Below are 72089 nucleotides of genomic sequence, written 5' to 3' on the forward strand. Positions count from 1 at the left end.
AAAATTTCTGGTCACTGGTGGCCAAGCAACTGGCTCGTCACAATACGCCAATCGCTACTCTTGATGAATTGTGGTATCGTGTTGAAGTTGCATGGGCAGTTGTACCTATACACGCCATCCAAACCCTGTTTGACTCAATGCCCAGGCGTATCAAGGCCGTTATTACGGCCAGAGGTGGTTGTTCTGGGTACTGATTTCTCAGGATCTGTGCACCCAAATTGCCTGAAAATGTAATCACATGTCAGTTCTAGTATAATATATTTGTCCAATGAATACCCGTTTATCATATGCATTTCTTCTTGGTGTAGCAATTTTAATGTCCAGTAGTGTATGTAATTACAGACCTTATTAAAATCACAGTTACTTAAAAAACCATATTATTTTTAAAAGATTTCTTCTTCTTCTCTCTGCATGTATTAGGCAAATGGCTGTTGCCCACTGGGTAATAATATCGTCAAAAATGTACCTAGCTACTCTTCTTAGGCATCAGATCTCTTGTGCTTGTATTCTGATGGGAACGAGTGTTTCTGCTTTGTTGTCCAGGCAAGAGCTTGAAGGTCTAGGGAGCAGTAGTTAATGTGAGCAGTAGTGGGTCAACAAAAAGCTTGTTCATTTGGACTGTGACGCCGTCCTGACAGTAAATGGTGATGTGTAGGATTTTTCGAAGGCGTTTTTCGCGACTACCGTCATTTATCTCCGTACAATAGTCAGTGAGACTAGGTTTTGTTTACGGTTCAATCACGTTTATCACAAAGTCAATTACTGGTCTATTACTTTAGTTGGAACTAAGTGGTCAGTTGCAGCTTCTACTTGCCCTATACTTTTCTAGATCACATAAGCTCTTCCATAGAACATCTGGCCCTAATGTTTTACAGTAATGTATTGCCATGTCTTAGTTATCGTTTCTCTCAAACTGATTCAATTTGTGCATTTTGTTTGTACTCAATGTCATTTTCAATCGTTATGTGCAGTGTCTCAGAGATTCATGAACAGTTTTAGCCAAGGTGCAGGTTTTCCCTTCAGGTTTCCGGTTTTGGGGGAGCATATTTATTACGTTGTAGGCTTAGTTTGGTGGTAAATCTATGGGGCTTGTGTTCCAAGTCCAGGAATGAAATGGTAGTCGTCTCCTAATTCATCTGTTGCACTGCTGGTGCAAATTCAGGTACACTGATACACTTAAAGTCTCTGTATGTTGTCAGTTACAGTTTATTCCTTGGATATTTTAGAGAGTAAGTCATGAATATGATGTTGCGAGTTGATTTCAGTTACGAATTTCTTTGCTAGTGCATTTCGTGGCAAATATATGTATTAGTGTGTGACTAGAGGCCGCATTACGGTTAGGTGCAAGATGAAATACTGTTACTTTTGAAGAATGTGTATTTAAGAGTGAAGGGGTAGAATATTTATGTGTTAATGCTCCTAACACGAATCGAATCTGAAAGTTCATTTTTGAAACAGGCTATCCTGTCTACATTCGGATGTCTGTAGAGGACGCAGATTAGGCAAATTTTGTTAAGGGATGGGATATTTACGAACGTATGTTCGACTTGCTTATCTTCATTACTATTCGATGTGTGTACATGGGTGGTACTGAATTAGGACAGCGGAGTCTAATTTAGAGAAATGGAGAGCATGCTTGGCTTGAGTGAGGTGTCCACATTTGTTTGAAGACAGGCATGGATGTCGACATTCTGAAATACGAGATGCGACAATAAAGTAATGAGACTGATTTTCTTTGCAAGATGTCGCAACCTTGCAGGCTTGCGTAGGCACAATACCTATGATCTTGGCGTATAAGCTACTTCTAGTCCAAGCGGCACATCGATGCAACCGCTTAGTCGTGAGTTGCGCTGTGATAAGTTAACACATGTTTGTGTCTCACGTCACGGAAATGGAACCGCATAATATTGCGCAACGGCCATTTCTTTTTGCGTTAAATTGGGTGAAAACGCGACGGCAACTTACGATAAGCTTCAGAAGGCTTTTGGAGAGGAGGTTATGTCAAGAGCTCAAGTTTTCCGTTAGCATAAAATGTTTAGTGACGGCAGAACAAATGTCGAAGATGAAGATCGCAATGGACGATCTCAAACTCACGGACGAATGTCGACCAGCGTGCGTGAACTAGCACGATCTGATCGAAGATTATCCGTGGAAATGATTGCAGAAGAACTGAACTTCGTAAAAGAGTTCTTCGTGTCGATGCCAACATTGCTGATAATTGGATGTGCATCACGATAATGCGCCATGCCATACTGCTCGGTCAGTACAGCAATTTTTAACCTCAAAACAAAATTAAGTACTGCCACAGCCACCTTATTCACCAGATATCGCTCCGTGCTACTTTTTTCTTTTTCCAAGAGTCAAAACGGTGGTCAAGGGACACCATTTTCAAACAACACAAGCTGTCCAAAAATCTGTGACGACGTTCTTGGAGGATATTACCGAAGATGAGTTCCAGAAATGTTACCATCAGTGGTAGAAGCGCTGGAACAAGTGTGTACAATTAGAAGGGAACTACTTTGAAGGAGACAACACTAAACTTGACTAAAACGGTAAGCAACATTTTTTCCCACATCAGTCCCATTACTTTATTGTCGCACCTCGTATATGGCGGAGTTCGTCGAAATGAGTGATGGTCAACTATGTTCCATAGTAAAAATACAGACGCACTGGTAGAATCTGTGGCTGCATGGGTAGACACGTTCCTAGTTCCTAAACCACAGGATTTAGAGTTCATTTGCACTGCTTATGATTGCACTTTCTACTCATTATTACAATCTGTTTATTGGTTAACAATATGAGCCCCTGACTACCGATCCCTTATGTTCCTCGTTGCTTTCTTTATTTAAAAAAAAGAAAAAGGTTTCCCTGAGAGTGTCGCTTGTTTGAGCAGATAATTTATAACCTTCAATTTATTAATTAAGTGTAGAGCGTCGATGATGTCTTCCTTTTGATGCCACTATAAAAGAATCTGTCTGTTCAGTTACATCAGTCGTAAATTTTGGGATTTGATCGATTCCTAGTTGAATCCTTATTTATTTTCGTACGTTGGTTCTGCTTAACGATTCAGTGTAGTGACTGTTTTCATTTTTGATTCTGAAGATTAAGGTGACAGAACAGGAAACTGGAAGTCCCACGTGGGGTATTACTGTCGACGATCTGATACACGTATATGAACTTTTGAAAGAATTATATACTCCAAACATGGTGCTTTGGCTTCTGAAGTGGCACAAGATCATGCTTCGGCTTGTATTCTTGTAAGGGAAATAGGAATAGGACAAGGTGCAGTCTCTTCTTGTGGTCGTAGGAGAAGAAAGTGTGCAGTTTATTTAAAAAGTATAAATATAATAATCTCATACATCCTGTACCTGTAGGGTAAATACCAGAGACCTTTTTCGAAAATATTTTCTATCAAAACACACGCAACTCTAAAAGTTGTTGTGTTTTATGCTGTTGCTAAATAAACTAACTATTTAACTAAAAAAACGATTCAGGGAGAGTTGCATGGACAGGTTTTTCCTGTCTTTCTACGAAGTAAGTTAAATGTATAAAATTACCAGCAGTGAATTGGAAGTGAACTTTAATTTTCTTTTATTTTCAAATACATTTGTGTATAAAATTTATATTTAAGGATATTAATATGTATTTAAGGATGTTCTGAATTCCATATTCGTTTCACTGTCGTCTGTTAATGGCTGCCTGTGCTTTTTCTCAAATAACTTATTCCACGCAGGAACCTTGGCATCCCTTTCAGCTGGTGACTGATCAAAAACTGGTCACCTTTTTCGACAGTAAAGATATTCAAAGCAATAATGTGTGCTATGTCGTGAAGGTACTGAAACAACTAGTAGGAGAGAAATCAAAACAAGGAAAAGGTGGAAGCGATTGACAGCCAGTGATAATGAGAGAGAGAGAGTTTAAGACAACGATAACGAGGAATGGACACGAGCAGCAGAAAATAAACGAGATATAATCTTTGCTAATACTATACTAATTGTTTTAATGAATGTTGTCGGTATGCAGATGAAGGTGCTGCACGTTTTGCTCAAAATGTCACTATAATTTTTAAGAGGACTAAAGGCGGACATTGAGATTTGTGCGGCATGCCATTTTTCAATATGTAATCGGAAAAATGACCGAAAGAAAAAAGGCACAGTGTTGATGTAGTAACAAAACCTTAGTACTAAAACCTGTAAAAATTATATATTTAAATTTTCAGAAATCGCTCCACTGCTTCGCTTTAATAATGAGGTTTCATTAGACCGTGAAGCGGAACAATTTGCAACAATTTGTCGCATTTCTACCAGTTTCGCCTGACCGCCAATCACTAATTTTGCTGCAGTACAAACCGTAAATTCCAAACGTTCAGTTTTTTAATACCAGGTGTCGTAATGACGCGAAACGGCATTTTAACGACGGCGCGCCTGAATGTCATATGGACTCGTGCATGTCACACATACAATACGCTGCACATACGATTAAGAAAGGTATTTCCAACCTCCTATACAAGTTAAAAAACTTCTTGAATGAGCCACGGTGTAACTGGTAGTAACGTAAGCGGGCATCGGTTTCCTGTATTTAGAGTGAGGTATAACATTTTATAAATTACAGAGTCGCCACTAGCCCAAGCCCCTCCTTACATGACAGAGCAGACTGAAAGTTTCGGATAATTGGCTGACAGAAATTAACTGGGTTATTTTCACTCAATCTAACAGTGCCGAATCAAAATATGTAACCACACAATAGAATAAGCAATAAATTAATAAAGTGTGTGTTACTCACATCGGTGATGAGAGCTCTTTCCCAAATTACGTTTCGTTTCTGTCACTGCCACCTTTATGCAGCATGCAAAAGAAATACTGAAATGCCCTAAATAAACATAATCATTCGTCTTACTGTATTCTACTATGAAGGTGACTGCGTGGTAGGTTATAGTACGACAGGGTACAAAGTATTAATTTTCGATGAGAACATTTATTCTTAAACTGGCATAGTATAAATACTAATCCAAAAACTGGCTGGCTGATAAGCATTAAGATCTTTCTTTTTTTTTTTAATTTTATCCATTGTTTTTCAGTGTTTCGTCCGCGACTGTTTCGTAAAATGAAGAACAAACCGTCTTCAGTCAAAAGTTGCGTTTATTTACTGCACTATGCATTTCGAGCCCTGGAGGCTCATCTTCAGGTGCTTTTTAGCGATTTACATCAGGTTTTTTTATTTGTTTGCCTGTTGATATTACATTTTTGTGTTACAACATGGTATACGGTAGATATAAGTTTAACAGCGTTAATAATATGAAAATAACTTAAGTTTAACATTGTATGATGTCTGCTTCTCTTGTGCAGTTGGTATGCACAGTATACATCTTTAATTTTACATTGAGATCTTTGTTTGATACTAGTAGACTTCTCTTGGCCAGGAATGCCCTTTTTCCGGAGCTAGTCTGCTTTTTGTGTCCTTGTTCCGTCCGTCACGGATCATTTTTCGGCATAGGTAGCAGAATTTCTTCGTGATCAGCAATCCTAGTGATTGTTCTCATTTCTGCTACTTCTCATTACTTCTACCTTTCTTCCATTTACTCTCAAGCCTCATTTGTACTCATTAGACTGTTCATTCCGTCAATAATATCCTGCAATTCCTCTTCACTTTGACTGAAGATAGCAATGTAATCAGAGAATCGTATCATTGATAGCCTTTCACCTTGAATTTTTATTCCACTCCTGAACATCTGATCAGAAAATGTTAAAATAATACAACTTTTTTCATCGCGATCAGTTATTTGGAAGTGAAGGGACAGTAAACGTATAGACTCATACAGTCATACTGGTCCCGTACATGAAGATAAAGCTCGGAAAGAAATTAACCATCATCAAAAGCATGAAATTGCGACAAACAGATTTATACCACCTGAACAACTGAAACAAGTATAATATACAGGAATTCTCATCCACAATACAGATGAAAGTGAAAAATATGTGGGTGAACAAATTACTCCGTGATCAACATTTTGTTGAAGCAGATAAAAATTACGAAATTACAGAGAAACGCCGGCCGGGGTGGCCGAGCGGTTCTAGGCGCTACAGTCTGGAACCGCGTGACCGCTACGGTCGCAGGCTTGAATCCTGCCTCGGGCATGGATGTGTGTGATGTCCTTAGGTTAGTTAGGTTTAAGTAGTTCTAAGTTCTAGGGGACTGATGACCTTAGAAGTTAAGTCCCATAGTGCTCAGAGCCATTTGAACCATTTTGAACAGAGAAACGAATACACGACTGTGAAAGTTGATTCAAATGATGAGAAAAATGCGGGTAGATCAACGAGACCTGGAAAGCCGAAAGCCCCACTCGTTCATGCAACATGTGGTCTCCAAAAACCATAGAGCTTACTAAAATCCCACAAAATATGAAAATAACTTATTGGACGCTGATCATTAAATCTAATTTGTAAAACACATCAAATACGGAAAGTCGAGCCGAGAGCTCACAGAATGTGTCAATGGAATGATACAAATCATTGCTATTTGGTCGATGATCCTATGTGCACACGCCAGTCTTTGAGACAGTTTTCTGGACTGGTTTGGTGAGGCTCACCACGAAATCCTCTCCTGTGCCAACATGTTCATCTCAGTAGCACTGGCAAACTACGTCTTCACTTATTTCTGGATGTATTCCAGTATCTATCATCCTCTAAATTTTTTACCCTCTACAACTCCCGGTAATACCATGATATTTATTCCCTGATGTCTTAACTGATGTCCTACCATCCTCTCCCTTCTTTTACTCCCTTCTTCTACTCACCGATTCTGCGGAAAATCTCCTCATTCCTTATATTATCAGTCCACCCAATTTTCAATAGTCTTCTTTAGTACCATGACTCAGATGTTTCGACTCTCTTCTTTTCCCACAGCCCCTGTTTCACAATCATATAATTCTGTTCTCCAAACGAACATTCGCAGAAATTTCTTCCTCAGATTAAGGTCTTAGTTTGATATTAATAGACTTCTCTTGATCAGGAATGCCCTTTTTTCCAGTGCTCATCTGCTTCTTGTGTCCCCCTTGTTCAGTCCGTCATGGGTTACTTTTCCGCCTAGGTAGCAGAATTCCTTAACTTCGTCAACTTCGTGATCCCCAACCCTGATGTTTAGTTTCTCGCTGTTCTCATTTCTGCTAACTCTCATTACCTTTACCTTTCTTCTGTTTACTCTCAATCCATATTTGTACTCATTCGACTGTTTATTCCATTCATCTGATCCTGTAATTACTCTTCCCACTCACTGAGGATAGCAATGTAATCAGCGAATCGTATCATTGATACCCTTTCATCTTTAATTTTAAGTCCACTCCTGAACATTTCTTTTATTTCTGTCACTGTTTCTTCGATGTGTAGATTGGACAGTAGGGCCGAAAGACTAGAGTCCTGTATAAAACCGTTTTTAATCCGAGCACTTCGTACTTCGTCTCCCACTCTTATTATTCCGTCTTGCTTCTTTAAAATATTTTGTATAACCTCGCCTTCCCTATTGTTTACCCCTATTTTTCTCAGAATTTCGAACACCTTGCACCATTTTACATTGTCGAAAGCTTTTCTAGGTCGACAGATCGTATGAAGGTGTGTCGATTTTACTTTAGTCTTGCTTCCATTATCAACCACAATGTCAGTGTTGCCTCCTTGGTGCCTTTATCCTTCCCAAAGCCAAACTTAATGTGCAATAATTCTCGCACTTGACAGCTCTTCCGGTCTTCGGAATTGTGTGGATGATATTGTTCCGAAAGTTAGGTGGTATATCTCTAGTCTCATACATCCTACACATCGACGTGAATAGTCGTCTTGTTGCCGCTTCCCTCAATGATTTTAGAAAAACTGAAGGATTGTTATCTATCCCTTCCGCCTTATTTGATTTTAAATCTCCGAGAGCTCTCGTAAATTCAAATTCTAATACTGTATCCTCTGTCTCTTTTATATCTGCTCCTGTCTCTTCTTGTATCACGATATCAGACAAGTCAACCTCCTCATAGAGGTCTTGAATGCAGTCTTTCCACCTATCCACTTTCTCCTCTGCATTCAACAGTGGAGTTCCCTTTGCACTCTTAATGCTACCCTTCTTGCTTTTAGTGTCAACGAAGGCAAATTTTCTTTCCTATATGTTCAGTCAGTCTACGACCAATGTTTTCGATTTCTCCACATTTTTCATGCAGCCATTTCGCCTTACCTTCTCTGCACTTCCTGTTTATTTCATTCCTAAGTGAGTTTTATTTCTGTATTCCTGAATTTCCTTAAACATCTTAGTGCTTCCTTCTTTCATCGATCAATTGAAGTATTTCTTCTGTTACCCATGGTTTCTTCGGAGTTACTATTTTTGTACCGACGGTTTTCTTTCCTGCTTCTGTGGCTGACCTTTTTAGAGATACCGATTTCTCTTCATCTGGATTAGCTATTGACCTTTTTCTTATCGCAGTGTCGATAATTTCAGTGAACTTCAAGCGTACCTCTTCGTTTGTTAGTACTTCCGTATTCCACTTCTTTGCTCACTGATTCTTCTTGTCTAGTCTTAGTCCGCTCTTCATCACTACTACATTGTGATCTGAATCTATATCTGCTCCTGGGTCGGTATGTATTTTGGCGTGTATTTTTATTTGTTTTTGCGTACTGAATTACCCGTTCGGAATCATCACTTACTTTCTCTGTCTCTTCATCTTCGGCTTGCGACGTCGGCATGTATACCTGAACTATCGTTGTGGGGGTTGGTTTGCTTTCGATACTGATGAGAACCACCGTATCACTTAAATGTTCACGCCGGCCGCGGTGGTCTAGCGGTTCTAGGCGCTCAGTCCGGAGCCGCGCGACTGCTACGGTCGCAGGTTCGAATCCTGCCTCGGGCATGGATGTGTGTGATGTCCTTAGGTTAGTTAGGGTTAAGTAGTTCTAAGTTCTAGGGGACTGATGACCATAGATGTTAAGTCCCATAGTGCTCAGAGCCTTTTTTATTGAAATGTTCACAATAACGCACTCTCTTCCCTACCTTCCTCTTTACAACGAATCCTACTCCCGTTATACCTTTATCTGCCGTTGTTGATAATACCCGATATTCATCTGAGCAGAACCGCTTGTCTTCTTTCCATTTCACTTCACTGACCCTCACTTTATCTTGACTGAGCCTTTGAACTTCCATTTTCAGATTTTCTAGCTTCCCTACCACGTTTAAACTTCTGACATTCCACGCACGACTTGTTGAACGTTAACCTTTCGTTGGTTATTCAATCTTTTTCTCACGGTAACCTTCCTCTTGATAGTCCCCTACCAGAGATTCGGAATCTTTTGCAAACGTAGAGATCATCATGACACATTTGAATCACAGGTGACATGCCATGTGGATACACACTAAATTTCTTTAATGCAATGGTTTCCATTGCCTCTGCATCCTCATGCCGTTTATCGTTGCTGATCCTTCCACCTTTAGGTGTAGTTTCCCACCCCAAATGCAAGAGAGTGCCCTGATACTCTGTTCGCTCCTTGCCCTCTTAAATAAGGCCGTTGGCTGTATGAGGGGTGACTTCTTGCGGTGGAAATCTTCGTCCACCACTGCTGATAATTTTTGTTCGAAATTAAAGCGGTGGCAGTGTACGGACTCGGGATCGAGGTCACTTTGATTACTAATCAGAGGCGGTACCCACAAACCACGGTACATCTAACCACTAATAAATCTGAGGAAGCAAGAGGCACACAAATTAGAACAGAAAGAAACACACCCAAACAAGACACGATTACTCTCACATTCACAGAACGTAAATATTGAACTAACTTGGCCTAACATTCCACACCTCTATGTTCCAGAGGACCAGAGCAAACCCAGTCAAGCAAATAAATCGAAACTCATAACCTTAGAGAAGCATTATGCTATTAACTATACGTAAACTCAATGTTTCGTAATACAAGTACAATTTCTATTTGCTTTGTGGATAAATGATGGATTCTTCCCCATGCTACTCTTGTGACACTGTTTGACCCTTGCCACCCGTTTATCCCTCCCAAACCATATCGCAGTCTTATATGTAGTGAAGAGCGCAATTCTTTTTTTTTATTTATGAGTCCAAAAAAAGTTACTAACGTCAGTAGGTGACCCAGGTCTTGTTGGTATATTTTTGTACATCCGTGCTAGAATAATATTTTGCTCCACCCCGTCTGGTGAAAATGTGAATCTACTACTATATATTGCCTGTTTCTCCAAGTCTGGAACTGTCTCTCCTCATCAGATGTCATATACAGGGTGAGTCACCTAACATTACCGCCGGATATATTTCGTAAACCACATCAAATACTGACGAATCGATTCCACAGACCGAACGTGAGGAGAGGGGCTAGTGTAATTGCTTAATACAAACCATTAAGAAATGCACGGAAGTATGTTTTTTAATACAAACCTAAGTTTTTTTTTAAAATGGAACCCCGTTAGTTTTGTTAGCACATCTGAGCATATAAACAAATACGTAATCAGTGCCGTTTGTTGCATTGTAAAATGTTAATTACATCCGGAGGTATTGTAGCCTAAAGTTGACGCTTGAGTACCACTCCTCCGCTGTTCGATCGTGTGTATCGGAGAGCACCGAATTACGTAGGGATCCAAAGGGAACGGTGATGGACCTTAGGTACAGAAGAGACTGTAACAGCACATTACGTCCACATGCTAACACCTTTTTATTGGTCTTTTTCACTGACGCATATGTACATTACCATGAGGGGTGAGGGACAGGTACACACGACGTTTCCGTTTTAAATTACGGAGCGGAATAGAGTGTGTCCCGACATGTCAGGCCAATAGATGTTCAGTGTGGTGGCCATCATTTGCTGCACACAATTGCAATCTCTGGCGTAATGAATGTCGTACACGCCGCAGTACATGTGGTGTAATGTCGCCGCAGGCTGCCACAATACGTTGTTTCATATCCTCTTGGGTTGTAGGCACACCACGGTACAGATTATCCTTTAACGTACCCCACAGAAAGAAGTCCAGAGGTGTAAGATCAGGAGAACGGGCTGGACAATTTATGCGTCCTCCACATCCTATGAAACGCCCGTGGCCCGTGTTTGTTGCAACACGCAACTGAACGTCGGAGGTTTCAAGCGTCAACTTTAGGTTACAATATCTCCGGATGTAATTAACATTTTACAATGCAACAAACGGCACTGATTACGTATTTGTTTATATGTTCAGATGTGCTAACAAAACTAACGTGGTTCCTTTTAAAAAGCCTAGGTTTGTGTTAAAAAACATACTTCCGTGCATTTTTGTATGGTTTGTGTTAAACAATTACACTAGCCCCTCTCCTCACGTTCGGTCTGTGGAATCGGTTCGTCAGTATTTGATGTGGTTTACGAAATATATCCAGCGGTAACGTTAGGTGACTCACCCTATATATGGAGGCAGCAGCACTGATGATAATGCGCTGTTAGTTGTTCCTTTGCATTTTAATTTGTATTTCCACACCAGTGATATAGTATGCTGTTAAATTTTGACTTTTAGTAGGTTATCCTTTGCGTTGTTATGTATTCTAATTTAAGATTGGGTTTAAGTACTTTAGGCTCCCGCATTTTGGCAAGGACGAAATGCTACAGTTATGCTTGCTCTCAACATCGGGGACGTTAGGACAAAGGATAGATCGCAAAACGATCGGTGTGGTCTGTCTGAGGGAACCGTTCTGATACTAACCTGAAATCGTTCTGGAATAAATATATCGTGGTTACCGAACAGGCATTTGACCATACCGTACTGGAGTTAGGTGTCTTAAGCATCACGGTCGCTTATATTTCAGCTGCTGTAGGTTCTTTTATGTGCATAGGCCTTAGAAATCATATAATTTCGTAGAGTCGTGCCAATACAGTTTCCTACTTGAACTATAAGGACTGTAGCTGAGGATCATGCGTTAACAATTTGTGAGAAAGAAGTCATTAAAGACGCAAAATAAATCCTGTTTGTTACAGGGAAGAAAATCGGCCGTGTCTTTTGACAGGAACAATCCAGGTATTTGCCTTAAGAAATTTAGGGAAATTACGAAAAAAAAATCTTTATTGCCGGATAGGGAGTTGTACCAGACTTCATCCGAATCACTGCGCCATTTCACTCGATAAGCGGAAAGTGAGTGTCTTAGAATAAAAACTGTGTTCCGTTGGTTACTGTTGTCTTTAACATACTGCAATATTTGGGAATACCTGCACTTCAGAAGTCACCTCAAGTCCTCATCAATTTGAAACTGATACAGGTTTTTTTTGCAATAGGGATACATCAGTAGTCAGAAAGTTTAGCGAGTTGTAGGTCAAGTTACACGTCTGCCAAATGGGAGAGTTGCGGATAAATGTGAAAGCTATAGGTATGTAGTTAAACAAGTCATACTTGTGAACGGCTAGACAAAATAATATGCGGAGGAATACACAGAAAAATTGAAGGCTGGGGTTAGGTACCTGTTAATGAAAAGGTACTGCAGAGTCAATACTGATGTCAGACTGAAGTAAAATCAGTCTGTCCTATTATTTGTATTCGTAGAGATAGCTTTTGACAATGTAAGATGAAATAAGGTGTTCACAGTTATTACAGGATCGGGGCTTGATTACACAGAGTCATAGACCTATACCTTAGAGCTGAGGAACGCAACTGAGAGTAATAAAACTGGAAGGTCAAGAAACATAAGCTTATGCTGAGGAGGCTATAAAGCAGGGTTACAGCTTACCACGAAGGCTATTTAACTTTTATATCGAAGAAAAATGAAGAGAATTTCAGAAAATAATAGAAATAAAAGAAGACACGTACCAAAGCTGAAATTCTGAAATTTTTTGATCATATATAAAGCTGACATAAGGACCTATGAACGAAATGGACAGTATCATTAGCACAAGCTCTTTTGATAAACCAAGGAAAGGCGAAGGTGATGAAGTTAGGTAGAAAGGAGAATAAAGACTTGCTTAATATCAAAATTGCAGGTGGTACAGTAGTAGAAAAAGTGAAAGATTTCTTTAGTCTTGGAATCAAGATTAACCAGGATGCCAGAATCAAGAAAGACGTCAAAAATATACCAGCATAAGCAAAAAAAAAATAGGTTTTATTTTTCTCTCTAATGCCCTACGTTTATCCTACAAATAAATATGTGAATCTCCTTCTCTTAGTGGTGTATATCACAGAATCTTTGACGCTCATATACGATGTAACTATTACATTAGTTTTCATTTAACATCATCCAGTCAAAAGACATGCCACATTTCAGTAACATGTACTTTTCCACAACAAATGTAGCTGCCTTCCTCTCTTTCAAAAGGTTCAAATGGCTCTGAGCACTATGGGACTTAACTGTTGAGGTCATCAGTCCCCTAGAACTTAAACCTAACTAACCTAACGACATCACACACATCCATGCCCAAGGCAGGATTCGAACCTGCGTCCGTAGCGGTCGCGCGGTTCCAGACTGTAGCACCTAGAACCGCTCGGCCAGACCGGCCGGCTCCTCTTTGAAAATATGAAAATGAATATACGCCAATTACTAGCAAACTGCCACGTACAGTAAACAATGGAACTGCACGACAAATCCCTTCAGATGAATGAATGAATTCGACTGCCAAACTTTAATCGATCAACGTAACACGATCATTGTAAACCGCTAGATCATCTAGTCATTTCATAAACTGTAAACTACTTTCGTACAGTGAAGTTGTAACACCATAGCTTTAATGCTCTACTCATCTATTTTTCATTTTTTTTTCATTTAATAGTACATCGTTAAGAACCTGTAAATGTTTTTGATTGAATAGATAATACAAAATTGTATACTCTTTTCTTTGTTAAAACTTTGATGTCGTAGTTTGTTTCAATGCAAAGTAGTGTATCTGTACTGTAAATACTTTGTCCCATTTGGAGGGAACAAAACTTACTGTATATAATTGTAATTCTGTGTGAATAATTTTTTGTAGAAGTGTCAATATGTGAAAATGTTCTGTTTTATTTAATGTGTTTGTTTGCTGTTATGTAAACTGCTGACCTTCACTTAGGGCTCTTAGTTATTCTATGTGTAAAAGTTGTAGTGGTTCCCCTCGGGAACGGAACTGTGTAGCACGCGCAAATTGTGGTTGGCCTAGGTGGAAAAGGTGGAACTGATAGTCAGTCGGGGACGAGCCAGCAGTCAGAGATGAGCTACGAGTCCGTGCACTGCCGTGTAAAAGTTGCATAGTGCTGGTTTCGAGAGAGGCTTTTTCTGTTATTTTCTAAGGCCTCGGATGGATGGATAAATAGCTGGAACTATTCTGGAATTTGTATCTCTCATCGCCACCAAGAAATGACAGAGTCCAGCAATTCTGCCTGCAATTCCACCTACCAACATGCAGTTGCCACCACATTGCGCAATCATTGCAACGTAACACTATAATGATGTACAGTGAAGGATCAGCTTAATGGATGTGTTATTGTGCTGAAATATAAGGTAATTTATATCTGAATTTATGTACCTACCTTGACTTTTCTCCTCATCATAACACCTCTCAGGGTCCTCACCGTTTGAACTAAAGTGATTACCGAGTGTCCTTACTGAAAGTACGTTAAAAATCCAGTTTTCTAATTAATGCCTCTTGAACATAGTAAAGTGAAAGTTAAAGTTAATGTGGCAAGAGAGTGAGTTAGAGTTAATGATGCTTGCTGAAAATAACATTCTTAGTAAAAATGTTTATTAATGTGTTGTTGCCAACTTCAAATTAAAATCTCTCAAGACTGAGACTTATAGAGTTTTGCTTGGTAAATGATCACATTACTGCCGGTTGTTGATCTCAGAAAGTGGGTCAGTATCTTACATTAATGTTATTTTTATGTCTCACGGTAGTAAAAGTAGAAAACTGCATAGTAGGAACTTATATGTTCATGATTACTAAGTGCTTGTCTCTCTTGTGTGCATATTAACAGTATAAAGACCACTCAGTTCGTGTAAGCCCTGAAAGTGATAGTGTTTTTCTGTACCTGTTATAATTTTGCAAATAGTTTGTGTTGCTCCAGTTGTTAGCTTCAATCTTAAAACATATGTGTGTGTCAGAGTTCATTGCACTCGCGTGTAGCCAAGTTTAGGTTGTGTTTGTCCGTTACAGTTACTTATACCTACTTTCTTAAACGAGAATGTTAATCATTCTCTTGCCTAGTTAGGCTGGCGGCCGTTTTCTTTATTCGTTAAACAGTGCAGATTGGCAATATTTTGTTTGTCACTGTTTAAATATTTACGTAATTCTGACTTTCATTTCCGATAAGCCACCTCCGTTAGGGACAACACGGTCAACATAACAAAATTCCTCTCAGAGGTTAACACTGCTCTGTTGCTTTGTACCATAATTGCTTTTACAAAATAGTTTTATGTCACAACCTGTTTCTAGCATTGAGGTTATGGTGCAGTAGTAACAGCAGACGGGAGTGTTATACGTGGCTTTTCCGTGACAGCACTATTTGTTCTGTTGGGGTATACTACGTAATAAACCAAATTTGGTATTTCATAGTATAAGCTACGTAAATACGCTGCTGGAGTGTTATACGTGGCGACCGTGACAGGACTATTTGTTCTGTTGGGGTATACTACGCAATAAACCAAATTTGGTATTTCATAGTATAAGCTATGTAAATACGCTGCTGGAGTGTTATACGTGGCGCCGCGTGACAGGACGTTGTTCAGTTTGCATCTACAGACGAAAAAAAATTATAAGTAGTTAGCATTTTACAAACATAGAGTGAACATAAAACGTCCAGCGGCACGAACCTGTACATTACTTGACAGAACTGGTACTGAAAGTTCAGTTTAAATTAAAAATAAAACGTACCAGTACTTCATAATAGCTAAAATGGACCGGAAAATAGAAATAAATCTAGACACGCGAGAGCAGAATGCAACCGAGAGCAGTTCAAGCATCACACCAACAGATGGCATGACGCGCGAGTTAAATTACGTACGTTATCACGCAGACGTCAATAAACAGATCGAAGCTATGAATGTCGCGCATACTAAGCAAGGCAATATGAGCAATGTTGTGGAAGACAGTGGCTATGTTAATGAATCGCGGGATATGTTCGAATCACCAGAAACTGAATGGGGTGTAGAATCTGAACACGAAAATGCAGTTGAAACCAAAAGTGAAAAGACACCAGATCTGACTGATTTACTTAGAATACTGTCTGCGCAATTTGCAGCACAAAATGACAATATCAATGACAATACTAAGGCACAAATTACAGCACACAGTGACAATATTAATGCACGAATCGCAGTACTGTGGCAACAAAATGTAGAACAAAGACAGCTAATTGCAACACACGGTAGTGATATTAGTAAACAGATTGAGAAGATTGATGTAAAAGTAGACAGTGTGAATAATGATATTAAAAACCTCAAAAGTGAAATTACTGTCATCAATGGCAATATTGCCAACATACAGGGACAAATTGATGATATTAACGAAAGATTTGACACTGAAGTAATTAAAATCCAAGATCAAATAGAACCCTTAGTCTGTACTAAAGTGGATGAAAAGGTATTCGGTATTAAATCCGAAATACAAACCGAATGTAACGAGGAACTTGCACAGATCAAACAATCTGTAACAGAAAAAAGTAGGGAACTAACTAAACAGATTGTTAATTGCGAAAAGAAGTGTGACCATAACACTTCACAAATCCAAGGCAAAATGTATGACTTGGAAAGAAAAATACAAACAGGACCTACACAATTTACAGAAAGGGTCCCTTTCAGTAAAATATTAGAGGGCGAAGAAAAATTCGACCCTGCAAAGAGACATAACGGATGGCACCCCCTAGACTTTGTAAAGAATTGCGAAAGGAACTTTCCTGAATATTTATCTGACCAGGAAAAAATCAATGTTGTCATTAGTGCATTAACGTGAGAAGCTAAAAGGTGGGGGTTGAATCTGGATACAAACCAGTGTCTTTTGAAAATTTTAAGCAAAAATTTATTGACGAGTACTGGTCAGAACAAAAACAAGACCAGTTGTGGCGTGAATTTCTAATGGCCAGACTGTATGATATCAGAGGCAGGCAAACCATGAAAGAGTTTTCCGAATCATGGTACAGAAAACTAATACACCTAAAAGCAAGAAGAACTGAAGCCGAGATCGTTTGGGTTCTTTGGCAGAAACTGCCTGAGGATTCTAAACGGTATGTTGGGAGTACCCACAGTAGTTTTTCTGCGTTCTTGGAAAGGGTAGAGGATGAAGATCACTGGCGAAGAAATCGCGAGTCCCGTCCCCATAATAACAACAATTATTCGCGAGAAAGTAATGACCAAAACGAACGACAGGAAAATGATAGATTTCGTGTAAACACGATACAAAGAGGTCGTGCGAGAGGCAGGGGGAATTATACGACGCGCGGCAGAGGATACATGGCGCGGAATTTCCAAACTAGCGACGAAAGGGAAAACTGAAAACCGCGTGTGTTACGGGCCGGATTCACGCGGAAACTGGTTGTGGGCCCAAAGAAAAGATGTCAAATATTAGATTCGAGAGAGAAAGATGTAAACTATGGGGCAAGAAGGTTAAGGACGCGCCTATAGCAGACGGGCGCGGAGTGATACATAGTGGCGTTACCAGTGCGAAGTCACGTGACCGTTCGTGCTCGGGCCAGCGGTTGCCGGAGCAGCGTACATTGCACTTAGCAGCACACACAAATGGCAGACGTCAGAACAAGATGGCTGCCGTAGAGAGAAACAGAAGAGGCGGGATCGGACACTTCTGATGGCCGGTTTCAGTAGTAGATGAATGTAAAAATGGAAATAAAGTTAATATGTCATATGATAAAGATAACTCAGTATCGGATTCGTGCGAAAAGACTTTATTAAAGAATAAAAGGGAGACAGAAAAGGCGAGTGAAAAGGGAAATATTGGCACTGTTAATGATGTGTATGAGGTAAAGGACGTAGATGTGGGGGAAGTTATGATGAATAAAGAGAAAAGGGAGGTAGAATATGCCACGCAAAAGACGTGTGCACAATTAAAAATAGGTAAAAATGATGTAGAGGACATTATAAGCAGTGCAGATGAAATTATTGTTGATGGAAACGTGTTTAATGATTGTAATGCAGAAGGGCCTAGTAAGAATCTTGCACGATTACCTGAAAATGACAGCATGGAAGAAAATGAAATGAAAGTTATCGAAGTATATGACGATTATACTAAGTATGAAGTTAAGGCTGAAATCGTTCAAAGTGATACAACAGAAGTACCTGAGCCTCCAAACGATATGCATTGTGTAAAAAATCAGTCGAAAAACGAAGTGGCAGAAACATCTAGTGATAATCTGCCTCACTGTTTAAAAGTTGCTTTCCTGCTCGAATCTGATGACGAAAATGGAATCAGTGATAGTTCAGGTGATGAAGGGTATATGAATACAGATAAGAATGAATATACTAACTTCGCCTATTGTTCAAAAGTCGCATACTTAACTGAATCTGATGGTGAGGAAGGGAGTAGTGATGACTCGAGTGAAGATGAATTCTCAGGTGTAAACGAAAGTGAATGTACTTTTACTGAAAGAGGGTATGAGAAAATTAGTGACATTTTTCCAAAGCAAGATACAGAAAGTGAAAACAGGCCAAAACCGAAGGAATTGCTAAGTAATGTAACACAGGGGCATAATTTGCAGGAACCTCCAGACGATACTATACTGGGGCAAGCCTTAACAAACGTTTTAAATGAGTGTAAATTACAGGAACTAAAAGAACCACCTGATAAAATGATAGCAGAACAGGTGATGTTGTACCTCGCTAAAGATTTTGAATTTCCAAGACCCAAAAAGCCACCTGATGAAACAAAACGTTGGCAAGATCTGAATAGTTTAGTGAAAGATGTAGAAACCAGAAGGCCTAAAAAGCCACCAGACTTAAGTAACCGTTTTATGAACCATAAAAGACTGCCTTGTTAATGAAGAGACTGGGGGCAGGATGCTGTATGTATATATATTTTAATATAATGCATGACTTTATTATTATTGTATCTGAGTGTTATCTGAAAGTGAATTATTGTTTTGTTGACCTTGAGGCCTGTGGAAGTTTGTTGTTTATTTATTGTAGTGTACTGTTTGACTTTGCTTAGGAACCGTTTGTTTTCAATTGAATACTTATTGTTGCCAGCCTAATTATGAAGATAGGGGCATGTAGTGTGAGAAACATGAGAACTCTAGGAATAATGATGCTTATGGTAACTTATTGAAAGTGCAAAGAACTCCACAAGATAATATTTTATTTCTAATATACTTAAAAATCAGAAAGGGCTTATGTTTGCAGTATGTGGATTACTTAAGGACATGTCCTCAGATGAGGGTTGTTAGCCTCAGGGGACATGCACTCTTTGCATTGTCAAGTGTCTGACGAGCACTAGGTACCTCAGTCGTTGTCAGCACTACTTCTGTTTCTTTTCGTGCTGCCAACCTTCCTCTTCATCATTCAGAACTTTTGCTATCTTCTTTCCTTCTTCTCTATCAGAGTAAACTGAAAAGTGTAGAAATACGAGGGTCGGTCAAAAAGTAATGCCTCCCATTTTTTTTCTACTTAAAGAAATTAAGTTAAGTGAAAAATTTGAATTTGGCGCCATTCCTCAAACCTTCTTCTGCAATCCACTGCAGTAGTAACTTTCTGTGTCAACAGGTGGCAGCACAGCAGAAGTTTGTAAGATGGCCGACATCGATGTTCGTTTGAGACAGCGTTGTGTGATTGAATTCTTGAATGCAGAAGGTGAAACGCCCATACGCATTCATGAAAGACTGAAGAAGGTGTATGGTGTTGTGACAGTGGATGTCAGCACTGTTAGACGATGGGTTCGTCGTTGTAAGGAAGCTGAAGGGCAAACACCGTTGACTGACGAAAAGCGGAGCGGCAGGCCGGTGAGTGCAGTGACTCCACACAACATTCAGCAAGTTGATGACATCATTCGTGGTGACCGTCGGGTGACTGCAGATGAAGTGTGTGGCATTATTTCTCTTAGTAAAGGCAGTGTGATCACGATTATTAAACAATTGGGGTACTCGAAAGTTTGTGCACGGTGGGTTCCAAGAATGTTAACCGATCAGAATAAAGAGGCAAGGAAAACAATAGCCTCCCAACACTTGCAGCGCTTCCGTTTGGAGGGAGATGAGTTTCTGAAAAAAATTGTGACCGGGGACGAAACATGGGTGCATTTTTTTGAACCCGAATCAAAGAGGAAGTCAATGGAGTGGCGTCACACAAGCTCGCCGAGGAAGAAAAAATTCAAAACTGTGCGATCGGCAGGGAAAGTTATGGCAACAGTTTTCTGGGATACAGAGGGTGTGATTCTGGTTGATTTTTTGGAGCAGGGATGCACAATAAATTCTGTTCAATACGTCACAACCCTCAAAAAACTTAAAGCACGTCTTCAGCGAGTTCGCCCAACAAAATCAATGGCAGATGTTCTTCTTTTGCATGACAATGCAAGACCACACACCAGTCGTCACACCTCTGACGAGATTGTCAAAATTGGATGGGAAGTTTTGCCTCATCCCCCATACAGCCCTGACCTGGCACCATCAGACTTCCATCTGTTCGGGCCACTAAAAGAAGCTCATCGTGGGATTCATTTTGAAGATGAGGAGGCCGTCAAAACATCCATGCGTCAATGGCTTAGGAAGCAGAGCTGTGATTTTTACCGTGCTGGGATACATGCCCTTGTTCAAAGATGGACCAAAACTGTAGAGATGGGCGGAGATTACATTGAAAAATGACAAAATGATCCTCAATGTTGTGGTCTTCAACCTATGTAATTGCATTTAAATTTCCTGACAGTTAAACGTAGAAAAAAAATAGGAGGCATTACTTTTTGACTGACCCTCGTAATGTAACATACTTTGTATTGTTTGTGGACAAGTAAATGGATAAATAATATGGGTACACTAGAAAATGACTAAGAATAATGAAAGTATAGTGGGTACAGTAAAAAGGAATAGGAACATGCAGTTAAAGTAAATGAATAAATGGTTTTATGCAGAAAGATGCAAGTGTGAATAAAGGTAACGTTTAAAATGAATAATCTAATATGATTCATGTCTAAAGATGGTTGTATAGAAATGGGTAAGAACGGTGATGAAAAACGTTCTGTGTCAAAACTGAGGAGAGAAACCTGATTAATATGTGTAAAGTAGATATGAGATATATGTGTCTAGTGCCACAAAGAGTAGGCAGAAGTCACTTACAATAGGATGTAATATTATTGTTCTGAGCTTGACATATTTGATAACCTAAATGTGTAATTAAACTGAATATTGACTTCATAAGAAATATTACTGAGTAAGAAAGTGGGGAGAAAAAACCACAAATCTGGGATTCTCAAATAACTCCTGAACATTGTCATTATGCCAAAAATGTCATTTAAAATTTTCTTAATGAATGATGAGTATGTTACCTGACATTGTCATTTGAAAAGAAATGGTTTTGTTGCCAGTGTCTAATTACTGTTTCAAAGTTGCAGGTTATATGTTTTGTACCATTAAAGCAAATTTTACCAAAGATGTGACATAAAGATGAAAAAACCTGGAGATGATGACAATAAACTGCTCAAAGATATGTTGTTGGGCAGCAAAATAATACAAAACAATAAAAATGCTGTAGTCCTGAAGTTGAGGACTACCATATATGCCATGTGAGCAGTAGCCAAAGGACTTGCCATTGTGGGGCAAGGAGCTGATAAGTGATCATGAACTGCCAAACCCAGAGGATGGGGCAGTGTGTCAATTTAAAAACGTGTTTTCTTTAGTGTTTTTAATCTAAATTGTGTTTTTGTGCCTAAATATTTATAGTTAAAGACTGCCAAAACAATAATGGGCAGAATGTGTAACATGGACTGCTAGTGCTGAGGCAAGCAGTGAACTTAGTTAGGTTTATTGGTCAATGTGTTATGAACTGACTATTCTTTCTGAAGTCAGTAAAAATTTATTAAAAAATATATATGCATTCTCATTCAAATAGATGTAGATGTTTTGATGCTAGGTTTTTTGGAATAACTTAAAGTTTTGGACTGTCTGGTTTAAAACACAGCAGTAATGATTAAAGATAGGATCGGAATAGGTTAATGTGTTTATGTGCAACAAACATTTTGGACTGCTATTAATGAAGAGCAGCTTTAAAGTTAATTGTTTTGAGAGAACCTTGAAGAGTTAATTTTGTGTTTAAGGAATCAATTCGAAAAATTTCTCATAGCTGTTTTGTGCAAATATTAGTACATATGTGGATGCAAACTGAAATTTTGAACATTACATTAACTACTGAACCCTGTGAAAAGTACTATGATCATTAACATGCTTGTGTGTCTGGATATTTACATTCCTTTAAAAATATTGAGAGACAAATTTCTGCTTTGTTATGTTAAAATGTTCTGTGCTATTGTATATGTGTTTACTTTTTTATTTCATTTGAAGGCTATACTTTTTCTACTAATATGAAGCTTATTTTGTGTACTGTTTTGTCTTTTATTTGAACTGTATGTGTGTGAAATGAACATGCTTGAAGGTATCCTGTGTATTGATGAAAATTAGTTTCCTTAAACTAGTGTGAATATGAAAATTTCTGTAAATGTATTATTTTGAGGATGTTTTTGGAAGAAATGTATGCATTTCTTAGTATATATACTGTATATTTGTAATGTGTATTTTTTTTTTGTCCCAACTGAAGTTGGATGGTATAATTTCTTTTTCAGTAGCCAACACCACTTAGGTGTTATAGATGTTTCCTTGAAGTATCCCTTACAGGAAACTTCAACGAAACATGGGGCATGTGTAACACCATAGCTCTAATGCTCTACTCATCTAATTTGTTTTTTTTTTCATTTAATATTACATCGTTAAGAACCTGTAAATGTTTTTGATTGAATAGATAATACAAAATTGTATACTCTTTTCTTTGTTAAAACTTTGATGTCGTAGTTTGTTTCAATGCAAAGTAGTGTATCTGTACTGTAAATACTTTGTCCCATTTGGAGGGAACAAAACTTACTGTATATAATTGTAATTCTGTGTGAATAATTTTTTGTAGAAGTGTCAATATGTGAAAATGTTCTGTTTTATTTAATGTGTTTGTTTGCTGTTATGTAAACTGCTGACCTTCACTTAGGGCTCTTAGTTATTCTATGTGTAAAAGTTGTAGTGGTTCCCCTCGGGAACGGAACTGTGTAGCGCGCGCAAATTGTGGTTGGCCTAGGTGGAAAAGGTGGAACTGATAGTCAGTCGGGGACGAGCCAGCAGTCAGAGATGAGCTACGAGTCCGTGCACTGCCGTGTAAAAGTTGCATAGTGCTGGTTTCGAGAGAGGCTTTTTCTGTTATTTTCTAAGGCCTCGGATGGATGGATAAATAGCTGGAACTATTCTGGAATTTGTATCTCTCATCGCCACCAAGAAATGACAGAGTCCAGCAATTCTGCCTGCAATTCCACCTACCAACATGCAGTTGCCACCACATTGCGCAATCATTGCAACGTAACACTATAATGATGTACAGTGAAGGATCAGCTTAATGGATGTGTTATTGTGCTGAAATATAAGGTAATTTATATCTGAATTTATGTACCTACCTTGACTTTTCTCCTCATCATAACACCTCTCAGGGTCCTCTCCGTTTGAACTAAAGTGATTACCGAGTGTCCTTACTGAAAGTACGTTAAAAATCCAGTTTTCTAATTAATGCCTCTTGAACATAGTAAAGTGAAAGTTAAAGTTAATGTGGCAAGAGAGTGAGTTAGAGTTAATGATGCTTGCTGAAAATAACATTCTTAGTAAAAATGTTTATTAATGTGTTGTTGCCAACTTCAAATTAAAATCTCTCAAGACTGAGGCTTATAGAGTTTTGCTTAGTAAATGATCACATTACTGCCGGTTGTTGATCTCAGAAAGTGGGTCAGTATCTTACATTAATGTTATTTTTATGTCTCACGGTAGTAAAAGTAGAAAACTGCATAGTAGGAACTTATATGTTCATGATTACTAAGTGCTTGTCTCTCTTGTGTGCTTATTAACAGTATAAAGACCACTCAGTTCGTGTAAGCCCTGAAAGTGATAGTGTTTTTCTGTACCTGTTATAATTTTGCAAATAGTTTGTGTTGCTCCAGTTGTTAGCTTCAATCTTAAAACATATGTGTGTGTCAGAGTTCATTGCACTCGCGTGTAGCCAAGTTTAGGTTGTGTTTGTCCGTTATAGTTACTTATACCTACTTTCTTAAACGAGAATGTTAATCATTCTCTTGCCTAGTTAGGCTGGCGGCCGTTTTCTTTATCCGTTAAACATTGCAGATTGGCAATATTTTGTTTGTCACTGTTTAAATATTTACGTAATTCTGACTTTCATTTCCGATAAGCCACCTCCGTTAGGGACAACACGGTCAACATAACAAAATTCCTCTCAGAGGGTAACACTGCTCTGTTGCTTTGTACCATAATTGCTTTTACAAAATAGTTTTATGTCACAACCTGTTTCTAGCATTGAGGTTATGGTGCAGTAGTAACAGCAGACGGGAGTGTTATACGTGGCTTTTCCGTGACAGGACTATTTGTTCTGTTGGGGTATACTACGTAATAAACCAAATTTGGTATTTCATAGTATAAGATACGTAAATACGCTGCTGGAGTGTTATACGTGGCGACCGTGACAGGACTATTTGTTCTGTTGGGGTATACTACGTAATAAACCAAATTTGGTATTTCATAGTATAAGCTACGTAAATACGCTGCTGGAGTGTTATAAAGTGAGATATTGATTGCACATTTATTTAGTAGTAATTCTGAAAATGAAGCAGATTGTTTTTGCTTTGAAAGCCTCGGTGTGCGAAAAAGTGCACCAATTTTGGCTGTTAGTCGTAGGAATAGTAAGCTCCCTAACAGTCAGGACGGGCAAATTGCAGGTGATTAGCCAGAATGGTTAGTCACCTGTCATATGGTAGAAACCACCGATGTCTCCTGACCTACCCACTTCGCTGTTACTGCGTCGTTACTGACACGACAATAGTCGCACCCCTTCCTTTTACACTGGCCTTTCGGACATCTAATGGTCAATTTCACATACTACAGAGGTATCTGGATATTTCGATCATACGGTGTACATCTGTATGCATCACATAGAAATCAGGTCCGAAGGGGAGGACATATTACAACAGTCCTGCGAAAGAATCTATCAACATCTCATCCCATGGGCTCCTAAGAATCCCAGTGTGATCAAATATTCTCTTATAAATTTGTCAGAAGTTTGGAGAAATTTTCGGCTGAGGATTTTGTCTGCAGATGTTATAGACATCTGGCTAACAGTGAATAAGGAAACCAACTCCCTATTTGCTAAAAAAAATGACATTGAGTCCCACACTTCTACATGTACCACGTCATACTAAGTTAACATGGCACACATAACATCGTCTTTCTTTTTGCCTTACGTGTCGCTCATGTTTTTATGTCCCTGAACTCAAGAGTGCGGGTATACAGGAATCTATTTTTTCTTCGGTGTCCTTTCCATTCTCCATTCCTTTCACCACTGACCAAAGTGAGCTCTTTGAGTCCGACCTCAAAGTGTCGCAATTCTTTCCAGCCAGACGTCCCAGCAGGGTAAACCCAACTGGGAGTGTTTGGGAGGGGACTTCCAGTTTCGGCATTCGACTGATGACCAAGGCAAACCATCCGAAAACCTTGGCCGAGTCCGAGGGATGTAGAATTTTTTCATTTATTTCTGGGGCCTTACTATCAACTGTCCCAAACAAAATCAAAAATTTTGTATACCTTTGTTGTATGCGTGTGTTTTTACGTGTACATGTGTGAGTGTACTGTTTCTCAGACCTTATCTAGGAGTCTCTTATAGATCTTCACTCGATAATTATCAGCGGTTGACCCTTGAGATAAGCAATGGTCACTCATTACGAAACGACATAATATAAGATTGTGTGAACATTCTATATGATTCATCGCAACATGGCAAGATCGAGGTCGACAGAGGAAATAAGTAATAAGCAATTTTCTTCTTTCCGCTTACTAGACCCAGAGTATATAGAGACCTACCTCTCCTCCGTTTTTGAAAAAAGAAGGAACCTCATAGACTAACATCCTATTTTCGTCGGTTCAACTTACGATTTACCTTGTATAAATTTCTTGAACGGAGGTAATCCAGAGAGATGTCTGAGCACTCGACATTTCTAAACTCCGTTTGACAGGTGTCGCTCATGTTTTTATGTCCCTGAACTCAGTCTGCTGGACGAGTGCCTGTACATTTTCTTCTCACATGACTTTTTTTAAAATTTTGTTGCACTTCATATATTCGGTCTCATTTCATCCTGAAACGATGCGGAGAAGACTTTTTCTGAGAAGGCTTTACATTTCATAAGTTCTACCCGTGGTCTGGTGATAGCGTCTTTGACTAGCAATCCATAAGTCGTCAGTCCCAGGCTCGAACCTCGCGACTGCTTGAATTTCGAATTATATCCTTCTCTTCTGTCATTCCCATTTATTGTAAAGGATTGCGACGATAGATGGCTAGACTACCTCTTTTTGAGCAAACAGCCATCGGACCTGTGAACGTCCATACCACGAACAAATAGTGAAGGTTAAACAGCGCTGCGAGCACGATTCTGCCGAGCTCAGAGAAATGTGACGACCGAAAATGCCACACCGCAATGCTAAATGAATTGTAGCGCTGTTCCGTGTACTTCGAGAAGGGCCGAGCAAACCCGAGTGACAGGCTGGGGCCTTAGCACGCCCTCGGCTTGCACACGCTGCATGCGAGAATTTTAGCACGCCGCGGCCAGCCCTGTCGTAGGGGAAGGAATAGAAGAAAGGGTTGGTAAAAGTAATGAGAAAGAAGAGGGAATAATTTAGTTCTACAGTAAATTTCAGTTAGCAATAGAGAATACTCTGTTCAAGTATCACAAATATAGGAGGCATACTTGGAAAAGGCCAGAAGAAAACGGATGATCCCGGTTACATTACATCATTATGAGGAAAAGATTTCGAAGTCATATTTTGCATTGTAAGGTATACCCATGAGCAGATATAGACGCAGAGTTCAGTTTAGTGATGCTGAAGACTAGGCCTGATGTTTAACAGAGTAGTATGGAAGAAGCAATGCGCAAAAAAGTGGGATGCAAAAGAACTAAGGAATGAAGACATCAAGTTCTCTAAGAATATAGGAATGCAATAATAAATAGCTCAGTAGGCAGTTCATTTGCAATAAATGGACATCTCTGACAAGGTGAATCACAGAAGTTGGAAAGATTTCCCTATAAGATTTCCCTATATCCTTCCAGGCAAATGCCAGAATGGTTCCTTTGCAAGGACAACGCCAATTTCCTTCCACATCCTTGAAATATTTGGAGCTTGTGTTTCATCTCTAATGACCTCAGTGTTGACTGGCCATGAAACCCAAATCTTCCTTCCTACCTTCCTTTAAAATAAGGTAAGTAATATTTTTTGATATTATTTTGTATATCTCTCAGTTACATGATATGGAAAAACACGAGTTTAAGGCATGGAAATAGAAGTGATTCATGTTTTTGGGTAAAATTGATGGAAAAACTTGTAGATATGTAGGTACAACATGCTAAATATAAATTTTAGGTAAAAATATTAAGAATAAATCAGCCATTAATAGCAATAGACATTGTGCTGTGTAGATGTTTGAAATATATATATATATATATATATATATATATATATATATATATGTGTGTGTGTGTGTGTGTGTGTGTGTGTGTGTGTGTGTGTGTGTGTGTACATAAAGGTTATTACAAATTAGGTTATGCTGCGATATATGAGGTGATGAGGACATGAACTCCAGTACAATGATGTGAAAATGTTTTTGTAATCACAAAAATTATCAAAAATGTTTAAATATGTGTGAATTCCTAAGGGACCAAACTGCTAAGGTCATCGGTCCCTAGATTCACACACTACTTGAACTATTTTATGCTAAGAACAACACACACACCCATGCCCGAGGGATGACTTGAACCTCCGGCGGGAGGGGCCGCGCAATCCGTGACATTGCGCCGCAAACCGCGTGGCCTCTCCGTGCGATCAAACGTTATCATTTTGACATAAAGTAGTGCAATATTAGCACAAAAAATTAAATGATGAAACTGTAACACTAGTGTATGTAAAAACAAATACAACATGTACAAAGAATAATAATATAAATTTATAGAAAAAACATTTCTTAGCAAAGACGTTTTGAAAGAGCCTATTCCATCTTCACTATTCATTATAAATTACCACAGACAGATGTGAGTTAACTAAATTTTTCCTATGTGTTACAGGTTTACTGCTGTGAATATCAACTGAACTATCAATCATATAAGAGCTTTTCCTAAAATTACTGCAAAATCCCTGAACACAAAAGGAACATCTAGTTCTTGGTACTGGGTGACAAACTGTTTGATAAGGAGGCTAGATTGTATTGGACATGGGTAGACACACACATACCCATGATCGTTTCTTCACAACAAACTACATTGTTAGTCATACAGATCAGAACAATGAAAACTTGTTTGATGGTGATGCTTGATGTACAGTAAGGGTTCTCATGTCGCTATACTTCGCGACTTCTTCCAGGTACTGCAGACTTATTGAAGTTTATGGAGGGATCGAAGACCTCATCCTCTACAGTTCACGCCAATGATGCAGTTAGCACCTCTTCTGGACAACCAAATGCTCGGTGTGTGATGAGTTCCATTCTGCTTGGCAAATTCATTTTCCTCTGTACCCTCTTGAAAATTCAATACTGTGCGACAGCGTCATAGCCTCAGTCATGCCAACCATTACAAGGTTAGATTCATGAAAATATAAAAATAAATTAATATATTGGCCTTATATGGAATCTCGTCATACATACACATGCAAAGGATGTCCTACATTATTCACAAATAATTATCAATTTCTTAACAGCTTTGACAAATGTTTCCCGTTCCTAGCAGTAAACTTAAATTTCGCGATTCCTAGTCTACACTAGTAACCTAAAATCCAAAGATAGACCTCACCATTACAAGAAAAATAAAATAATACTGTAGTATTCATCATTGGTACAAAGGTCTCATCTTATATAGAAACAACAAATAAATCTCATGTAACAAATGATTAGTCATGCGTCCATACACTGTTTAATCTTCCTTCATGTCCCTACACATGGCTCATTCGTGCCACACAAAATCTAAGTTAACTGCTACTTATTCATCCATACTACATAAATATCAAATTTGACTGCTTCTAGCTATTGATTCTAACACCATCTATAGTACCATCTATTGTCCTCTTATCCCTTTAGTGACCAGTGGGAACTATAGTTCCCACTTATTCGTTTTCGGTATAAGTTCAGTGGTAATCCGTGTTCCCACTTCTAACTTGTGCTACCATCTCTGTTAGAGTGTGCAATGCTATTTCAATATTTGATGTATAATGTATAGCTAAAAATAGTCCAGTTACGATTTGAATTGTCAACGGTTAGGCGAAAGCTGTTGTATTTCGACCTTGTGAGTCAATCAATGCAGAAGCGCAGTTCCCGCGTGAAAACGAGCCATTGTTTTGACCGCTACAGCATTTTTTGGATAGTGTGCTTTCCTTTTGCGTGTGAAGTGACTTGTGTTGTATTTATCTACTTTTATATTTATGAATGAGATAGTATTCGTGTATATTTGCTGGATTTGACCGAAAATTATATAAATATTACAAGGTAAGTTAGTGGAAGCAGAAGTGAAGTATTCTGACCATTGGCTGTGGCAGAGTATAATAAAATAATGGGAGGAGTGGCAAGATTTGATCAGCTGCGTGAACGGTATGCTGTAGGCCGTCATTAATGGAAGTGGTGGCACCACCTGTTTTTCTTTCTTGTGCATTTGGCAGTTGTCAATTCCTACGTTATGTGGAAGCTACAGAAGACAGAAGCAGACCAGCTAACATTTAGATTGCACTAGGCAAGGCATCTTATCTCTGACTTCTCAAGTCGTAAGAGAAGAGGAAGGCCTGTTCATTTTCAAATACCAAAAAGAGGTGTGCCTGGAGTACCAGATGAAGTTTGTCTGGAGAAATTTGGAACTCATTTCCCTACAAAAGGTACAACAAACAGAAGATGCCGCCAATGTAGCACCAAGAACAAAGAAAAGAGAACAAAAATAATGTGTAGCAACTGTCGTGTACCTTTGTGTGTACCACCATGCTTCTCTAAGTTCCATAATACATCACCTCTGTGAACTCAAAGGACAGTATGAACTAATACAAATATAAATGTAATGTTTAACATGTCTTTGTACTAAAAAATAAAGGAAATACATTTTTTAAAATTAGCAAGTGAAGTTACTCCAGAGTTCGGTGGGAACAATAGTTCCCACTAATTTTTTTTTACTCGTAGGCTAAACTCTCACTTTCAAGATTCAAACCATGATTTTATGAACGGTTTCTTAGACCAATAAAGTGTTCATAAAAAGTCTACAACTTCCGGAAATAATTTGGTCCCTAAAGGGTTATTCTAATTCGTAGGATGCCTCTTCTCTTATTGAATTCTGCTTTCTCTGTAAAATAACTTGAAGCATTAACCAAGCAACGCATCATCTAGCCATAATTGTACAGTTTAGCCTTCTCAACTTTAAATTAACAAACTATGATCGGCAATACTCCACCTACGGTAGAAAACTGGATTGATAAACATTTTACAGTTATCAGTGCTGTGGACCTGAAACTCTCCTTGTTCCTGGAAATTGCAACTAGTGCATGATCCTTCTCTCTGCACTATATCATCAGAAAAGACAATGAACCGTATTATCACATTATTCATTGGTAATGCATAAAACCTTACATACTAAACGTTATAAGAAGACATGCGTGTGTTTCAGTGTGTGTGTGTGTGTGTGTGTGTGTGTGTGTGTGTGTGTGTGTCATGTTTGTGTATTCAGTTTTTTCTTTATTTTCCATGTCTTTATTTTTCATGTTTTACTATCCAAGTCTTATTCCTCATACTTAAGTACGAAGATATAGCAATCACAACATTTTAATGAGTTCGCTCATCTGTAATATCAAAAAATATTAGTCGGATTTCATAAAACAAACATTTAACCCAAAATTTCTCATGTCAAACGAACTATTCTTCTCCGCAACGTTTTTACTCCATAACTCTCTACTCTTAACATGTGTGATGTGTTCTTTGGGATCTGGATGTACCAAATGTCTCATTCTCTGCAGTCCCAAGTACACAGGAAAAAACTTATACGCAAGTGAGCGCCATTTGATGGAACGTTTATGTAACTTTATTAACACTTCCGCGCCCATTCTGAAAGACTTTGCCATTATCTTCTTACTGTCATTTTTCTTATGCCTCTCAGCAGACTTCGATAGTTTCCAATGCTAATATCTCATTCACCATGTCTCAGTTTAGCAGAAGCCGTCAGTATCACACACGCCCATATCTTATCTGACGGAAATTGATTTTTCATTACTAAAGCTCGCTGTAACGATGTTGAAACATTTGGTAGATTATTTATGATTTCTTCAAATAAACTGATGTATGAATCTCAACACCGACACCACTGACAATATGACGTCTACGTAGTTTAGCAACCTCGTTCATGGCATACTCAGAGGGATTAGATGCTGGATGGTAGAATGAAATGTAAATTGTCTTTATCCTTCAGTTATGCAAAGCACACTTGAGAGGCACCCACATGCCTTGCTCACACAGTGGCATCAAGCAGTCAGGCCTGCAAGATGAGTGGTCTGCCAAGCGAGTGGATTCATTCTTATTTATCGAGTAACATGAACTCTAGTACTCACACTTAAGTTACAAGTTATCCTCCTATATGATTAATACGCAACGGAAACACGCATCTGACTATCAGTAATTTACAGAACTCTGACTGTACACTACGCACTGGCAACACCACATTTTCTTTCTTTTTTATTTAACGGCTTTTGTCAACACGTGGCCACCGCACTGAATATGAATGGCGCACACATTATAAATTCGTGACATTATGACAACATACAATTCGAAGGAAAAGTCCACCAATCTTTTTCTTTTCACTATCTTATTTATTCTGATAAATTCTCTAACCTAAACACACAAATTCTATAACCTACAACAATAACATATGAGAAATTCCGCCTAGTGGGCATGGCTTTACATTGGTGAATCTCTATATTATGGTCTCGTAATTATTTAACGCTACAGTGCATTTTCTGGATAGGATGGTGGATCTTTTATTATTTCTCACACTTCGACTCTCACAATCATCATCACGAAATTATCCTCCAGACCGAGCACTACCGAAGGAACAAGCATAACCCACTAATCTTTTGAAACTACCTTGCTACTCTCCCATGCAAACCACACATGCCCAAATTACATGACATACACCACACTACGACATGAAATACTACACAGAGAATAGTCACAACATTATCACTTTCAGCTTTCCCACTTCAATTAATATTTATCCCAGTTTCACACGGCACTGCCCCACTTCGTAATTCTACTTTCCTACTATGAACTCTGGAGATATATGCACGTCTTCCTGTGCAATGCAAGCCAAGTGGCGTTGTGGATAGACGGCCGACTCACCTTGCTTCTCTCTCAGAGTTTGAATCTAGCGTCACACGGAATCATATCACGCAAAGTAACATTAAGAACGTATTCATCACACACGCGAGTCCTCAACTGATACCATGGACGAGTACTTCTCTTTATCTTTTGTCTCATACACAGTTTGAGACTTACACAGTACTCACCACGTGGAAGTACTCGTCTCTAATTTCAAGTCCTGCACACGCCATTTCTTAAATATTTCAACTTATTGTATACACGCTAGTAATTCAGCTTAACTTAAGCACACGGAAGTATTTCAACTTATTGCTACACGTGGTTTCATTGTGACCGTTGGTCACTTCCGAAGATTACTACAATCCCATTAATATTACCTGCCTGACACTTAATTCTCCCCACAAAAGTTCCTGAAATAGAGAAATTATTATTTCAAACTACTCTTAAATATTCTACATGCATACCATGTCTCCACTCTTTTGTCATTACGGAGCACAACTAAAAAAGGTCTTAACAGCACAAGATCCAGCAGCAGAGTGCTGAAACATGGCCGTTCTCGAGGTCCTCTCCACCTCTGATGAAGTAGGGGGAGCACCTTGCTACCGTATTGGTCAGCCACATTTCAGGCGCTCAAAGCTCAGGTAAATTTCATCTCTTTGGTCCCACCAAAGGTGGCCAAAGGATCGTCTCAAAGATGATCATATATTCACATTCACTATCTGCGGTTAGCAGACGACCATACATTCATTCATTTCACAGATCTCACCAAACTGGATGTAGGGATTTACTTTGTGGGAGTGCACATGTGATCAATTAAATAAATAAATTGTCATTCTTTCCCACACTGGTATCCGGCTTCCCTGTATTAATTGAAATTGAGTTATTTTACAAAAAAAAGTGTTGTTCTGACAAAAATAATGAAGTATGTTGTACCTATTTTCAATGTTGGGCGGTACTGTACCCTTTCACCACTGTACCCTTTCACACTGTCGAACTACTGATGTGAATTGTTGGACATTAGCTGAGATTAGTTTATCGACATGACCAGCCTTTTGTAAAAAGCGACTCAGAAGTGCTCCTACAATTGACTAGCAGTTCTTAATAAGTAAATACATCGGCGCCTCGTAAATCGCCCGTAAAGGGTTAAATGGAAGGACTGGGCCTTGGAGGAGAGACAACTTCGTTCAGCTTTTATTTCACACAAAGTTTTGTTCGTGTAAACGATTAATTCAGATGAAAATTATAATGAAAATTTTTTCCAAATGAGTTGTTGTCAGATATCCAAACAGGCACAAGTTTTCCCGTGACACAGTAATTCTGATACAGACACAATCAGTAAAAGCAACAAACTATGATTAAATACAACTCTCTGAACAGCTCGTTGTTATAGTGATTACTAGTTGCACATCAGTCGGCAGCAGCCGATTTACGCTAATGCAACTTTCATGGGATTATTGTACCACGATTAACAGTAGAATGATAGGGATCAATCGTTACAGATCAAACGGCAAAAGCCAATTTACGTTAATGCATATTTAATGGGATTACATAAATGCAATTACAATAAAATGCTGTCGATGTTAAGTATCTCGAGGACTATACCGAAGACAAACTAAGCAACGACAAAATTGACCAACAGACAATAAATGACATGCTTGGCACGCATTCACAGCTGAGTAAATAGAATAAGCAACTTTAACCGTGCAGGTCTTTCATCTGAAACACAACTTAGTTACTACCTGAAAAGGGCATGCAATAATTACACAAACATAAATTCTTTTTAAGTTTGTGAACCTTGGACCAGTCAACGACGTTTCTCTTATAAATATATCTGAGCTCCAGGTGCAGAAACGAACATCGTACACGACAGTTTGGACGACCGCCAAAAGTGCGAAGTAAACAAGTCTCAGATCGACTTGTTTCACATGTACTCCCTCAAATAGTATTAACCTCAAAACAGGCAACTGTTATTGGGTGTACCTGGAGCATAAGCGGAACGTTACAGTTTACTAAATAAGAAAGACACGCAAGTGGCCGAAGGTGTAGCTCAAACCCCGTAACCCAGGCTCAGAGATACAACAGATCGTAAGAAATTACGATACAATAAATCGCGCATCCCAATACGATATCGAACGCGCTTTAACTCTTTAAATAAATAACTCCATCTTGATAAAGCCAAGGCACTGCACTTAGAACAATATTAGATAAAACAGCTTCAAATTAGTACCAAAAGACGTTAAACAAATTGTCGCTTCCTCGAAGCAGATGCCTCTCATGAGACTGTTTGAGGGAGTACATGGATGTGTGACTGCTGTGTACGGACGCAGGAGGAGCTGGCCACTGTTCGCGAACAGCTGAACGTGTTGATGGCCGCGGTCAGCCGTCTTCAGGCTGCTGCCTCGGAGTGTAGCGGCAGTGGGGCGTCTGGTGCGTCGCAGGGTACATCCCAGGTGTTACATACTTCACCCACTGTCCCTGCTGTCGAGACATCTTCGCGGGTACCGGGCGCGGTTGGGCCACCCTCTCCCCAAGGGGAGTGGCGGGTTCAGCGGCGTTCGCGGCGCACGAAGCGGAGGGTCAATGTGGAAGCTGGCCGTGTGGCATCGCCCGCTCTGCATGTGAGTGGACATGTGGGGGAGGGGTTTATTAGTTATTGGGAGCTCCAATGTTAGGTGGGTGATGGAGCCCCTTAGGGAAATAGCGGAAAGGTCGGGGAAGAAGGCCAGTGTTCACTCTGTCTGCTTGCCGGGGGGTCTCATCCGAGATGTGGAGGAGGCCCTGCCGGCGGCGATAGAGAGCACTGGGTTCACCCGACTGCAAATTGTTGCTCATGTCGGCACCAATGACTCCTGCCATCTGGGTTCAGAGGTCATCCTCAGTTCACACAGGCGGTTGGCGGAGTTGGTGAAGGCGGAAAGCCTCGCTCGCGGGGTGTAATCTGAGCTAACTATTTGTAGTATCGTTCCCAGAACCGATCGCGGTCCTCTGGTTTGGAGCCGAGTAGAAGGCTGAAACCAGAGGCTCAGACGATTCTGCGGAGATCTGGGGTGCAAATTTCTCGACCTCCGCTATCGGTTGGAGAAATGTAGGGTCCCCCTGAATAGGTCAGGCGTGCACTACACGCCGGAAGCGGCTACAAGGGTAGCGGAGTACGTGCACATGTGGGTTTTTTAGGTTAGAGAATTCCCTCCCTAGGCCCGACAAGACGCCTCCTGAGACGCGGCAAGGTAGGAGCAGGCAAAATGTAACAGGGAATAACAATATTAATGTGCTAATAGTAAACTGCAGGAGCGTCTATAGAAAGGTCCCAGAACTGCTCTCATTAATAAACGATCACAACGCCCATATAGTACTAGGGACCTAGGGACGTAGGGACCTAAACTCAGATTGGAATGTATACCGCAGAGACAGACTGGACAGTGAAGGGGGAGGCGTGTTTATAGCGATAAGAAGTGCAATAGTATCGAAGGAAATTGACGGAGATCAGAAATGTGAAATATTTTGGGTGAAGCTCACGGTTAAAGCAGGCTCAGACATGGTAACTGGATGTCTCTATAGGCCACCTGGCTCAGCAGCTGTTGTGGCTGAGCACCTGAAGGATAATTTGGAAAATATTTCGAGTAGATTTCCCCACCATGTTATAGTTCTGGGTGGAGATTTTAATTTGCCGGATATAGACTGGGAGACTCAAACGTTCATAACGGGTGGCAGGGACAAAGAATGCAGTGAAATTTTTTTAAGTGCTTTATCTGGAAACTATCTTGAGCACTTAAACAGAGAACCGACTCGTGGCGATAACATATTAGACCTTCTGGTGACAAACAGACCCGAACTATTTGAAGCAGTTAACGCAGAACAGGGAATCAGCGATCATAAAGCGGTTACTGCATCGATGATTTCAGCCGTAAATAGAAATATTAAAAACGGTAGGAAGAATTTTCTGTTTATCAAAAGTGACAAAAAGCAGATTACAGAGTACCTGACGGCTCAACAGAAAAGTTTTGTCTCAAGTATAGATAGTGTTGAGGATAAGTGGACAAAGTTCAAAACCATCGTACAATATGCGTCAGATGAGTATGTGCCAAGCAAGATCGTAAGAGATGGAAAAGAGCCACCGTGGTACAACAACCGAGTTAGAAAACTGCTGCGGAAGCAAAGGGAACTTCACAGCAAACATAAACATAGCCAAAGCCTTGCAGACAAACAAAAATTACGCGAAGCGAAATGTAGTGTGAGGAGGGCTATGCGAGAGGCGTTCAATGACTTCGAAAGTGTACTGACTTGGCAGAAAATCCTAAGAAATTTTGATCTTATGTCAAAGCGGTAGGTGGATCAAAACAAAATGTCCAGACACTCTGTGACCAAAATGGTACTGAAACAGAGGATGACAGACTAAATGCCGAAATACTAAATGTCTTTTTCCAAAGCTGTTTCACAGAGAAAGACTGCACTGTAGTTCCTTCTCTAGATTGTCGCACAGATGGCAAAATGTTAGATATTGAAATAGACGACAGAGGGATAGAGAAACAATTAAAATTGCTCAAAAGAGGGAAGGCCGCTGGACCTGATGGGATACCAGTTCGATTTGACACAGAGTACGCGAAGGAACTTGCCCCCTTCTTGCAGCGGTGTACCGTAGGTCTCTAGAAGAGCGCAGCCTTCCAAAGGATTGGAAAAGGGCATAGGTCATCCCCGATTTCAAGAAGCGGCGTCGAACAGATGTGCAGAACTATAGACCTATATCTCTAATGTCGATCAGTTGTAGAATTTTGGAACACGTATTATGTTCGAGTATAATGACTTTTCTGGAGACTAGAAATGTACTCTGTAAGAATCAGCATGGGTTTCGAAAAAGACGGTCGTGTGAAACCCAGCGCGTGCTATTCGTCCACGAGACTCAGAGGGCCATAGCCATGGGTTCACAGGTAGATGCCGTGTTTCTTGACTTCCGCAAGGCGTTCGATACAGTTCCCCACAGTCGCTTAATGAACAAAGTAAGAGCATGTGGACTATCAGACCAATTGTGTGATTGGATTGAAGAGTTCCTAGATAACAGAACGCAGCATGTCATTCTCAATGGAGAGAAGTCTTCCGAAGTAAGAGTGATTACAGGTGTGCCGCAGGGGAGTGTCATAGGACCGTTTCTATTCACAATATACATAAATGACCTTGTTGATGACATCGGAAGTTCACTGAGGCTTTTTGCGGATGATGCTGTGATATATCGAGAGGTTGTAACAATAGAAAATTGTAATGAAATGCAGGAGGATCTGCAACGAATTGACGCATGGTGCAGGGAATGGCAATTCAATCTCAATGTAGACAAGTGTAATGTGCTGCGAATACATAGAAAGATAGATCCCTTATTATTTAGCTACAAAATAGCAGGTCAGCAACGTGAAGCAGTTAATTCCATAAATTATCTGGGAGTACGCATTAGGAGTGATTTAAAATGGAATGATCATATAAAGATGATCGTTGGTAAAGCAGATGCCAGACTGTGATTCATTGGAAGAATCCTAAGGAAATGTAATCCGAAAACAAAGGAAGTACGTTACAGTACGCTTGTTAGTCCACTGATTGAATACTGCTCAGCAGTGTGGGATCCGTACCAGATAGGGTTGATAGAAGAGATAGAGAAGATCCAACGGAGAACAGCGCGCTACGTTACAGGATCATTTAGTAATCGCGAAAGCGTTACGGAGATGATAGATAAACTCCAGTGGAATACTCTGCAGGAGAGACGCTCAGTAGCTCGGTACGGGCTTTTGTTGAAGTTTCGAGAACATATCTTCACCGAAGAGTCAAGCAGTATATTGCTCCCTCCTACGTATATCTCGCGAAGAGACCATGAGGATAAAATCAGAGAGATTAGAGCCCACACAGAAGCATACCGACAATCCTTCTTTCCAAGAACAATACGAGACTGGAATAGAATGGAGAACCGATAGAGGTACTCAAGGTACCCTCCGCCACACACCGTCAGGTGGCTTGCGGAGTATGGATGTAGATGTAAATGTAGATGTAGAAGCAGTAATCAACTGACACTCAAACCCGAAGGAATTCAAGTCACATTAACGTAATATTACTCAGCGAAAGGAATAAAATGATAAATTAGCCTTTCAATAATTAAACGTCCTTTAAAATCCAAGCATTCAAGACCCTTTAGAAAGAGCTGGCCGAATGACCAAACATTGGTGCATCGGTCTGTTCAGTGATACACAGTACTTTCTGAAACAGACTAAACTCTTATATTAAGAAATAATCCACAGCAAACCTTAGATTTTAAATGGTAAACCAGAACATCGATGCAATCAGTTGCTAACACGTATTACTTCTCGTACAATCAGAATGACACAATAAGTTTCGTAGGGGTGAACCATACGATAAATTGTGCACAGAGTTTCGTGATTGAGAATCAACCAGTAATTTGTCTCAAGTTCAACACACTTGCAACACGGAGGGCAGAAAACGTGTCTCCAACGAATGACGTAAATACAACGATATCACGTTATTGCGTCAGTTGAAGTCCGTGTTCAACAGAATCGGGAAAGTAGGTCAGGAGTCAGGACCCATAACAGCATATAATCGGATAATGTCCACCAAACTTCTACAGAACGCAGTCCATCCCAAAATATTCCCAATACAGCCGTCGACAACCCGAACGGACATTCCCATAGTGACAGTATTGGCCGCCAAGGCTGCCTCTCGTGTCCGCTACCGAACACACGCTGTTAATAAACTGCTCCTCTCTCTGCGCGTTCTCTCTGCCGATCCTCTCTCGTGCGCGCCACCTCGCGACCGCATCACGAACGCCGAAAGGCTACAATCTCTGAAGGAGAATCGATACGACGAATGCCGGCGCGGCTCAGTTCTCTTCAGTGACATGAGTTATCTCAACCTCAACAAAGACGTAAGAATTAACTTGACCTGTTCTTGGAGAGAACCAAACAAATGAATGGCAGCAAATTCTCTCAATATCAGTGGAATGTTCATAAGGAGATTGGAAGAGATCTTGTAACAGCATCAGCAATGACGTTATTTTTATCAGGATTGGACAAACTCACTAAGTTGAGTACTGCCCACCTGGCAAAGCAACCAGTAGTTATGTTTGCAATCATCAAAAATTCTAATGTTCATTGATCCGTATAAATCTTGATGACCTGACCAAATAAATAACATCTGATTTCACAAAACAGCAAACAATTGCATGAGCTTCAAGCTCAGTGAATAACTAGCTGTATTCACAGTTAGTGAGCATCAGGTTTGCAAAAGCTATAGTATAATGCTTCATAAATCCATCTGCTTCAAATTGTTGTGATATCTGACCCATGTTAGAACTGTCTGACTTTAAACGAAAATCTGTATTTAAGCGAGGGCGTGACATGAGAGAAGACTCCAAAAGAACCAGTTCCATGCCCTCGACTTTTCCCTTTGCTTGGGCATCCCAGTTCCTAACCGTTTTCTTGACTGTCAATGCGTAAATTCATAGACTAGCCAAAATATTCAAATTGATAAATCTTTTATGAAAGAAAATTCATCTACAGAAGGTACAAATCAGTATTCTCATCTCTCGGACAGGAAAGACTCAAGTCACCAAATTTTTCTCTGATTGGCCCCTGACGTCGTCACATTGACTAAAGAGCAACTTCACGCACATCTGCATCCTGCAGGCGACTTAGCCTTAAGTACCACCAGCTATCAGTACAGGCATCTACAAACAAACTATAACAACAACAGTTTTGGGTAGGAAGACAGCACAATAATAACAAAAATAATTGTGTTTTTTATCACTAGGAACTCAGGACACCATCGCTCAAAGTGCTACTCTTGCCGTCTGTCTGGGTACCAAACGGCAACACAAGGCGCAGCCAATGTGAGGCTATTTCGCTCGACAAGTTGTGTACCTGTAAACAGTCTGTGGTATACACATCTGCCTCAACAGTTTTCAGGCAGGCACACAGCCCCGAAAAAGTTAGGGAGTTGAGCTGGGCTGCTACGCCGAACACTTTTGTTCCTCAATGGAGTAATTTGCGACTGAAGCCGGTCTGACGAATACTTCTCTCAGTGAACACGGACTTGCAGACCTAGGCCTTAGACGATGCCTCAGTCAGAGTTCCATCAATAGAGTTATTAGCTTGATTATGCTCCTCTAGTAACTCCCTAGGTGGTAACTTGATAAATATAGCCTGTGTATAGTAGCTTGATAGTGTTTTTTCTTCCTGTAACTGTGTCCTGATTAAGTATGTTATTACTTCCTGTCTATTTGACTGCTGTTTTGTCTGTATATAACAAACACTCATGCATAAAAAAATTTCTCCTAACTCCTATCAAACTCTGATTTCTCTGGGATGACAGGTACACCATAGTTTTTAGAAACACTCAGTAATCTGTCAGAAACCTCGTAAGGCTGCTGTTCTTTGAGACAACTTCAAATTCACTTCTCAGACTTTATTTGCGCTATTCCTTTCTCTGCAATTATTAATCAATCAATATGTCCTGAAGAAGGGTAATAATAATGAATTTTAATAGGAGTGTACATTAAGCAGCATTCCAGCTTGAGTTAATTTTCTGGCCGGGTTTAATTGCCATCTACTCTGAGTTGAGGCAAGCTGTAAGGTCACTAATGGGCGGCGTACCGCCACAAAGGCAGATGAGTCAGGCAGCTATATCGAAAATCGTCCACTCTGGAGGTAATATGCCTTATGTCTGCCAGACTGACACCACATCGTTCAGCAGTGACGAACTTGTGCTAGTGTGCTTCGGTTCCTCCAGAGGTGGCGGAGAAGTGCGAGCCAGTGCAGGTCGATGTCTGGGGAGAAAATGGTGTGTGTAGCACCACCGGAGGGCATGACGAAGCGGGAATAACACTGTCTCCTACAAAAGAGCGGCGCCAGGGCTAATTTTTTTTTTTACATTATCGACGCTAGTGTGTGTCCCACTTTGATTAGGGTGTGGTTGACGACATCAGAAGTAATCGCTGAGCTGCCTCGTTTTCGCGGTATAAGCTCCAATTGACTGACTTCCTGTTGCATTAAAGATGGAGCGAGAGCTTTTGTTGGTATAAGATCATTCAATTGCGCTTAAAAAGCACAAATCACTCTGATTCGCTGTTTTGGCACCGTCCTGATGGAGCCACGCACCTGAACAGCCATTTGCTGCGGCAAATAAACAATTGATAATCAGTTGGGCGTGCTGCTGCGGGAGGAAAGTTCTGTAGTCAGAAGGGTGAGCTATGTCAAGCAGGGAAGTTTGTCAGAAGAAGCGTGCGAGGTCCCGAACGAGACAGTTTTGATTCAGATGAGCGCAGGAACCCCCGCTGTTAATTAGTTTGCATCTGGCCGCGGTGAGCGAGGGTAGCAGTCGGAAATGTGAAGACAAATAAACAGCAGGTGTTTGCTGCAGGACCATTTCTTGCAGAAGGCTACGTCTTTTGGTAAGAATATTTACAGCGTTATAGTTAGTGAAAGTCGAGAGTCAGTTCACTGCGTGTAGACAGTTTATTTCCACTAGTTTGAAATTGAACAGACAATTATTTCTAGGACATTTTGTCACTTAACAATCATTATCAACTTCTGAATTCTATTTAAAGTCAAATCTTGTTATTCAAAATTTCTATCCATAGGAAGTAATGGGATTCATTTCCATTCCTAACATATATTTGCAAACGATAGTTAATAGTGTTTGTTATGTGAAGAGTTAATTCTCAACCATCGTATTTTTGATTGATTATTGTGCATTTTAATCCATTTATAGTTTCTCATCCCACCAGAGCTAGTAATGGACACCTCTTTCAATATCAATGTGTGTTTCCGAACTATATCCAGCAATTAATTCATCCTCAACGTAGATAGTTCATCTCTTTCTCAAATCTTCTGGAAGAACAGCTTACTATTACATACTATTAAAACCTCTAGCGAAGGCAGCCAGACTGGCATCCAGCTCAAAGGACAACTTGTGGAATTGATCACAAGACCCGTAACACAAAATTCTGTGAATTTTCCGCATGATGCAACTCAGTGTGCAAATAGCTTTGTCTAAAATCAATTGAAGACCGGCTTCTAATACCATGAAATTTTTGCAAAAGCTCATCTAATGCCAATGGTCCTATGATGTGGTAATTTTCAAACCAAAACCATGGAGGTAGTGATGCAGGATCTGGAGTGGTACCAACGTTCTATCTCACCCCAAAGGTGTTGCACTGCGTTCATGTCTAGTCTTTGGGCACACAAATCTATTTCAGGAATATTTTTCTCCACGAATCATTGCCTCAGAGATGCTGCTTTACGACAAAGCTTATTGTTGTGCTGATACAAATAATCATCGTCTCTGGACAGTTCCTTTGCTGTACGCAATACACAATGCTGTAAAACGTTTTCATAACCTTCTGCATTTAGTGTTTTCTTAAGTGCAGTAAGGGGATGACGCCCTAACCCCAAAAAACTCTATCTCCTGTTTTATTCAGTGTTGGCGCTACACATTGTGTCAGGTAACGTTCTTCGGTCGCTCGCTAAATCCAAACGCTTCCATCGTATTACCACAAGGCGATCAGTCACTCCAATTCACTCATTTCCTGTCATCAACAGCAGTGGTATCGCTAAGTGTCATTCAGTATTCACTACATAAATGTTTAACTTATGAAAAGCTACTCGATCATTATACGACGTTCTTTTCAATTCCCCACATACATTAGTTATGCTAGATGGACTGCCAGTTCATTTCATGCAATTTTTTACAGCCATCATCGGCAGCGCTGGACAAACCCTGTCGGTCAGTAAGTGTGGTTTTCCTATTCTTTGTTTAATTGTGGTTATCCCTTTTCGTTTTCGCTTCGCAATCATATCATTAACAATGCCTAGGGCAGCTTTACAGGGACTGAGATGTCCCTGACGGATTTACTACTTATGTGACATCCAGTGACTCATCCACGTTCGAAGTCTCCTGACCTACCCATTCTACTGTTATCACACCATCTCTCGTGACATTTAGTAATCAGTTCTGCATTACGTATGACCCTCCCGATACTTTTTTCATTTCGTTTCGTTGTCTCAGTAGAGCTGTACCTTGGGAAGTAAGGAGAGGAAGTTGTTTGGTGGCCGGTATCCTCTATCTATAACAAAACTGCACACAATTATTAACTGGGATCTTCATTAACATAAACAAAGAGCTACTTAAGCTTCCACGTGCTGCGGCACAAGCTCTCTGTTCTAGTCCACTTTAGCCTCACTGCAGGTGAAGTACAAAGTCCGCTATTTACGCTACAGTGGTTGCTATGTGCCGCCTGTCTCTGAGCTAGCGGCTGTAGCTGCTACTGCGATTCCCGCTGAGCTGCGCCTGATGACAGACTCGAACCAACTCGGACTAACTGGCCCCCCAGTCCTCGGTGGCTATCTAAAAACTGGTAGCCCAGAGGGCGGTGGCGGCGCTTTCCAGCTTACGCCAGCACATTCCTCCCGCCCCCCCCCTCCCCCCCCCCCCACCGAAAGGCCTCACCGCTGTCGTGTAGTGAGGCTGCGAACGACAGCGAGGAGAGAGGCAGGACGCTGGACGTCGAGATAGGCCGGGAGCCGTGACTGTGGAGAACGGCATACCTCTGCATCTGGCTTGTGAGGCAACAGGGGCGTCCTCCGGAAAACTGATGCCACGGCACACGTCCAGGCCTTTGGGAGTGTGCTGGGGCGATGACGGCGACGGTGACGGCCACGGCGATAATGATGGCGGGCCCAGGCCCATCGGGTCGGTGAGCGGGGTCGGTGGGACCGAGGACAGATCGTCCATCTGCTTCTCCTGTGGTGCCCTGGTGGCACCTGTGGACGGCTGCGAACGCCGCGCGGTCCCGTGAAGCTGCGAATCTGGGGGAATAAAAGCAGCAGAATCACGGGGCAAATGACGTGCGCGAATTTGGTTCTGGTGACGGGGCTGCAAACCATCGGGATCTGCAGTTAAGTACTTATGAGCCAATGCGTTCCTGGATCACGCCTCTTTCCCAACGCCCACGGTTACCATAAACCGTGAAAAGAAGAAGATCACCCCTCGCAAAGCGATACTTGAAGACCACTGGCGGCGCCGGATGCTGTGGTGGATGCAGCAAACGTAGCGTCCGATGGCGGCAGTCATCCAGAAGTTCCGCGGGTGATGGTCCGTCTCGTGAATGGGAGCGATGGGAGGCGAGGAAGAGTTGCGGCGCCTATTCCTGTGTGTGGGTAGTAAGAAGCTTGGCCATTTGTTGCTTGAAAGTGCGTACGAAGCGTTCTGCTTCCCCGTTGGACTATGGGTGAAACAGACCACTTGTTAGATGACGAATGCCATTGCGTTCACAAAACTGTTCAGTCACGTGGAGTGAACTGTGGTCCGTTGTCCGTTGTACTTCTGACAAACCTACGACGTAAAATATTGAGAAAAACGCTTGGATGGTGCTACGTGACATGGTAGAATTCATAGACGCCGCAAATGGGAACTTGCTAAATGAGTCTACCACTATGAGCCAACGAGTGTCCCAAAATGGTCCTCCAAGAATTTAAAGGTCGAACAGACCTAATTACTGGGCTACTGCACCCAAAATTTTTCTTAATCCAACATCGAGGTCGCAATCTGCTTTGTCGATATGAGCTCTCAAAAACAATTACGCTATTATCCGTGTGCATTCGATGCCATAGCGATTGCGACTTAGGAGGAGCGGATTGGTTCACCGTGTATGCGGGACTCCGTGCCGTCATCTGTTCAATGTGGGCGTCCATACCCTGCCAAATACAGTGCCGTCGCGCTAACTGTTTGGTGCGAACAATTCCCCAATGCCCTTCATGGAGCAATCGCAGCACACCTTTTTGCAACACACCATTGTCCATCGTCATTTCGAACTAGAATCACATCCTGTTGAACTGAAAGGCTATAACGACGTGCAAAATATCAGCGCACAACTGAATTCTGGATACTGTGCAGGAACGAGGCCAAGATGTGCGAATATAATGCAACGAGATCTTGAGACCTGGATCTGCTTCCGTGGAATGTGCTATTTTTCTGTAGTGCAAGGGAAGAGATTCCAGCAATTCAGAGTCCTTTGCATCCATCTGGCAACAGGATGCGGAAGATGCTTCAAAATCAGAGCCTGGGCCAATTGGAAGGCGAGATAGTGCGTCCGCACTGCCATGCTTTCCTTTAGGTCTGTACAAATTTCATACTGATACTGCGAAAGCAACAAAGCCCAGCATTGCAATTTTTGAGCAGTGCATGTAGGAATCGCCTTTGACGGATGAAACGAGAACTGCAAAGGCTTGTGATCTGTCACTAAATAGAGCTTGCGACCTTACAAACACTGATGGAATTTTGTCACGCCACACACAATAGCGAGAGCCTCTTTTTCTATTTGACAATAACTGCACTGAGTTTGAGTTAACAACTTTGAGGCAAAAGCAATAGGTTTGTCTTGTGCCCCAATTCTGTGCGAAAGTACAGCGCCGATTCCGTAGGAAGAAGCGTCGACTTACAAAACTACTGGTTTGGCAGGGTCAAAATGCACTAAACATCTGGCACTAAGCAAAGCATTTTTAGGTTTCTGAAATGCGTCTTGACAATTTTTAGTCCACACAAATGGTACATTTCTGCGACGCAAGCGCAGCAATGGAGCCGTGACCTGTGTGGCATTCGGTATGAACCGTATGTAGTCCGTCATCTTGCCTAGTACTGGCTGCAGTTCAGACAGATTGCGAGGAACAGGCAGTTCACAGATTGCAAGCAAATGAGATTGGAGTGGCTGCACACCCTGACTGTTTATCACATGACCTTAAGTAATGCAGTTCAGTTTTTAAAAAGTCACACTTTTCGAGATGACATTTTAGTCCTGCTTCTGACAAGAGTCGAAAAAGATTACGCAAATTGGCAATGTGTTCCTCTGGTGTACGACCTGAGACGACAAAATCGTCAAGGTAATTTGAACAAAATGGCACTTTAGCAGTCAGCTGTTAAAAGTAACGTTGAAAATTGGCTGGTGCGGAAGCACTGCCGAAGGACAAACGCAAATAATTGAACAGTGTTAAGTGTGCATTTACAACAAACACTTCCTGTGATTCTTCATCAAACGGAACTGTCAAATAGTCATCATGGTTCAAATGGTTCAAATGGCTCTGAGCACTATGGGACTTAACATCTATGGCCATCAGTCTCCTATAACTTAGAGCTAATTAAACCTAACTAACCTAAGGACATCACACAACACCCAGTCATCACGAGGCAGAGAAAATCTCCGACCCCGCCGGGAATCGAACCCGGGAACCCGGGCGTGGGAAGCGAGAACGCTACCGCACGACCACGAGCTGCGGACAGTCATCATGCAAATCTATCTTAGAACAGTAACGTCCTGCACCAAGCATGTCCATGAGTTCCTCAGAGTGACGTAACGGATAATTGTCCATGACTGTCTGTGGGTTGACTGTAGACTTGAAGTCAACACAAATGCGTATGCGACCAGATGGCTTATGCAACAAAACAAGTGGACCTGCCCTCTGACTAGCTTGAATGGTAGCAATTACAGAATTATCTTGTAAATCTTCCAGTTCACTGGCTACTTTGTCTCGTAAAGCAAGACCCGAAAAAACAGGCTTGTCTTTCAATGTAACATGGGCTACAAAGTTATTTGCTTTTCTCATTCCTTCTGAAAATTGTTTAGAGAATTCTTTGTGGTGCAAATGTGGAGACCTTAACTACATAGTCGGGGAAGCTAATGGCAAACAAATCAAAGGCATCTAAATCAAATATATTCTCACTGTCTCTGGATTTCAACACAATAAAATTCAGTGTCCTAGTGTGAGATCTGTAAGTCGAGGGCAAACTACACTGTCCAAGCACTGGAATTTCTTGTCCGTTGTAAGCAGTGAGGTACTTGCTAGATTTAGAAAGGCGTGGTGAGTCTAACTGCTCGTACGTGGCACGATTAAGCAAAGTGACTGATACACCTAATTGAAAGTTCACACGACAGCGAGCAGTTCTTAATGAGGCAAATAGTTTGTTTGAATGCCGTTGCACAGCACTAGAGCGAGAATGAGGCACAACGTTAATCTTACTTTTATCAGAACCGCTTGTAAGTTTTGAAAAAACAACGTTCACTGCATGTGCACGAGCCTGTTTTTTCTGAGAGCTGACAAATTTGCTGTTTTTGTGCCGTTGCAAACAAACTGCTTGGACATAGCTTCTTTTTGCACAAGTGTAACGCGTTGCGTTACGTGATGGGCAATTCTGTCTTTTATGGGGAGCAAAACATCTAGGGCAAGATTCACTAAATTCACAGGCCTATTTACATGTCTACGTGGCTGTCCGCGCGGCCGTGTACACGCTCACTGTTGTGGCTGCTTGGGGCGGTCGCGAGCAAGGGGCGACTCGATCAGACAAATCGGGGCCTGATCAAATTTATCGGTCACTAAGGGACCCGAATTATATTGCTCTAAAATTTGCAACAATTGAGGAAGTGATGGATCAAAGTACCTGAAGATGTGTTCCCGTATTCTACTATTGGAGACACTGAATGTTATAGCATCTTTAATTATTAAGTCACTGTAAAAGTTGCCGCAACTACTCTTAAAATTACACTTTCTTGTAATGCCCTTTAATTCTGTATATCACTGACTGTAGTCTGTTCCGGCTTTTTCTGCAATCGAAAAACTGATATCTGGCTGCAGCTACTTGAACTTGCCTATCATGGTACTGAGTTAATGCAGCGATTACCTCGTCGTAACTGAGTTCGTCGGGAGACGCGATTGGGAATATTTTGTATTAACCCGAGCACTGGGGACCTTGCAATCGAAAGAAAATATTGTAGCTTCACAGAACCTTGAACTCGATTAATTGCACAGTGTGCTTGGAACTGTGTCAGGTATTCCTCTCCTGTGTCGTTACATTGCAGCAACGGTGATACGCTGGTCGGCCACACTTGTTGTGCTTGTCGGTAGTTCTGCAGGGCGGCCGACGCTGCTTGTGCAGCCAGTAGTTGTTCTACCGTCGTCAGCAAAGCGGCAGTTTGTTGGTTCTGAAACTGAAAAGCTAGTGTTTTTACATTGGCCGTCTGGGGCTGAGGCGCGGCAGGGGTTGGAGGGGCCGGGGTAGCCAAGTTTTACACAAATACGTTACAGCGAGAAGATAATAAAAGCCTCCGAAGAGAAAAAATTTTATTAGTTCTGCGGCTCCCCTCCTGGAACACATGCAAGACACGACAACAAATTTGCAATTAGAAACCCCTGCAATCTGAGTAACAAGAGAAGCAAGCAAATTCTTAGACACTGAAGGATTCTCGTCGCCATCTTTCAAATTCTCGTTCGCCATCTTTTATGTCGTCTCGTTATCTGTGCAGAACTCTACCGTGGGAAGCAAGGAGAGGAAGTTGTTGGTGGACGGTATCGTCCATCTGTAACACAAACTGCACGCAATTATAACTGTGTTCTTTATTAACATAAACAAAGAGCTACTTAAGCTTCCATGTGCTTTGCTATAAGCTCTCTGTTCTAGTCCACTTTAGCCTCACTGCAGGTGAAGTTCAAAGTCCTCTATGTACACTATGTACTGCCTGTCTGTGAGATAGAGGCTGTGACTGCTACTGCGATTCCCGCTGGGCTGCAAGTGATAACAGACTCGAACTAACTGGCCCTCCGGTCCTCGGCGGCTACAAAATACTGGTGGCCGTGAGAGCGTTGGTGGCGCGTTTCCAGCGAGTCTGTCGTTGGCCTCGATCGATCTTCTTGTGACCTCTATTCCGTATGGTGTGCTGGCGCCAGCTTACGCCAGCACGCTTTTGACCAGATAATGTATTATAGATAGGATGGAATTTACAGAATGAATTTTCACTGTGCACCCTGCAGAGGAGATTTGAAATTAATTAATTTGAAATTATCTATGCCAGATTGAGACTTGAACCTTTCCTGGGTCGGTAGAGCTTCTGTGACAGAGTGCCAAAGTTTCTGGGCTCGAGTCCCTGTCCATAACAAAACTTTTATGCTCCTGGGAACGTTCAGGATGGGATATGTTCGCAGAACTCCATTCACACCACTCTCATCCTGGCACCCACACAAGTAAACTTTTTCAGCTGCCACTTCACACTCAAAACCCATAGAACTGAGGCACGCGGCTTTATTACCATAGCATGTCATTTGATCGAATGGCAAACTGTAAATTACAAAAGTACTTATTTCAAGTAGTCAGTAACTTTATCTTTATAAACTCTATCTTTATCAATATGACCATTCCTAATTCTTGCAGCACCTTTGAATACCGACATTCTGCGATCACATGTCTCATCACTTGTAAAATTGATGTGGATGACATTAACCAGAAAGTTTTTATTTTAGGCCTGTTACTTCATGTTCTCTATGTCAAATTATTGCATCTAGCCATCTGCCCACTTTCGCGAATTTTGGGAGTCCAAAACAAAGAGTGCAACACAATACCACACGATCCATGTTCGACTTAGTACTTCCAGAAGTTTCTCCTTTTCTTCCCGCTAAATCTGCACTCTGATTAGAAGATCCAACCTAATTCTCCACTTATTCATTCACCCTGAGAGAGACTACTGATACCGTAAAACAGCTTCAACGACATGAAAGACAACAAGTGGAAAATTGAAAATAATGACTGATATCGGGTTGGATTTCGGTCCACACACGATTTTATCACAAATTTTCAATATTTCTTCGTTTACTCTACTCTCGGACACAGCATAGTAAACAGAACAGCTGACATTACCTATTGTAATGCAGTTCATTGTGATTCAGGAAGTAGGTGGTTTATTTTTTAACACTTTTTATGTTTTGACTTTAGTTAGCACCTCAGTGACGTTGTATTGATGTACCGATAACATTTTTTCTAGGTGACTCTCTATGGTGTGGTATTCAGTATATTCCATCATCGATTTCGGCCTGCAGCCTTTTTCAGGCGTTTTGGAAGAGCTTAAGGCACATCACAGACTAAAGGGAGACAACTGTGTGTTAAATAAAGATTGAAGAACGACGCACCATCCGAATGGGACAGAAATCGTTATATGTGAAAACACACACACAGAAAAACAAACTGTTTCAGAAAATATGAATATTTATTCAAGAGGAAGAGCATAAATTGAGCAAGTCAATAACTCCTAGGTTCACCTCTGGCACTTATGCAAGCAGTTATTCGGCTCGTCAGTGATTTATAGTTGTTGAGTGTCCTCCTGAGGGATTTTGGTCAAGGTAGGGTATGGCAAGCACGAAGACAAGCAGTGAAAACTCTCATCGTGCGTGGGCGGGCGTCACCTCGCTGAAATGCACTTCCAGGATGGCTTGCCACGAAGGGCAAAAAAATGGGGCGAAGAACTTTGTCGACGTACCGCTTTGCTGTAAGCGTGCTGCAGATGACAACCAAAGGAGTCCTGCTACGAAAAGAAATTGCGCTACAGACCATCACTCTTGGTTAGCGCGACATACGATACAAGACAGTCACTGGGGCGTCTCCAGACACGTCTCCGCTGATCATTGGGGCTCAGTTTGAAGCGGTACTTATCACTGAAGACACTTCTACTCCAGTCAGTGAATTGCTTTACTGGAAGATGTATATAGAAAATATATATATTCATCGTTTTGACTAAAACATTAAGTCTTGTCATTTACTGAGAATCAATGTGGTTTACATTACTTGTCTGCACAGTTTTAGAATAGAATGGTACTTATATTTAGTATTCCTAATCTTTTTGCTCTTACAAAGTTATTCACATATTATTGAACATAAAACAGACGCCCGCTTCGTGTGACATTTTGCCCCTTCAGTGATTAACCTGCATACGGATGTTCGAATAGTTAAATAGTACAGGTTTTTCAACTTCAGTAATACCAAATATCTTGGTTTGTGTATGAGTGATGTACAGGTATACGAAGGTAAGTTTGGATGATGCATCCGGAGTATGGTGGCAGACTATAATGTGGGTACGTTCATGCAGCAACGAAATACCGGGGGTTTAAAAAGTCAGTATAAATTTGAAAACTGAATAAATCACGGGATAATGTAGATAGAGAGGTACAAATTGACACACATGCCTGGAATGACATGGGGTTTTATTAGAACCAAAAAAAATACAAAAGTTCAAAAAACGTCCCTCAGTTGGCGCTTCATCTGATCAGAATAGCAATAATTAGCATAACAAAGTAATACAAAGCAAACATGATGTTCTTTACAGTAAATGCTCAATATGTCCACCATCATTCCTCAACAATAGCTGTAGTCGAGGAATAATGTTGTGAACAGCACTGTAAAGCATGTCCGGAGTTATGGTGAGGCAGTGGCGTCGGATGTTGTCTTTCAGCATCCCTAGATATGTCGGTCGATCACGATACACTTGCGACTTCAGGTAACTCCAAGGCCAATAATCGCTCGGATTGAGGTCTGGGGACCTGGGAAGGCCAAGCATGACGAAAGTGGCGACTGAGCACACGATCATCACCAAACGACACGCGCAAGACATCTTTCACGCGTCTAGCAATATGGAGTGGAGCGCCATCCTGCATAAACATCGTACGTTCCAGCAGGTGTTTATCAGCCAGGCTGGGGATGATGCGATTCTGTAACATATCGGCGTACCTCTCACCCGTCACGGTAGCAGTTACAAAACCAGAATCACTCATTTGCTCGAAAAAAAAAACGCCCGATAACGGTAGATGTGGTAAATCCAACCCATATCGTGACTTTCTCGTCGTTCAATGGAGTTTCCACGACAGTTCTAGGATTTTCGGTAGCCCAAATTCTGCAGTTGTGGGCGTTGACAGACCCTCGGAGCGTGAAATGAGCTTCGTCGGTCCACAACACGTTACTCAACCAATCGTCATCTTCCGCCATCTTTTGAAACGCCCACACCCTAAATGCCCTCCGCTTCACTAAATCGCCAGGTAACAGTTCATGATGCCGATGGATTTTGTACGGATAGCATCGGAGGGTACGCCTAAGTTCCAACCAAACAGTAGTGTATGGAATGGCGGTGCGACGTGCGACTGCACGAGCGCTGACTTCCCCGTGCATAGACGAACCCGCTACAGTCTCCATTTCCTCCTGTACTGTCGCAGCAGCATTACGCCTTGTACTCGGTCGGCCACTACGGGGTCTGTCGTCTAAACAACCGGTGGCTTCGAACTTCGAAATCATTCTCGCCACAGCTGCATTTCTCAACGCACCTTTACGCGTTCGAATCCCCTTCCTATGGCGATAGGATCGTAACGCTGAACTAGCACATTCCCCATTCTGATAATACAGCTTCACTAAAAGCGCCTTTTCAGGTAACGTCAACATGCTGATTCTCTCTCTCATTACAACTCCTTTTGTACACGATTTTCATGCGCAGTCACTGACGTTTTGCTGTCCAACGCCATGTGTCCGACATTTTTTTGTTCTAATAAAACCCCATGTCATACCAAGCATGTGTGTCAATTTTTACCTCTGTATCTACATTATTCCGTGGTTTATTAAGTTTTCAAATTTAGACTGAGTTTTTGATCACCCCGTATTTTGAGTAGCATGTGATAATGATGCTTTCCCCATTTACGGTAGTACGTGCAGATTTTGTCTCTGTACTTCATTTCGATTCTGTTGGTTTGATAGAGTGTCTTAGTGATACGCGTAAATCTTTTCGAGTCTAAGTTTCGTAATTTCAGCCACAATGAAGCAGCCTCATGGGACTCCGTGAGACTATAAGCTGGGTACAAATTTGAGAAGTAATCACCTACTACTTTATATTCAGTTACAGTATATAGCTAAGCAAATTTCGTTTTCCGTTGCCCAACAGTGTTTGCGTTACAAGTTTATTGCATTACTCGTACTTGTGAGATGGCGTTTACAAGTTAATACTTGTATGTGAAAATTCATGTATTACAGTACAGTTTCATAAATCAGAGCTTTGTGACAAGACGTCAGTTTAATGCATTGTGGAAACCTCACAACATCTCTTACGGCTGTAAACAAGTAAAATGAAGTGCTGAAATTACCGTCACATGGAGCTTGTGACGTGTCCTCTGTCTATAAATCTCATAAATTATGTTGTTTGAAACGTAGCAGGGCACTCGAAACGAAGGTTCGAGTATATCTTACGTTTGAACTTATATTACTGTTTCGTACAGATTCTGTGTAGAAAGTTATACAACGGTTGGAAACTGCTCATTTCTCAAGGGGAATCTCTGTGCGGAAATACGTACTTTGGATCCATGCGGTGCTTCAAATTCTGAGAACCGCGGTATCGAAATTTGTAAGTATTATTTTGTATTCAAATGTGTTACGAAATCTATTTCCAATTTGTAAATTAGTTTGCAAGGACTGTGGCTAAATAGTGCTGCGCCACATATGCTACATTTCTTCATAGATCTGTGTTCTGTGTGGAGTACCATCCGTTATGCAGCTGACAAGATTACATAAACACATGTGCACATGCACACATTTATACATGTACAGAAATCCAATGAAACAATACTTATATGGCAAAATCAATACATATTTTCCGTACTTAATCAGTTGATCATAAAGATACATGGTGACAATTATTGAACTATCTGGGGAAAAACGTAAATTAGTTACAAACTACGGCGTGCACACACTTTATCCAACACGTACGCATCACTGAAGATATTCAGATATAGGTAATGACATATTCGATATGCCTGCCATCATTGGCAACGATGTGGAACAGACGAATAGGGAAATTCTGCATCACCTGCATGTTCTGTCGGAACATCAATGCTGTCGATGGCCTTCTGAATAACTGTTTTCAGTTCTGCAATGGTTTTTGGGGTTAGTGCTGTGCACCTTGTCTTTAATATAGCCCCGCAAAAGGTGCCGTGTGTGTTCAGATCCGGAGAATATAGCGGCCAATGGGGGCCCATAGCAGTGGTTCTCTGTGTAACCCAGAGCCAGAATGCGGTCCCCAAAGTGCTTCTCCAGGACATCAAGCACTATCCTGTTTCAATGGGATCGAGCTCCGTCTTCCATGAATCACATCTCGTCGAAATCAGGGTTACTTTGAATAATGGGGATGGAATCATCTTCCAAAACATTCAAGTACCGTTTGGTAGTCACCGTGCTGTCAAGGAATACCGCACCGATTATCTCGTGGCTGGACATTGCACACCACGCAGTCACCCGTTGAGGGTAATGAGACTTTTCCATCGCGAAATCCGGTTTCTCAGTCCCCCGTATACGCCAGTTTTGCTTATTGATGAATTCAACCAAATGAAAGTGGGCTTTCAACCAAACCATGCATCGCATGCTAATTCCCATCGTGCCCCGCGGCCAGCCGTACAGTTTGAACGTCCTGAAGCAAACCGTGCAGAAGTTATGACGACTTTATTTCATACAGCTCAATATCTGTCACTCTGTATCTTAAGTAGTGATATAAGTTATTCTCTATTCCTATCTAATACTAGATGTCAAGGATACACGTCGGACATCCACACTCATTGCGAACAGAGGCCTTTTAGGAGGACATTTGGAGGCAGTTCAGATTAAATCGTCCACCATCACTCGACTGATGACTCAAGCTTAGGGTACATGTCATGCTAGGTGTAGCGTTATACGAGGACAGATACTTCCATACCGTCTGCAGGAAGTCCACAAAGTTGTAGTGGACTACTCACGATGAGTATAATGTGCCTAATGGTATTTACAGTGCTAGACAGTCGGGTCACAATCCCTGGCTTTGTTAATATTCACCTTTCTTGTAATGCAATGCAAAAGGGATTGGGAAGGAGCGCTCATATTCTGGTAGACGAAAATCCGGGAACTCAACTATATAGAACAGGCTAATTGTACGTGTGGCGTGTGATGATTTTATAATATCATGTCCGACCTATCTCATTTTGCCAGTGGTGTTCTTTCTACCCTACTATAGATGAGGCATCTCTACAAGTTTGTTAGGTAATATTGCTAGAAAACAACGGATAACTTTGATGCAAAATTGCAGCTTCATATGGACATCATATAACCAAATCGACCGATCGATACAGAGAGGGGAAGGGGGCATGCCCTTGGCTACCATGGTCACCAGATGTTACACGTCTTGGCTATTTTCTGTTGTATTGTATGAAGATTGTGTACGAATCAACGCTGCGAGGGAAATACTGAACGTATAACTGCATTTACTTACCCAATTGTTGTTTTCTCTATACCACCGATTTATACCTACAATCAGGATGGAGTTCAAAATGTTTCACCTTTCTTGTAATGATTTTTACAGCATGACGTTCTTGTTGGTATTCTTTTTAATGAAGTCTGGAAAGTATACTCATGACCACATCCGAACGATTCTCGAATTCTGAGACCCTACAGATCCCAAACAATTAATTTCCCGACATAGGATCCCTGTAGAAAAATGGCCAGTTTACGTGGTTCTGTGGAAGATGCTAGGCGTTCTGCAGGAAATACCTGTGCATCTACATCATACTGATGGATAACCAACTAGAATACCAAACATGATCGGAGGAATCTTTGATGCAACCGCTCTCAAAGTGTGACAGCCTTTGAGGTTCTCGGCAAGGATACCAACTAGAAAAGTGGTCAGCTCACCAACCCGCTCAACTTTGCAAGTGATCTAATCTTCTAAGATAAAGCTATGATCACTTATATAGGGTCAGTCAAAAAGGGCTTTAAAACTTTGGAATGATACAGATTTTTATTGAGATCACTTACGGAATCGACAGATGCGTCGTATTATGGCAAACAAATTCTAGTTTCACATAAAAGCATCAAGAGATATTGACAACGGCATCGTAGATTCGATTTTTTGGGGCGGCTCAATTGTTTGGTAGGAAAGGAAACACCAGAGAAATAAATCCAGTGGTATCAAGTCTGGGGAGCGTGGTGGTCCTGCGATTGACTCTTCATGATCAGTCCACCGAACTAGGAAGTGATTATCGAAGAAACCTCGAAGTTCCTTAAGGGAATGAGGTGGTGCTCCGTCTTGCTGGTAGTAAACTAGCCCATCTCAGTCATCTTCATAGATCCCTGGAATTTATTTTTGTGCACTGTGGGTAAAGCTCCCCTGACCTGTTCCATACGGAGGCGACCTGGTGATTCCCATGTCGCAGTGAGCAACCCATCCAACGCAAGTTCTTATGCCAAGAGTGAATTATGGGCCTACTTGGACGTTCCTTCGCGAAACGTACGCCGAACAGTTGTTGCAGAGTTCGTTCCATGAAACCAAAACATTCAGCGTGCACGCTCCGCACCAGTGACAGCAGTCATGTGCACTACGCTGGCGCTGCTGGGTGGAATGGGGCACTGCTGCGCTACATCACTCAAATCTGAGGCTGTTTGCTACAAAATGACGCATCTACCGATTCTATAAAATGTAGCTCAATAAATTTCTATATCATTTCAAAATTGTAAAATCTTTTTGACTCACCCTATACAGAAAAGTAATTTTCTCTAGAAGACATCTCAACATGCCCTGGAAAACTTCACCATGATGTGGTAAAGTGCTTTGCTCTTCTTTGTTAAGGTCCTCCCCCTGTTGTAAGGTTTCCAAATCCTTCTGAAAATTTCTGGTATCTTCGTCTTTTAGAAATTACAGTCTGAATTTATTTCAGAAGCTGGATAAGTGCAACATATTTTACTTCACACACTAATTCTTTGTATTTTCACAGTGTTATGTTCCTGTTAGTTTATTTTGCGCAAGAGAAACTACGAAGTCAGTGATTACACACATGCGATGCTGAATTTATCCTTACTCCAGTATTTTGTAGAAGTTAAAATTCGTTCTGACAGCAAGATCGTTACAGATAGTGGTACATATAGATCTACAATTCGTAATGGGGTGCTTAGGGTACGAGTAGTGTGTTTAGGTCTCTGTTATTTTAATGCTGTGTGTATCATTGAGAAGCCACTTTACTGGAATAGACACTTTATTGGAAAAGATATGAAACCATCAGCAGGAATTGCTGTTGTAATAGAAATACAAAATACTATAGCTCCGAAATAACTGACTTATAAAAAATCACTTACTTGGTCACTTATTTTCTGTGCTTCCTCATGTAGCGGCACTTGCATTTACACAGGTGTAGACTGTTGTAATAGCTACGAGAAACACATGACATCATTGCTGGTTTCTCGTCAGTCTCATGAACGTGCTATTTCAATCATTTCTCTAATCACTATACAGATTACAAAGAGCTGACAGAACTACATCAGATTATCGTTTACAATTACTCCACTTGAAATCAGAAACATTAACCAAGACCGGGGCCGAACAACATCTCAAGTCCGATTCTCTAGCCCAGGTATAAATAACGAGTGTGTAGAACATGCGAGTGGAATAGATATCCTCCCTGATCCTGTATCAGCGTTACCCTCTGATAATCAGAAGCTGCCTTTTCCCCTCAACAGGCTCAGGTATTCCATTTAACTGCTGAGATCTTGATTCTTGAGCCTGCCTGTGACGATTATTCAAAAATACTGTCCCGTATATTATCCAATTTGCAACTTGTTATGAATGCTCTCTCCTGATTCACTGATATGGTTTCGGCCCACCTATAGCGGTGCTCAAGACGCACAGGAAAAGCTATGTGTTCTTCAACGACACTCCTTGGTGCTGCTACACTGATCTGTAAAAAATTCTCAGCTGACCAGTCGGCTCAGGAACCATGACGACTTCTTTTTTCAGCCTCCAATCGGTCACGAAATTAAAACCATAGTGAAAATCCAGTGAAGCTCTGCACACATGTGTGCGCAGTGCCTCTAGTGTGCTTTTCTATCACGTCACGTCGCATTTAACAAGAATAGAGAATTGGAGGAAATACGAAGCGGCTGCTTTTTATGACAAAAGATTTTAAACAGTTGATACCTCACTATGACGAACGTCGAAGTCAGAGCAGTGACTATGTAGGTAAGTAGCTGGAAGACGTAGCTAAATGTTGCAAATAAAGCATTTTTGATTTTCACGTTATTTTCGTTTCACGTCCTTTCGGAGGTTAAAGAAAAATAGCCCTCGCAATATGCTCAAAAGAATCTGAACGATATGAAATGCGCTCTGCCTGATTTTCGTGCAACCCACATACCGTAACTTTCTTACAGGTCCTCTAATGACTTTGGAGGAAAGTCGTTTGACTGTACAAAATGTTTACCACAACAGACTACTAGAGAAAACTGCTCTTCATGGCAACCAATCCAGGTGTAAATTAGTACCACAATATTGTCGGTATTGGGAATAACGATATTAGAGATAAGATAATCGTTAACGTTTGTAAACTCAACATTATTACAAGTGCCGTTTCAAAAGTATTACCACAGTCATTACTATCTGAGAGAACTAATTCCTGTTGAGCCGTTAGGGCTCACATCGACAGGCCAGCCGTATGTGTGGCCTCTGTGACTCTGAACGTAGCTAGCGCTTGGCTCGTCGCCCGCTGAGAAAACACACGCGGCATAGTTCTGCTGCAGACGAGCGGTGCCGGAGGGAGTAAGTCGGGCTTTCGGCAGCGGACTGCGAACTTCTGAACTACCCACGGAAGGCATCGGAGGCCTGTGTGGGCGACCGGGGCCACAACAGCAACACGCCACTGAACTGCAACCTGGCAGCGGAGGACTAACGGGGCACCTCTGTCTTGAGGTTCCGGGTTCCTGTCATGCGGCGATACCTGTAGCTAGAGTCCCCCGAGAGCCTCGTTGCAATATTCTTGAGTTGCCCCAGTGCATTTGCATTTGGTGAGCGCATTATGAAATGTTCGTATTGTGGTGTTTGTGCTCCCTCTGCTCCCTCTGCTACAACAGTCACCGTTGTTTTGTTGTCCACCCTCGAAAGCGAATTGTGCGACTGCGCACTTAAACTGGTGGCTCCTTAGGCAAGGCAGTGCCGATTAGTTGCGTTATACGGAATTAAGTTGGCTGTAGACTAGGTGCAATTGGCTATTACGTGACGGATTTATGAAGTACTTGTTTAACGTTAGAGGCGTGTGAACGTAAGGCTATGAAGTACAGTGTTGTGAATATTTCTGTTAATGGATGTAAATGTATAACTGTGTGATCATTCTGGCGACACAGCTGGTTGGTCTTGCTTAAGAAAAATGTGCTATGCTGGTGATTAACACTGCGTGTGCTGTAAGGGATCTGTTTTCTCGCGCAGTTGTTTTGATTTTGTTTGTCGAGCAAGCGTCAGCCAGTGTGTATTGATTAGTGCCAGATTCTCATATAAAAGTTAAGCTTTTCTTCAGGGGCATTTACACAGAAGTTTTAATCAAAATTTTTAAAACTTAAGTGTATATAAACACAGGGTGTTTCGAAGTGAATATACGGGTTTTAAGGCCTCGTAGCATTTATTATATTCAACTTAGAATTATAAATAATACACCGAATGAAAGAACAACGGAAATAGTATTGTTTGTATATTTGCACGCGAAAGGAAGAATCTGGAACGACAGAGAGTGACAGAATAACGTGTTCAACGAATGAGAGTCTTTGATGCGTAGACATAAGAAATCAGTTGGGAACGCTAGTCGTGAATTAGCAGTTCCACTGATGTCTGTATGGAGACTTTCAAGGAGACGCTTGCAACTACTGCCTTATCTTTTGCAGCTGTTACAAGCTCTAAAGCCTACAGACTACCGTTTAAGTGCCAATTTTGCAAACGGAATGTTCCTCATGACGATGAAAGCATTCTGGATAGTGTCGTCTTCGGTGATGAATCGATATTTCACGTACATCGAAATGTTAACACATATAATGTGCGCTTCAGGGGTCAGCAAATCCCCACGAGATGCTACAGCTCTTCCCTAAATTGTATGTTTTCTTGTGCCATATCCCGCTACAAAGTTTATGGGTCTTTCTTTCTTTAGGAAGCAACTGTAAGCGTTTCTTACCATCATGCGCTAGAATCATGGCTCTTTCCTTGACTGGAAGAAGCTGAACCACTGAACTCTACTCGGCAGCAAGGTTCTGCGCCTCCTCACCGTCACAACTCAGCATACGAGTGGTTAAACGACGTCGCATCCGACCGCTGCATTCGCCGAAAGGGGCCGAATAACAGAGCTTGTTCAGCATGACTTCCACGTTCAAACACAATCTGACCGGAAACGATTCGTAAGTTCGGGGGTGCTATCATATGTGTGTGGTGTATGCGCCTCCACTACCAGCTAATCTACCCGAATTTAGAAACAGCATTTTCGCTACAGTTGCCGGCCGGAGTGGCCGTGGGGTTCTAGGCGCTACAGTCTGGAACCGGGCGACCGCTACGGTCGTAGGTTCGAATCCTGCCCCGGGCATGGATGTGTGTGATGTCCTTAGGTTAGTTAGGTTTAATTAGTTCTAAGTTCTAGGCGACTGATGACCTCAGAAGTTAAGTCGCATAGTGCTCAGAGCCATTTTTCGCTACAGTTGCTCCAGGCACATTGATCACGGTTTGGGAAGAGCTCGTCTGTCGACCCTATGTGTGATGAATGGTTCTCACATGAACACGTATAAGAAAAACTGCTTGAGTTGCACTTTGGTGCCGGCCGGAGTGGCCATGCGGTTCTAGGCGCTACAGTCTGGAGCCGCGAGACCGCTACGGTTGCAGGTCTGCCTCGGGCAAGGGTGTGTGTGATGTCCTTAGGTTAGTTAGGTTTAAGTAGTTCTAAGTTCTAGGGGACTGATGACCTCAGAAGTTGAGTCCCATAGTGCTCGGAGCCATTTGAACCATTTTTGCACTTTGGCAATTGTGTGTGTGATTAGAGTAAGTTCTTACCGTAAACATCATTATAAACGGGCGTACCCCCCTCCCTACCCAAATGAAATTGAGAGTGAGAGTAAGCATTTTATAGACCATGGGGGTTCTTAACACATTGCTTTATAGTTTTGTAATTCCTTTTGTTTTATTATTGATGGTATTTATTTAGATTGTTAAAGAGTTTGTCTCTGTGTTTCAGAAATAGTGCTTGCTGCGCTAAATTGGTTAGCCTCCTGTTACGTGGCGTCCGCTGTATGGAACTACTGGATGGGTTTGAGTCCTGGTCCATTTCTTGTATTGTAATTCACCTCAAGTGGAGTTTTACTAACGTTTGGATTAATTCACCTCAAGTGGAGTCTTACTAACGTTTGGATTGTTTTAAGCAAGTTAATATTTTAGTGCACTTCCTTAGTGCTGTACTACATAAATCATTCAGTAATCCTTACTTAAAACGAAATGTTTTTATGAATAAGTGGTTTTGAAATCATATTTGTGCCCCCAAAATTCTGTGACAATACAAAACACTTTAGTCCTCTTAAAGGATTTCCAACTATTTATTAATGGTCGTTCGTGTAACGAATGGTTTTACACAAACTGGCAGATGAATTAAACAGGTAAAAAATCGCGATCAACAGCAGAAAACGCTCAGTAGTCTATCCACGCACACTAGTCTATCATTATTAATTTTGCTGTACTCTTAACGCCACGTGGATGTATGTGGATTTCGAACACGTCATAACAGCATTTTTTTCTGGATCTGGGTTCAAAGCCAGCATTTACAACCATTGCTAACTGAGCAATGCCGTCGTGCCTGACCGACACTCGATCACGGCACCGATCGTTGTTGCCCATTAGGCATCAAGAGACGTGAAAAATCACATGTTTCGGTAAGTGTCAGCATATCTGAACTTTCATCTGCTGGAGTGGGATTCCTGTCCAGAAAATGTTGTCTCTCTTAATTAACCACGAAGGAAATATGGTTTCGTTTACAAGTATGAGCATGGTTAAACTTGAATAGTGTGCTGTGAAATATTGTGATGGATGAGGACTCGAGCTCATCACGTAATCAGATTGTTAAAGAAGCACCATCAGTTATATTGTATCGAACTTTTTCACCAGTGGTGAAACGCTTGAATGTCATGTGACGAAAAAAAATTTTTTTTTGCGTTTTACCGCCATGAATTCGAATCCTACATCCGTCGCCATTTTCCTCACATGTTAAAAATCGATTATAGTATGAAGGCTTTCACGACCGGATGACATATCTTCTGGTAAACCTTCCGGGATGTAAGGTCGTTAGGAGCCGAAGAGTTTCATGGACCACGACCTTACATCCCGGAAGGTTTACCAGAAGATAAAAATCGATTGTTTTTCTATCTTCATGTTTGTTTAGAACTATCGCTACGAAAACTTCTGTGCTGACTGGGAGTGCTCAACTTCGCCACCTTACGGTACACCATGGCATCATCAGAATTCAACCACAGATTGCTGCCTAACCTTGTAAGTAGGCTGTTTAGGTTTTTTTTATTGGTAACGCCACCTCTGTATGAAAATCACTGGCTGTGCTGTGTGCAGTCTGTGGCTGCTTTGCATTGTTGTAATACTCGCCATTGTAGTGTTAGGCAGCTGGCTGTGAACAGCGCATAGCGTTGCGCAGTTGGAGGTGAGCCGCCAGCAGTGGTGGATGTGGGGAGAGAGATGGCGGAGTTTTAAAAGTTGTCATGAACTGCTATATATATTATGACTATTGAGGTAAATACATTGTTTGTTCTCTATCAAAATCTTTCATTTGCTAACTATGCCTACCAGTAGTTAGTGCCTTCAGTAGTTTGAATCTTTTATTCAGCTGGCAGTAGTGGCGCTTGCTGTATTGCAGAAGCTAGAGTAGCGAAGATTTTTGTCAGGTAAGTGATTTGTGAAAGGTATAGTTTAATGTTAGTCAGGCCCATTCTTTTGTAGGGATTATTGAAAGTCAGATTGCGTTGCGCTAACAAAATATTGTGTGTCAGTTTAAGCACAGTCTTGTATAATTGTTCAAAGGGGAAGTTTCAACCCGTCCGCCAAATCATTTATGTATATAGAGAAAAACAGCGTTCCTATCACACTTCCCTGGGCCACTCCTGATGATACACTTATCTCTGATGAACACTCGCCGTCAGGGACAACATACTGGGTTCTATTATTTAAGAAACCTTCGAGCCACTCACATATCTGTGAGTTTATTCCATACGATAGTACCCCCGTTAACAACCAGAATGTTCTTCGTACTCCCAAATACGAATGCATATACTTCCTCGATTCATGCCCTTCCAGAGCTGTGTACATTGAGGGAATCTTTTCTAGTACGCGTTGTTCAGTCAAAATAAAGAAATCATTTCGTAGAGAAAAGACGAGAGGAATTAGTGGAGATCTATAACTTTCTGAACGCTTACAAAAAATATTAAGTTGTACTTCTACATCAAGTTGTTTTCTGGAAATGTAACTATTATTTAGCTGTGTTTCTTATATTACAAGAAAAGTAAAAACACAATTTTATTAAAGTAGTTGCCTTCATTAGATATGATGGTTCTTTTTTAATTTGTGTAAAGCTTACTATGTAACATTTTGTTGTTGAGTCTTCACTCCGAAAACTGGTCTGATGCATCTCTCCATGCTACTCTATCCTGTACGAGGATACTAATCTCCGAATAACAGACATTCTTCTGAACCTGCTTACTGTATTCATCTCTTCGTCTCCCTCTAAGGTTTTTATCCCACACGCTTCTCTCCAATACTATGTTAGTGATCCCTCGATGTCTCAGAATGCGTCCTATCAACCCATCTCTTCTTTTGGTCAAGTGGTGCCACAAGTTTCTTTTGTCTCCCCAATTCTATTGAGCATATCCTCATTATTTACGTAATCTACTCACCTAATCTACAACATTCTTCAGTAGCACCACATTTCGAAAGCCTGTAATCTCTTTTTGTCCAAACTGTTTACCGTCCACGTTTCACTTCCATACATGGAATCACTCCAGACAAACCTGCAGGAAAGACTTGTTAACACTTAAATCTGTATTCCATATTAACAGATTTTTCTTCTTCAGAAATGCTTTTATTGTCATTGCCAGTCTACATTTTCCATCGTCTTTGTTTCGGCCATCGTCAGTTATTTTGCTGTCTAAATAACAAAACTCATCTATTACTTTACGTGTCTCGTTTCCTAAACTAATTCCTTCATCGACATCTGAGTTAATTAGACTACATTCTATCATCGTCGTCTTTCTTTTGTTTATGTTCATTTTATAGACTCCTCTCAAGAACTGCCCATTCCATTCAACTGCTCGTCCAAGTCCTTTGCTCTCTCTGACAGAATACAAAGTCACTTGAACCTTAATTCCTACTCCAATTTTTTCTTTGGTTTCCTTTATTGCTTGTTCAATGTATATCTAGAATAATATCAGGGATAGGCTACAACCCTGTCTCACTCCCTTCACAACCACTTCTTGCTCGACTCTTATTTTGCCGTCTGTTTTCTGTACAAGTACTGTAAAGTAATAATGTCTGCTACATTGCACAGGCTCTTATCCTCATTCTACTGCTATTCGACAGGAAGCTGATGTGAGTTTTCAGCAGCACTATGCGCGTCCCATACGGTTTCTGCGACGCAACGGGCTCTTCGTGTTGTAAACCTACTTTCATGGCCAGCAAGTCCAAATCTCTCGCCAATTGAGCGTATATGGGACATGGCGATGCTGGAACTTACTTTCTCTGCAAAGTCTGAGAGAACCTGTGCCGAACTGTCATAAAAGGCAACTGAAGGGGACAGTCTGTCGCAGGACGCCATTCGGCACATTTATTATCAGTAGCGTGCAAGAATACGTCACTGTTTTTCTGCCAGTGGGGAACATTGTGTACTGATGCGATTGATTGGACACCATATACTGTGACATACTTTCATCCTATACTCCTACAACGATAAACTCCCTGTCTCATCACTTGCCAATAAACTACTTGTTCTTGAGGGTGTTAAATTTCTCTTTTTCGGCAAACTAGGCTGAGCCATTTCATTTCCTTGTACAGATTTTCTATCTTCCCTTCCTCATTTCAGCTCTTTCTTTTGGTCGGATATTCAACCTTTTTTTCATAGTCAGCTCTTTTTGACAGTCCCGTCCCGGAGATCCGAATGTGGAACTAATCTGGAATATTTTGCCACTGGAGAGATATTCAGACACCTTTTGACTTACGTGCCACGTTTCATGCTGATACCCGTTATGTGTGTTTCATGCAGTGGTTTTCACTTCCTTCTGCACCCTCGTGCCATTGATCATAGATGTTTCTTCCACCTATTCGGGGCCAGAGGTTGTCCTGAAACTCAGTCCAGCCTTCCGCCACCTTTGACAAGGCCGTTGGCGGATCGTGGACGGCTCATTAAGGAAGTCTTAGCGCACCACTGCTACTGATTTTCATTCAAAATTAAGCATTGTCTGGGAACGAACCCGTGATCCAGAAATATTTAGTTACTAAACAAAGACGCTACCTTTTATTTTTCTTTCCGTTCTTTTCTTTCTACGCGTTTGTTCTGTAGTTTTGTTCGGAGTCTCGTGACATCTCTCAACTTCAATCGATGGGAACTTTACTCAGCTTTTATTACAGATGGTGGGCGGTCTCCTGACTGAACACGGTGAGCTACCGTGCCCGCTACCTATAGGCAAACTCCTGTACGGTTACCTATTTACCAGCAAGAAAGAAGAAATTCACCTGCAGTCTCTTTCCAGAAAGGGTAATATTGAAGAAAATCCGCTATCAGTCACTTCAGAAGCTACTTTATTTCAAAGACGACAGGTTTTGGACGAATGCCCGATCTTCAACATTCAGTTTCATCTATACACATTCGAAGTTAGATTTAAAGATAGATAGTTTCCAAATGGTAACTCTATATCTGAGACTTCATAGTAGTGATTTGAAGCACCATATTTCTGTATTCACATTATAATTTCGTTTAAATTGATGTAAGCTGTATAGGTAAAGAAAGTCACATCACCCAACTTCAAACCAAATTCAGTTTCAAACACGGAGAGTATGATAAAAGAGTTTAGAGGTAAGAGGTACAGAGATGTTACACACATGAAGGTATAGAATATATTACAAGTCAGGAACATTATTGAATGACTATACAACCACACCGTCAAATTGTACTCTGTAATATTGTTACTATCAAATTATAATATTTGACATATAAACTAAAATATTTTTACGTTACATATGTCATTTCATTTATTATTGTTACTTTTGAACAGACATGCTTTATTTATTTATTTTTCGAAGGGAGAAATTTTTGCTATATTACCTAGTATACAAAGCAAATTAAAAAAGTGTGCATAAATGCGACAGTGAGTGTAAAGTAATCTACGTATATTTATAAACTGAATTTTCAGAGGATCTGTAACAGTGTTTCGTCTTCACTCCCTTGCACTGTCGTCTTCAACTCTTCGCAGTTAACCGAGTTCCATAGACCTACAATATTCACCGCTCCCGTTGTCTAGACAGGTTACTTCTTTAAATGTCTCATTACGGGGAAAATCAGCCCCGTCGTTTAATGGAACTAGACGTACTAATGGAAGGAGTAAATAGGGGAACTAAGAGCAATTCAAAGGCAGTTAATCACTGTAAAAAGCTGTAATGCGACGCACTGCGATGTGCAATTGAAGAAGTTGATTATTTGTATATGCACGAGAAAAACTGAAAGCGTGTCACACAAACTTACCATGAGTAACTAAAGAGGTCGAAATCTGGAGCAATTTGTCATTCCTGTAGAGTACAAGGCGAGACTGAATGTGTATGAGGAGTGAATTGTCTGTTATCATTATACATGTCACGTCAGAATATGTAAACCAGTTCATAACAGTGCCAAAGAAGTATAGCATATAGGACTGCTGGTCTACACTTTAAGGTAATATAGAAAAAAGTAATTGAAACAGCTGTGTAAGAATCGATGATAGATGGTGCAAACCGAGTGGCAAAACTCAGCAATGTTTTCTGGAGGAAGGCGACTGTAGGGCACATCTACAGAAGATTTATTACAGAAACATTCTCAAATATGATAGAAACCGTGACCGAATTTACTGTAAGAGGATTCATGTGATGTGTTACGACGTATGAAAGTCACTGCCGAAATATGTAATAAATATTCCAAACGAAAGATATTTATGTATAGCGAAATCTGTAATTCTTTACGATGAGCAATATTAAATGATAGTTTTAGTATACAACTAGAGCCAGAATGACATTTTGTATAAATAGAAATATATTTTCCTCCTCTGAAATCAGTCAACGATCATAATTATCACTTTGAGTGCACTTTTGAATTCAGTAATATCATTTTGAGTACACTTTTGTGTATGTCAATAACCTCATAAAATTTCGATTTTACAGTGTATGCTCGTAACTCGTTTGACCTTCAGGGTTCATGAATATGTTTTCCTTAGGTGGATACCGTCGATGAGCAGATGAGTGTGACAATCGTCGCATGTCCATTTCGGGTCTTATAAAAGTTACCAATTTATTGTTTCTGCGTTTGTTAAGTATTATGTCTGGGGGCTAAGTTAGCACTTTATAATCCTATTACGTTTCTAGACAATTATTTTATTTTGTATTTATATATTTGCGAAAATGTTCTGTAATGAATATTGTTAACGGCTGCCTGGCAAGTTGAGGACTTGTTGACGAATAAAATGTAGCCGTTAATCTCTTTTAGACAATATGGTTATGAAATAGAATAGTGAACACAATGTGTTTCGGAAAAATAACGTGTTTTATTCGGGAGGCATTACAGCTTAAACACAGGAATATTTTGGTAGCTTCATTAACATTTTAGCTGGAGATGTTAATAATGTCTGACTATATCTTGAGTCGCTCATCGCTACATAACAGCGGCCGGAGCGCCTTAATGGACGTTTATTGGACCACAGTGTACTATATCCACCGCTAGCTAACTGAATAACAGGCTTAAAGCCTGGCATATAAACTTCACTCCGGGGTAAAGGGACATATGGCAAAAGAGGAAGACGAGCTGATAACATTTTACAACACAGTTAGGTTGAAGTGATTTGTGACAAGGATGTATAAAACAAAACTATTGTTGACTGATGATACTGCCCATTTTGTATTAACACGAAACTATTTAAAAAGATTTGAATTTATCATCTGGAACCGGGAGTACCTAAACCTCTCTCTAGCAACGTAGTAGCAAGTACCTTTTTAAATTCCGATTACTGAGTCTTATCTAAAATTGCCTCTACCACCCTATTTTTAAGCACGAACTTGTCTCTACAAATTACTTTTTAGGTATGTGACTTAAATTGATTTTAAACGCATCTGACTATTTGTAAATCAGATTGAATTTAAAGAATGATTATTACTCTAAATGGCTTTGTTGTGAATCAAATCGCTTTGTCAAGAAACTTATGACTTTGTCGTGAAACAATCACACACAATGGCTAACTATTGCATAACAAAAACTGTGTCCTATTATAAATATACATCTGTTGAATTTACACGAAATTTTGTAAATGAAAATTGTGCCTTATACTCTCTCAAAGGTTCTTAGACCTTACAATTCATTCTGACCTTGCAACAGGTAATTTGACTGTGGCTGTGTTTTCACTTCAAAAATAATGAGCTGAATTATGAGCTGCGTGCCTTCGTATATTATTAATTAAGTTGCTGTAGAAAACTGGTTTTTCGTCTTTTTTTCAGAAATGCTAACCACTGTTCACACAACGGTAAAGGCCTGACAGGCAACATTTTACCAAACACCTATTTCACTTAAGCAAGGAGGATAGACTTCAGTGAAATATTTATAAATGAATAGGGAAGTATCCTGAAATCATATTCAGTATTTTTAACGACACAAAAGAAAACTTAAACTAACATCAAAAATTTGTATTTCTAAACATTATCTTTTTCAGCACTGAATACTTTTAACAAGCACTTTTCTAAATCACTGTTTTGGATTCCTAATAAAAATATCTATGAGCTCTCTCTCACTATAGAATACTATCAAAAATAATTCTTTATGCTCAATTTACATATAATTGGACATTTGAAATAAAAATTTCTGTGAGTCACATCAGCCATCCAATCTCCTACTCTTCCACGACACAACACTCTCTCTTGCTCTCTGGCCAACAACTCCTAGCGACACCTTCACTCGCCCGTGCTCTATTCAATAATACTACAACGTCTGGTAGCCAAAGAATACGTATCACTCATATATTCGGTATGCAAAGGTGCTCAAGGTAGTAAATATTCAATCTAAGTACGATTTCTCTCAGTTTACATTTTTACAACCATTTCCTCTAATATGTACACTTTTCATGACCACCACCCGTCCAATTAAGAATCCTGAGAAATGTTTCTTATTAAGAGCATGGTGTATTTAAAAAAATGGTTTACAAACCAGAAGTATAGGTTTTAGTACAGTAACATATGATGAAAAGAATAACCAAACACACATAGTGTTGTGAATGTAAAGATTAAAATATTATATACAAAGTGTTTTAAGTCGAAACAGTGAGGACACGAAGGACCATAGTTGATAGCTCTATGTAGTGGTGATGTTATATGGACTGCAAAATATTAAAAATATCACTAAGAATATATTTGTGATAAATAATATTTTAGAACCAACTTAAAGAGGACTGGTCTTACATAACTGCGTGGTGTACACAGTAGCATAAATAACATGGTGGCAACATCATAAGAGTAGTACTATACATTTGAAACAAAGAAATGAACTGCAACTGTTGACGTCACGTTGACAAAGAAAGATAGATTTCTTTAGAAAGAAATAAGTTGTCTTTCTCAATTGAGATGTCAGATACACGTGGAACAATAACATAGATCGGAAGGTGAAAATTAAATAATGCCAACATTCACACATAGCAAACCTTGTTTCCGTCACCTACTGCCAGCTTTGTTGTATGAAGTCCATATATGATGAAACGCCAGGCAGTGACAAAGTGTAGAACTAACATTGCAGTAATGTTTGCATAGCGTTATTTTTCACTTAGTGCCCATTTAAAGCGTCTCTGGTCCTCCACAAATGAGGCAGATGTGGACATCTCAATCTTAATATCATCCATGTGAGATTTCCTCTTAATGTAATGTGAATATGCATCTTTTTACAGTAATGAGTGCTCACATGCTTGTCCGTAATACATGTAAGAATAGTGAACAAACATGAGACATTAAGTTAAGCAAGCTGTAAAATAAAGATTAATTGTATGAATATACTTACTTATTTAAAGGTATTAAGGATAATGTGCTTCATGCAACAATATATACTTATAATAATTTGGAGTTCTGTACATATTACAAACATAGGGACTTAGTATCTGTATATAATGAAACGTCCTCGAATCACACATCATGGAATATCTCAAATAAACATTTCTGTGCAGCACATCCACCGTACAGTCTCCTCGACCTCTGGCCGACAACTGTTACCAACTCCTTCGCTCGCCTGAGCTCTAGTCAATAATATTACAACCACTGGTATCTAAAAACTGCGTATCAGCGTGTGTTCGGCACACGAAGATACTGAAATTGGTAAACGTTCCACATAACTGTAATCTCTCTTAATATTTCCATTTATTACAAACGTTTTTCCTAATATGTACACCTTTCACTGTCTAAATGTATTACTAAACAGTCAGATATCGCTGTGGTTGTACTTCGCTTTACCTGCCAAGACTCTTCTACCTCTGTGAGCGTTGTAGCATGGCTCTACGTTGTGGATATTCTAGTTATTTTTCTAGTGAAAACAAGAGCACAATAATAATAACTGAATGCAGTGATAGTTCGTTTCATATACACTCTAGGATGAAGACTGAATTTCATCTCAAAGTTAGACATAGACCTCGTCAAGCATTTCGTCACAAGGGAGAGAAACATATTGCTGTGAGCAATTGATGAGTTGTTCCTGCTCGCCACTTATCACTGATAAGCTGCTGCTGACTGTACCACGCCACCATCAATACAGCAATTGTCTTACGCCAAGGCACTCAAATTCACCCGATGTAGAACATTATGTCGTTTATAGTACGTTCAAAATACTGTCATCAACGTATTATCATGCGTATACAGTGGTTACTTTGCCAGTCCACGTAGGTATTGGGATACTGTAATGAGAAAGAGTGACAGCAAAGCTCAAGTACACTGGTTTTGTGAGACCAACACAAATGCTTTGGCTATATTGGCAGAAGCCACTGTTTGTGAATTGATACACTTTACTGATATAATTGAAACGTCATCCTATGACATAAAATTTACAGACTTCAGGATGTACTTATTGTACCGTCGAAACCAAATCAAACACACAGACACACACACACGCACACGCACACGCGCACACACACACACACACACACACACACACACACACACACACACATACACACATACACACACACACACACACAGTGCAAAAAATTAAAAACCTAGTGTCTATTATTCTTAGAAAAAATCATTAAATTGAGAAGGATGACATTATGAGGTAAGAAAAAATGCTGAACAAGTCTTCATTTAAATTTTTGGTATTCTTCGCACATGGCATTCACTGATAGGCCACAATATTAAGAGCACCTGCTTAACAGCGCGTTGGTCCAGCTTTTTAAAGCAATACAACAGCGATTCTACGTTGTATGGATCCTACAAGTAGTTGGTAGGTTTCCGGAGGTATGTGTGCGCAGGTCACAGAATTCCCTTAAATTACGCGTCTGTGGGCTTGGTGGTTGAGGTGTGTTCCATGTGGTTCAGGTCAGGCGAATTTGGGGACTAAGACTTCAACGCGAGTTCACTATCATGCTTCCCAAATCA

The sequence above is a fragment of the Schistocerca nitens genome, chromosome 4 (assembly GCF_023898315.1).
Source record: "Schistocerca nitens isolate TAMUIC-IGC-003100 chromosome 4, iqSchNite1.1, whole genome shotgun sequence".
Lineage (NCBI taxonomy): Eukaryota > Metazoa > Arthropoda > Insecta > Orthoptera > Acrididae > Schistocerca > Schistocerca nitens.